At 43.9% G+C, this 72,089-nt stretch overlaps 1 protein-coding gene and 1 pseudogene across 1 annotated transcript; one reads left to right on the forward strand and one right to left on the reverse strand.

The window, feature by feature from the left end:
* Positions 1–13,923: 13,923 nt before the first annotated feature.
* On the forward strand, positions 13,924–40,199 carry LOC122098725 (MTRF1L release factor glutamine methyltransferase-like). The gene is made up of 9 exons (XM_042669172.1): positions 13,924–13,973; positions 19,817–19,925; positions 20,541–20,630; positions 20,965–21,060; positions 23,092–23,226; positions 23,540–23,602; positions 24,102–24,153; positions 25,342–25,450; positions 39,806–40,199. The coding sequence occupies exons 1-9, from the start codon at positions 13,924–13,926 to the stop codon at positions 40,197–40,199; spliced, it is 1,098 nt and encodes a 365-aa protein (XP_042525106.1).
* A 5,953-nt stretch (positions 40,200–46,152) lies between these two features.
* LOC122098726 lies at positions 46,153–61,750 on the reverse strand (annotated as a pseudogene).
* Positions 61,751–72,089: the final 10,339 nt, after the last annotated feature.

A 72,089-nucleotide genomic window follows, 5' to 3' on the forward strand; every position in this document is an offset into this window, starting at 1 on the left:
CTATCCATGTATGGCTATATTGTCTACCCCTGTGGCTCAATCTCAGGGTCTGGAAATTCCTTGGCAGCTTCATTGGCTAGAGGTTGCCATGTTGACACACCCATTCAGGGTCTGAATTGGGTCTTCCAAGCCCTAAGGTCAGATCCCAGCACTGCCAACAATTGCATCATGGAGTAAGAATCTGAGTGTGATACCTGTTTTCCTTTTCTCTGAGAGTCCTGGGTGTCAGACATGATGGAGAACACATCTACAGAAGATGGTGGAGGAGAAGCTGGAATCTGAACAAACTCTTGAATAGAAAGCAGTTTTAGAGTTCCAGTAAACAGTCCTAAGCCAGAGAATCACACCAAGTGTGCCATTACAGGACAGAGAGTTAGTCAACAGAGGGGAAGCCAAGGAAACACACCTGAGCGCTTGCCAGCAGCTGCCGCTGTGGCGGCAGGGTCGCGGCGGCGACCACCGCCGAGGGGTCATACCTGAGACACAGAGAGTCCGGGACGAAGGAGCCAAACGCAGGGGACGAGCGGATTCTACTCAACACCAGCAAGAACCGACAAGGAGCTGACATCTTCATCCTGCAGTTTGCAGACCAGAGATGACCCAGGATCCAAGACTCGACGTGAGTAGAAGTCCGACATCCTCACTCCTTCTCAGGGAGCAGAGGAGGGAAGGCCACCCCTCCCCCCCCCAGCAACGGTGATCTCCATCTTGGATACTGACAAAGCTCGGAGGAGCTGCTAGCTCCAGCTCAGGCCTTGGAATAAAACGAGTCAATTAGCAGGTCACAAGAACTTAACAGCAAAGTGACCTCACAGACTCAGTTCCATCCAGGGAAAAGTCACCCAGCTCAGGCGCCAGCCATTGGAGTGGCTCTCCTCACTGGGAAACCAGAGCCAGAGGCTGCCCCTCCCTCTAGCAGCCACCACAATCAATTGAAAAACAGAAACCCTGAGAATGGCTCCAGGCTGGGTGCTGTGAGTTTTTTCACAAAATAGCCCCAGGGAAAAGCTACTGTTTGTTGAAAGGCCTAAACTCTACCCAGAACCTAGCCTCATCACTGCATCCCCCTCTTTTGTGATTCTCAAAACACATCACCCTCCCAGTAAACTAACCTGGGAGGGGGATCTCAAAATCTTGGGTAAAGCAGAGCATTTTTCTTCCTGTTCCAACAAACTGACTTAAGAAACCAATCAAGCCACAGGACCTGAAGCTGACCAGAGACTCCAACAAGAGGCTGGTTACAGACAAAAGGGAGATACAGGATTCTTCCCACCCCTCCCCCCCCCCAAAAAAAATCGAAGAACTTTTTTTTTTTCTTCTTCTTCCTTTTTTTTTTTGTTTTTTGTTTTTTGTTACCTTATATATATAAAAAAATTTTTTTCCTTTTCTAAAACTTTTATTAATCTTTAATTTTTGCCTCTTCTGAAAAAATAACTGTTTTCCAATAACTTTTTTTTTCTCCTCTTATAATTTTTATTTTAGGAATACGTGAATGTGCGTTTTCCTTTCTTTTCTTGTCTTCTTTCTCTTTTTCTTTCTTTCTTAATTATCTTTTTGTTTTTTGTCTAGCTCTACTGAACTTCTGATCTTTTCTTCTCGCTTTCCTATCCTTTCCACCTTTTCCTCTCTTTTGTTCTTCTTTATTTGACTTAACTCTTCTCCTGCACATCCTCAGATAAACCCGTAGTTAACTAGTAGATCCTATCCCCCATTGTGTACAGACTTAATCCACAAATTTATTACTCAATTCAAAACCTCTGAGACCTAAATTCATTAATAGCAGTACTACCTCTTTATACCTATATAATATTTTAAGCATATTTTAAAGTTTTTCACATCTCCTCTATGTCCCTCCCTTTCTCTCAATATATTCACATTCCTCTCTAAATAGATGGTCTTTTAATCTCTATAATAACATTAATTTTTACGTTTCTATTTTTTTTCTGGTCTCTTTACATTCCCCTTTCCCTTTCTTCTTTTTTTCTCTCTCTCTCTACTTGCATCCTACCCAACCTATTTCCTGCACTCTGATTAGGACATAGTTAACTCTCCCTGTGCCTCCCCACACCAATCTATTCCTATTTTTTACCCACATCACTCCCTAACCCTAATAATTTCTGGTTTTCCAAATTCTTCTCTGCGGTTCGAAGTCCTTTAACATATAGTTGTTTGATGTCGGATAGATGTATCTGTTGAACTAGATTGTACCTGTAGACTATTGACTGTACAAATGCAAACGTTGGTTGATGGTTGCCTTAAGATAGTGTTCTAGCACAAAACTGGTGCTATCTTCATCTCAAATGGGCAGAGTAAGCCGGAAAAATGCAAGAAAAATGGCAGATCTGGATATCTCAATTCCCAATCTTGATAATCAGGGGTTAGAACAGATAATGAATAATCCAGAGGAGAGCTCCCAAATAGCTCTACAAACACTGCTGGCAAACATGATAAATGAGAAATTTGACAATGTACAAAAGACTCTGTATGAGCGTGATAGGGAGAGAGAGGAGGCATCTCAGAAGTTTATACAGGAATATCATAAGCGTGAGGAAGCTACTCAAAAACTGATACAGGATTTGCGTGAACAACTTGAGAATACTCAAAGAGAAAGGGAGGAATGGCGTGAGCAGGCTGAGAACACTCAAAGAGAACTACAGGAATCCCATGAATGGGAGGAAGCTAATCAAAGAGTAATACAGGAATTGAGAGACCAGGTAGAGAACACACAAAGATCACTAAAGGCATTCATGGAATCCATTAACAAAGAGCTGAAGGAAGTCAGGGAGACCACAAAGGGAATGCTGAATGGAACCCAACAGAAGGAATGGGAGTCCGAAGAAATCATAACCAATCAACTAAGTGATTTGAGGACAAACACTGAACACCAAATTAAGGAAGTAAAGAAATACATACAAGACCTAAAACAGAGCTTCAACAAAGAACTTGAAGCCATTAAAGCTGACCAATTAGAAGGAAAAGAGATAAAAAACAAAGTAGAGAGTCTTGACAGCAGGTTAGACCATGCAGAAGTTTGAATCTCAGGGATTGAAGACAGCCTAGATATTATAGAGAAAGAACATACAACCATCCAAGACAAGTCCAAGAAGTATGATAGATCTATCCAACACTTGGAAGACACCATCAGAAGGCCTAATCTAAGGATAATGGGTGTAGAGGAGCACCTAGAAACAGAAGTTAATGGTCTAGGAAATTTGTTTAACAGGATCCTAGCAGAGAACTTCCCAAACATGTAAAAAGATAGGCCTGTTCAGATACAAGAAGCCTTTAGAACCCCAAATAGACCAGACCAGAATAGGACATCCCACCGTCACATTATAATCCACACAGGATCAACACAGAACAAGGAAAAGATCCTTAAAGCTGTCAAGGAGAAAATTGTAATCACTTATAAAGGGAAACCAATTAGAACCACCTCAGATTTCTCAGCAGAGACAATCAAAGCAAGAAGAGCCTGGAATGATGTATGCCATGCCCTAAAAACAAACAACTATCAACCAAGAATACTGTACCCAGCTAAACTCTCCTTCATAACTGAAGGCCAAATAAAAACCTTCCATAGCAAAGAAAAATTGAAACAATACATCTCGACCAAACCAGCCCTACAAAAGATTCTTAAAGATGTCCTACACATAGGAAACCAACAAGAACGCAACAAAGGCCAAGAAACTGCACCCAAACTGAGAATCCAAGAACCATATGAAGAACCCTGTTTTCGCAGCCCCCAAGAAGGTAGATAACATGGCAGGAACTCCCAAATACCTCTCAGTCCTATCTCGACTGAACTCTCCAATTAAGCGACATAGACTGTCTAGTTGGATTAAAAAACAAGACCCTTCTATCTGCTGCCTTCAGGAGTCACCTATTGCCCGTAAAAACAAACACATTTTCAGTGTTAAAGGCTGGAACAAAATCTACCAAGCAAACAGCCCCCATAAACAGGCGGCAGTTGCAATCCTAATATCAGATAAAATAGACTTCAAATTAAAATTCGCGAGAAGAGATAAAGAAGGTCGCTACATTCTAATTAAAGGATCTCTCCTTCAGGAGGATATTACAATTCTAAATATCTATTCGCCAAACAATGGAGCACTCAAATTTATCAAAGAAACACTACTTTCCCTCAAATCCCATATAGATCCAAAGATCCAAAGACACACCACTCTCCCCACTAGATAGATCAACTCGGCAAAAACTCAACAGAGAAACCGCAGATCTAAACAGGTGCATAGATCAACTAGACTTAACAGACATCTACCGAACATTTCACCCAGCAGCATCAGAATACACGTTTTTCTCAGCAGCACATGGAACGTTTTCTAAAATAGACCACATTTTAGGCCACAAAGCAAACTTGTCTAAATTCAGAAACATTGAAGTTATACCTTGCATTCTCTCTGACCACAAGGGAATAAAATTAGAACTCAACACCAAAAGCCACCAAAGAAAGTCCGGTATCACATGGAGGCTGAAGAACACACTGCTGAATCATGAGTGGTTTATGGAAGAGATTAGAAAGGAAATTCAAATGTTCATGCTATTCAACAAAAATGAACACACAAATTACCAGCTCCTCTGGGACACAGCAAAGGCAGTGCTCAGAGGCAAGTTTATAGCTCTGAGCTCCTACATCAACAAATTGGAGAGATCTGAAACAAACAATTTAATGACACATCTAAACCTCCTTGAAAAAGAGCAGCAACATAAACCCCAATCAACTACACGGAAAGAAATAATCAAAATTAAATCAGAATTAAATGAATTAGAATCCAAAAAAACTATAGAAAGAATCAACAAAACAAAGAGTTGGTTCTTCGAAAAACTGAACAAAATTGACAGATCCTTAGCAAATCTTATCAGAAAAAGAAGAGAACACACCCAAATTAATAAACTCAGAGATGAGAATGGAAACATCACCACGGAAACAACCAAGATTGAGAACATTATAAGGGAATACTTCTCAAAACTTTATGCTAATAAGTTTGAGAACTTGACAGAAATGGACCTCTTCCTAGCAAATATTGACATGCCAAAACTAAACCAAGATGAGTTAAACTATCTTAACAGGCCCATTTCAAGCATTGAAATAGAAACAGCAATAAGAGACCTCCCAGCTAAGAAAAGTCCAGGACCACATGGTTTTACAGCGGAATTTTACAAAGCCTACAAAGCAGAGCTGACACCAATTGTCCTCCAACTCTTCAATGAAATTGAAAGAGAAAGCTCACTACCGAACACATTCTATGAAGCCATCATAACCCTCATCCCAAAACCAGGCAGGGACTCATCAAAGAAAGAGAACTATAGACCCATTTCTTTGATGAACATTGATGCAAAACTTCTCAACAAAATATCATACACCACACTCAAACAGGATTCATTTCAGAGATGCAAAGCTGGTTCAATATACGCAAATCAATTAATATTATTCATCACATCAACAGGAGCAAGAATAAGAACTACATGGTTATCTCAATAGATGCAGAAAAAGCATTGGACAAGATCCGACACCCCTTTATGATGAAGGTTTTGGAAAAATTAGGAATCCATGGAACATTCCTCAATACAATAAAGGCTGTATATGACAAACCTACAGCCAGCATTATACTCAATGGTGAAAAACTAAAGCCATTTCCTCTTAACTCAGGAACAAGACAAGGATGCCCACTCTCTCCACTTCTCTTCAATCTAGTATTAGAATGCCTAGCTACAGCAATAAGACAAGATGCAGACATAAAGGGGATCCAAATAGGGAAAGAAGAAATAAAACTCTCCCTCTTTGTAGATGACATGATCTTGTATTTAAAAATCCCATAGACTCCACTCCCAAATTACTCAAGCTGATTCAAAACTTTGGCAAAGTAGCAGGTTATAAAATTAACCCCCCAAAATCAATGGCATTTCTGTATGCCAACAATGAGAAAAGTGTGGCTGAAATTAGGAAAGCAACTCCATTTGTAATAGCCCCACAAAAAATAAAATACCTAGGAATTAACTTAACTAAAGAAGTGAAGGACCTCTATGATGAAAACTTTAAAATCTTGAAAAAGGAAATCAACACAGAACTTAAAAAATGGCAAAACCTCCCATGCTCCTGGATTGGAAAGATTAACATCGTGAAAATGGCAATACTTCCAAAGGCTATCTACAAATTCAACGCAATACCTATCAAAATTCCACCCTCATTCTTCAAGAAAATAGAAGAGGCAATGCAAAAATTCATATGGAACAATAAAAGACCCCGAATAGCAAAAACGCTCCTCAATGGAAAGAACACTGCTGGAGTAATATCAATACCAAATTTCAAACTCTACTATAAAGCCATAGTAATCAAAACAGCTTGGTATTGGCATAAGAACATACCTCAGGACCAATGGAATACAATTGAAAACCCAGAAATGAACCTATAGACCTATAGCCATCTAATCTTCTTTAAGGGAGCTAAAACAATAGAATGGAAGAAAGACAGCCTCTTCAGTAAATGGTGCTGGCAAAATTGTTTAACTACATGTAGAAAACTAAAGCTAGATCCTTCTATATCACCCTGCACCAGAATCAACTCCAAATGGATCAAAGACCTTGAACTCAAAGCAGACACTCTGAAAACTTTACAGGATGGAATAGGAGAAACCCTAGGTCTCCTTGTCTGAGGCCGAAATTTTCTGAATAGAGACCCGGAAAGACAACAAATCAAAGAAAGGTTGGACAAATGGGATTGCATAAGGTTGCAGAGCTTCTGCAGGGCAAATGACATAGCTAGCAAGATCAATAGAAAGCCCACGGATTGGCAGAAGATCTTTACTAGCCATACTACAGACAAGGGTCTCATATCTAAAATATACTTGGAACTCAAAAAATTAAACCACCCAACAACGAATCCTCAAAGAATCAACTGCCCAATAAATAAGTGGGCGAAAGACTTAAAGAGAAACTTCTCTGAAGAAGAAAGAAGGATGGCCAATAGACACATGAAGAAATGTTCAACATCCATAGCCATAAAAGAAATGCAAATCAAAACAACATTGAGATATCACCTCACTCCAGTTAGAACAGCAAAAATCAAGAACTCTAACAGCAACAGATGCTGGAGGGGATGTGGACAGAAAAGAACCTTACTTCATTGTTGGTGGGAATGTAAACTTGTTCAACCACTTTGGAAAGCAGTATGGAGGTTCCTCAAAAGACTTCACATAGAGCTCCCCTATGACCGAGCAATCCCACTTTGGGGCATTTACCCTAATGTTTACAAAGAAGACCACACTAAAGCTACCAGCACAACTATGTTTATTGCAGCACTATTTACCATAGCTAAGATATGGAATCAACCCAGATGCCCCTCAGTAGATGAATGGATCAAGAAAATGTGGTATATATACACAATGGAATTCTATGCCTCCATCAGAAAGAATGACATTTCCCCATTTGTTAGGAAATGGAAAGGCTTGGAAAAAATTATATTAAGTGAAGTAAGCCAGGCCCAAAGAAACATAGGTCCCCATGATTTCCCTTATTTGCAATATCTAGTATAGATATGAGTCAAGCGGAAAAGGTCAGATAAGGTGATGTTAGGAAAACGAACCCTTAAATATGTATTTTAATGTTTTTGTTTCCTTCATGCATGTGTTTCTAACGCATTTATAAGATTATTTCTTTGTTGCTTTGTATGTCCCTCCCCCACAGTGTAACCCCCGCTTTCACTATATTTGATGTCAGTATAACATGTGGAGGAGATGGGGACAAACAAGTCGTTTAAGGATTCAGGTGGACCTGTTGCAACAATGAGAAGTACACAATGTCATGTCAAAACCAGCTTTACATTGTCGGTGTGGGGGGGGGGCGGGGGGGTATGATTGGGTGGGGGGTAGGGGGGAGGCTGGGAAGGGAGGTGAAGGGTAAACAAAGGAGGAGGCTGCAATGCTTGGTTAGAAATGTATGCATTATCCTGCCCATGTAATTGTAACCCCTCTGTACAGTATGTTCTCAAATAAAATAAAATAAAATTAAAAAAAAAGAACACATCTACAAATCTAGATACTATGTGATGGGTTGTCATCAATATCATAAATGGAATATGTATCATCACAGTCAATAAAAAATCTCATATCTAAAATATACTTGGAATTCAAAAAATTAAATCCCCCAACAACAAATCCTCAAAGAAACAACTGCCCAATAAATAAGTGGGCTAAAGACTTAAAGAGAAACTTCTCTGAAGAGGAAAGAAGCACAACCAATAGACACATGAAGAAATGCTCAACCTCCCTAACCACAAAAGAAATGCAAATCAAAACAAATTGAGATACCACATCATCCCAGTTAGAGTGGCTATAATCAAGAACTCTAATAACAACAGATGCTGGAGGGGATGTGGAGAGAAGGGAACCTTACTGCATTGTTGGTGGGAGTGTAAACTTGTTCAACCACTTTGGAAAGTAGTATGGAGGTTCCTCAAAAGACTCCACATAGAGCTCCCCTATGACCCAGCAATCCCACTTTTGGGAATTTACCCAAATGTTTACAAACAAGACCACACTAAAGCTACCAGCATGACTATGTTTATTGCAGCACCATTTACTATAGCTAAGATATAGAACCAACCCAGATGCCCCTCAGTAGATGAATGGATCAAGAAAATGTGGTATATATACACAATAGAATTCTATGCCTCCATGAGAAAGAATGACATTGCCCCATTTATTAACAAATGGAAAGACTTGGGAAAAAATTATATTAAGTGAAATAAGCCAGGCCCAAAGAAACATAGATCCCATGGTTTCCTTTATTTGCAATATCTCGTATATGTCTGAGTCAAGCAGAAAAGATCAGATAAGGTGATGTTAGTTAAATGAACCCTAAGATATGTACTCAAATATTTTTTTTTTCTTGGATTGTTTCTAACACATTTATAAGATTATTTCTTTGTTGCTTTGTATGTCCCTCCCCTACAGTATAACCCTTGCTTTCACTGTATTTGATGTAGGTATAATTTGTGGAGGGGAAGGGGAAAAACAAATCGTTTAATAGGGATACAGGTGGACTCATTGCAACAATGAGATGTACAAGTCGTTATGTCAAAAACTAACTTTAAACTTTAGTGCTGGGGGGGGCGGAGGGGGGGTGAGTGGAGCAGGGAGGATTGTGGGGAGGGCTGATAGGAGGATGGGAAGGCATTGGATGGGGAAACAAAGGAGGAGGCTACAATGCTTGATAAGAAATATACTTATTATCTTGCCCATGTAATTGTAACCCATCTGTACAGTATTTTCACAATAAAAAAAATGGAAAATAAATGAATGAAACAGAAATACAATAAATAACCACAACAAATAGGATATGGACTGACCATCTATATGTAAGTACAAATCCTATCTTTACAATATATATAAATAGAATGTTTCCGGGGTGGGTACTTGAATTCAGGCCTAGGGACCAGGCCTTACTTTCTTATCTTCAAGCATGGTGAGCTTCCTCTTCGTCCACAGTGCTTCAGAGTTACCCAGGGCTTATGTTCAAATTCAAAGGTAGGAGAAACGGCATGAATTGCAAGCCAGGGAGCTATTTTTTTTTCTGCTTTTTTGCCAAACACGGTCTTGAACTCAGGTCATGGCAACCGTGCCTCAGCTTTCATCACCATAGGCTGGGGTGCAGCCGCTGGTAACACAGCCTATCCTGGGATCCTAGAACTTCAGGCTTTGTGCATGGCAGGGGGTGCATAGAAAAAAGTGGCAGGATGGCGTTTTTACATTTTCTTCTTTTGCACCATGGCCATCTGGTTCTGAGTGTTCCGGCTCCAAAGGCTACTTCACCTTACATTGCTGAAGGCATGCAGGCTACTGGGGAAGCCATAATCCCGAACAATGATTAGCCAGGCACTAGTGGCTCTCACCAGTTCTCCTTGATACTTACAAGGCTGTGATAGAAGGATTATGGTCAAAGTCACCCTAGGAAGGAAAGTCCTTGAGACCCCTGTCTAACCTCAATGCGAACAAAGCCAGAAGTAGAGCTGTGTGGCTCCAGTGGTAGAGGGCTAATCTTGAGCAAGAACAGCTCATGGACTGTGCCCAGATCCTGAGTTCAAGTTCCAGGACTGGCAACAAACACACATACACACAATCTGTGCAGCCATCTGGCTAAAGCAGGTCTCCCTCTTGTCCCCAACTGGCAAAGGGGCTGCTGTCATCTTGACTCCATCCATTCTGTCTGCATCCCAGTATTCCGAGCACACCCCCATTCTTTCATGGTTCTTTTTGACCAATGGGATACAAGAATAGTGGCCACACACATATTCCATGCTTCCCAGTTACACCTGGATTCCCTCTGTTGGTTGACACCACAACCAGCGGTTGAGGAAGGTAGAGGTGGCTGAGTGGTGAGCAAGAGACTCCAGGTGACTTTGAGGTAGAGTAGGAAATGATGTCCTAGTCGGTGAGTGGGAGAATAGAGGATTTCCTAGAGCCTGAGAATGTGGCCAGCCCAACTTTCCCGTCCCAGCGCTCAGATGTCTGAAACAATAAGACTCAATGAGAGAACTGTGGGCAAGAAACTGCCCCAAGAACACCAGCAGTATCCTCCCGACAGACCTGAAACATTCAAGAAAACAAAGAACACGAAAAAGAGAGGGACCCCCAAGACAAACACCACTGGGGAGGTGGATTGAATGAAGAGTCCGGCCAAAGGTGATGCCAACCGTGGGCCTACCTTGCCTTTGGACACAGTCACAGCCACCAGGGTCCAGATGTCAAGGGTCCCAATCCCACCAAGGATCCACAGAGCTGCTCTCTGCATGTGGTGCCCACCCTGGACCACAGAAAAGTAGAAACCAGGCACTCTGTGCCAAAATCCAATCACTGAAGCTGGGAAAGACAGACCTGCAGGATCAATGGGAGTAAGAGAGGGAGAAGATAGCCTAGATAAATGCAGCACCAAAAATGGAGGTAGAGATCCACAAGGCACCCATACAGCGGTTGGTTTCAGCAGAAAGCGATTTACAATGTGCACTGGCCCAAGTGCAGCAGGCCACTGATGACAGAGAAAGGGAGCACGAAGCTCTCACCAGCTGCCTGCAAGCTACAGAGTGGTGCGTGGCAGAGCTGGAGATAGCAGCTTCTGTGGTCACTGCTGCAAAGAAGGGGACCAAAATGTTCTTCGAACAGTTGAATGATGTGACCCTTCAGTTGGAGGAAAATACCAGAAGCTTAAATGACCTGGATCAAGTGAACACAGAGTTGCAGGAGAAGCTGGAAGTGCTGTGGATACAGAGGAGCAACATGAAGAAGAGAATATGCAAGTTCCAACAAGCCCTGGAGGGGCGTGAGGTACTGAAGAGACTACTGGACAACCTGAGCTGGCTGGTGACAACAACGAATCTGGAGAGAGACACCTTAAAGGAGGACGTGAGCATTGAGAGGTCCGCATGGAAAGAGGAGGCATGGCAGCTGACCCAATGGCTGAACCAACTGACAGAGGAGAAGGAATGAGGGGCAAGGCATGTGTTGGACCTAGGGAATGAGCTGTGGGAACTAAGAAGGAAGCTGGTAAAGCCACGGCCCCCCTCAGGACCATCTCAGGCCAAGCGGCAGCTGCAAGCTCAGGCCGACAGCAAGAAGATGGAATTGAAAAACCTGGAGGAACAACTTCACATCCAGGTCCAGGAAAGCCAGTCTCCATCTTGAGAACGTGGAGCAGCAGGAGCAACTGCAGAGACTGGAGGAGAAAGCCTAGGATCGGCAGGAGATCCCTGAGACCCTACGATGAGCATGTGTGTGGGATGGACAACCGAAGGAAAAGCTGGCCATGCTGTGGGACGCTCTCCACAGGGTGAGCAGTGAGAAGGAGGAGCTTGCCAGCATCCTGGACTCAGAGCAGCAGATGAAGAAACATCTGCGGGAACAGTAGGACTGTTCAGAGAAGAAGATAGAGAAATGGATAGTGGTGGCTGAGAGAGAGAGAGCCAAGTGACTCAGGAGCAGCAGGAGCAGTCCCTGGGCCAGTGCAGGAGTTCTGAGTCTCCTGTGAATGGAACACTGTCTCCAATGAGCAACTGTGCTCTAAGAAGGAGGCCTTACAGCAGCAGTTAGTGAGGCAGACCCAGCTGCTGGAGCAGCTGAAGAAAGTGCAGGGCTTAACAAACTGGAGGGACCAGGTGATGTCCCCAAAGTGGCAGGACACTGTCAAGTGCCTGGATGCCACCAGATCACATGAGGAGTGCCTGCAGGTCCAGCTGAGCTTCCTGGCTTTCCCTGGGGAAGGGGAAGGCATGAGCCCTGGAGAAGTAAAAGATAAGGAGGCAAATCTCCCCTCCCCCATGTGACCATTACAGAGGATGGAGATGTCCCCCAGACCAAGAGTGACATGGCTCTGGGAGTGCTCTTGGAGGATGAGATGCACAGGGGGAAACTCCTGCCACAAGAATGGCGGGCCAGCTGCAGGCATCCCCTGGCCAACCCAGCAGCTCAGTGCCAGACTGAGCTGCAGCCACAAGCCCTCAAACCCATGAGCTGCCACCACAGCATGCGTGGGGATGGGAAGCGGGACAAGGGCATCTGAGAAGAAAATCTGCTTCGTCCATGATCTGCCTGGTGAGGCGTACTTCCAGAGTCCAGCAGGTGAGCTCCACCATTGATGCAGGTAGCTCTCGGCACACATCCATACTATCAAGGAGTCCCTCATGGTGTGTAAAGAGCAGATGTTGGTCCTGAATGAGCTGTGTTGGGAGAAAGCCCAGTGCATGCACTGGCTTTCCCAGGAGAAGATGGAGAAGAGGAGAGTGTTGCAGAGCTGCTGTCACTCCTCACCAGGGAAGGCACAGACAGCAGTGTCCAGATGCCAGCACAAGCTCAGCCTCCCACCCTCCTCCCCAACACTGCTTCAGAAGTAACTTGAAGACAGCATGGAAACTGCCAGAGGAGAGGTCAGGGTTCGTGACCCCATAGTGGACTCCCTCAAGGAGTATGTCCTGCCCCAGATGCCCCACATCCAGATCTGCCCACAGCTCCCAGGCTCAGGGGAGGAGTGCTCTCTCACTTTCTCCTGTAGATTGATGCGGATGATGACTCGCTAAGTCACATACTGACTCTCAAAAGCCTTGGCAGCCACCAGAAGTAGGTGACCAAGTGGCTTTCTCTCAGGCCTCCATCTGCCGGGCAACGGGAAGGTTAAACTGGTGGTAGGGTAGGGTAGAGGCTCAAGGGAGTTGGCCCAAACTCAAGGGACATCTAATGGCCCATTGGTGGCCAGGAATGAGTCCTATGTTTTGCTTATCACAAAGAATAAATTGTTTTCAAAGCAATAAAAAAAAGTCTACAAAGAAAGATTTGTTCTTCCAACCCTGGGGCTTGAACTCAGGGCCTGGCCACTGTCCCTGAGCTCTTTTTGATCAAGGCTGGCCCCACCTCCCCTTCCAGCCTTTTCTGTGTGGAATAGAACCAAGAGCTTCAGGCATGCTAGGCGAACACTACCAGTGAGCCACATTCTCAGGTAGGATGATTTTTCCCCCTCCCAAACCCATATGGCCATTCCTCAGATAAATAGGAAGTAGGGGCTAGGATGAATATGAAACACAAGTCTGGTTCCCCCCAAAATATTCCCCCGCCCCCTCTTCCCACACCCTGAGTTGAAGTTTCTCTTCTACCATTGAGGGATGAGAGGGAGAGGGGAGTCCCAAGAGAACACCAAAAACCGTGGCCCCCTGAGTCCCACATCCTTCCCCACACAAGTGGTCCTCCAGATTGTGATTTTACCTGACTCAATGTGAAGTCTACACTGTCTCCCCACCACTGCAAGGCTCAGGATGAAATAAAAGTCAGCCCAAAGTGGAAGCTCCTAGTCCCAGACCTACTTCCACCTCTGACTGCCCCTAGTTAGGCCAGACCCACCATTCACCACTATGTTGGTGGTGATGACCTCATGGATGGATTCCGGGAAGAAGATCTATGGCAAAGAGCAGAAGCAGCAGGGTGAGCAGGGCAGAAAGAAGTGTGGTGATTGCTCTGGGATCTTCCTTGGAGCCCTCCCTTCCAGCCAGACCCATGCTGACCCAAAGAACGGACAAGGCCAGGGGGTGAGACGAGATGGAGGAGCACAGTACAAAAAGAGGTACTGCTTGGTCTTGGAGGACTTGATTAATTCCAATTATAATTAATTCCAATTATATTTGGCCCATGCCAATCCCAAAGACAGCATGCAATGCCTCTCCCTGTTGTTGTTGGCAGTGAGCATTGTCCCTGATCTCTTTTTCTCTACCACTTGAGCCACAGTGCCACTTTTGTTTTCTGATGGTTCAACGACATGTCTCATACACTGTCCTGCCCAGACTGGCTTGGCACCATGATCCTCCAGATCTCAGCTTCCTGAGTAGCTAGGATGACAGGCATGAGCCACCAGTGCCCAGTATGTGATGCCTTTTGAAGGAATCTTGGCGAGTCTGTAAAGGAGCCTCAAAGGGCCTGGATAGACCATGACCCAGTCAAGTAGCTTGGATGGGGGAAGGTTGACCTTCTAGCCATTCTGTTCCCCCAAAATTGAAGATGCCAGGTGATGTTGATGCACCAAACACCTAGGCCAGCAGCCACCAGGCTTAGTGGGGGAAAAAGTAGAGAATACCCAAAGACTGCAGTGTAGAAATCTCTGATTTTGCATGCATGTAGTGTGTGTGTGTGTGTGTGTGTGTGTGTGTGTGTGTGTGTGTGTGTGAACTCAGGGCCTAGGCTCTATCCCTGAGTTTTCTTGCTCAAAACTAGTGCTGTGCCACTTGAGCCACAGCCCCACTTGATTTTCAATGGTTAATTGTAGGTAAGAGTCTCAATGACTTTCCTGTCCAGCGTGGCTCTGAATCATGATGGGTGCCCAATGGAAGCAAGAGTAAACACAACTCGCAAGTACAATCCCTATGGTGGGCCACTCCTGACCCCTGGTGGCCACACGGGGAACATGCGATCCCATGCCATTTTCTTCTAAAGTTCAATTTGGGCAAGTTACTAGGCCCAAGCTGACTTTTGCTCACCCTGATTGCTGATGCCAGAGCTGGTCTGTTCCACCCTAGGCCAAGAGAACTCCAGGAGGCCCATCTTTCCAGGGACAGAGGGAAGGGATAGGTCAGTTCCACGCTGAGCTAAGAGCCTTTGCCCACAGATACCCCAACTTGGCCTTACTTATCACCATAAGACCTGTCAAAGAACAACCCCAAAAAACAAAATTGGAGCTGTGCCTCCAAGTGGTAGAGCTCTAGCATTGAACCAAAGAGTTCAGGGACAGGGCCCCCAAGCTTTGAGTTCAAGACCCCCAGCTGACTTCCCCCATAAAACACAGCTTGTCTAAATGTGAACTAGTAGGATTTGTGCAGTGTTTCTGAAGAATGGTGATACTGAAGAAAGCACCCTAATTCTAGTGACAGCTGAACTTGTGACATACAGCTATGTGCTGAGTCCTTCACAGGGCGCTATTTACTGGGTTCTTCCCTCATGGGAGTTATGTGCTGAGTCCTCAAAAAGGTGCTGTTTGCTGAGTCATCCCAAAGGGTGCTATGTGCTGAGTCCCTGAGAAGAGTGGGCCATCCTGGGTTTTTTAAAGGGGGCTTTGTGCTGAGTCCATTATACAACGTATTGTATGCTGAGTCCTTCAAAAGGTTTGGTGTGCTAATGCATCCTAAAGAGTCCTGCCTATGTGTGAGCCTATGAGAAGAGAGGGATGAGGTATATTTTGAGTGCTGTGTGCCAAGTCCTTTACATTGCCTGCTCTGTACTGTCCTTCAAATGGTGCTGTGTGCTGAGAGCTTCCACAGTGTGGTATGTGCTGAGTCCTTCAAAATTGTTCTGTGTGCTGAATTTATTGAAGGAAGCTGTGCACTGGGTGTTTTACACAGTGTGCTTCAACACAGAGTGTGATGAGTCCCTGGAAAAGAGTGCTATGTGCTGTGTGTTTCAAAGTCCTTTACTGAGTCCTTTACACTGTGGGCTATAGACTCCCTCCTTCAAACGGTGCTGTGTGCTGAGTACTCTACCCAGCATACTACATGCTGAATCCTTCAAAAGGAGCTGTGTGCTGACTCATTTACACAGGGTGCTTTGTGCTGATTTTGGAAGTGTGCTGTGTGCTGAGTCATTCCAAAGGGTGCTATGTTCTGAGTCCTTGAGAGGTGGTTATCCCCAACACACACACACACAAACACACACAAATACACATACATGTGTCACAATGCACCTGCTTGGTGTGTGGAGTGGAGGGGGATGGAGGGGTGAGGCTGAGGTGAGATTGGATCCACTGAGCCGGTACTAGGGTTGGGGGTTAGTGCTGAGCTGAGGTAAGGCTGTAATTGCCATCTTCTAGAAGCCTCAGGGCCCAGTCAGGGCTGCAATTGTGGCCAGGGGTGGGAGGCGGAGCCCAGGGGAAGTGGGGGTGGGGCCCAGGAGCGCACTTTGGTGGCAGCAATGGCCTGGGGCCCAAGGGGGCAGGGGTGTGTGCACAGAAGGGGCGGGGTGACCCAGGAGAGGAGTGTGAGGCCAAGAGAGAGCTGGGAGAAGAGCGAGCATGAGCACAAGCACCAGTGGAAATGGCTTCAGTGGCTGGAGGCTGCTCCTACCATTGTGTTTGTCCTGGTCAGGAGCGCAAAGCATGCGGAGCCTGCATGGCAGGCACATTGCCACATGCAGCCCCTTGGAGGCACCCAGGCATGGTGGCCCTGAGTCTGAGGTCCCGGTGCAGGGAGCACGGTAGAGGCAGTGGCTGCTGATTTAGCAGCGGCCTCAGATTAGGATGCCACTGAGGCTGCGGTGGTGCCTGTGGAGGAGCAGAAGCTGTGTGCAGCCCCACCAAGTGCCCACACTGCTTTTCAAACATGGCGCTGCTGGCTCAGACCTGAGGAGCCTTTAGTGGTCACCTGGCAGAGCTGGTGCGCCCTTGACCTGCTTGTGGCCCTGATTTGGTTCCGGCCCTCGGTCCTCAGACTCCCGACCCACACGCCGAATCGCAGCCTACAGCTTCTCCCAGCAGCTCACGTGTGTGGCCGACCTGCGCTCCCACACTCCACGATCACCCCCCTGTATACCCTGCCCCCCACTGTACCCTTCCTTCCCACCCTTGGGGACCCGGACCCTTCCCTCTCCCCTCCAAGTCCTGTCCTGCCTGCACCTCCCCCATGCCCCACAGTCTGTCCTGGCTCTGCCACAAATCCACCCCAAGGGTGGTGTTTGGAGGTGGGTGTCCACCCGGGGATCCCACCCTCATCCTTAGTGGCCAGTGTCCCAGGAAAAGGGGAGCTGCAGGGATGGGAAGGAGGGGTCACCACAGAGCCCCTGGCCTGGAGCAGTGGGAGCCACACAGCCTTGCATCTGCATCCTTTCTCTCCCTTGTGGGAACCTGGTGGCTTTAGTCAGAGGTGGGGAGCAGTACCCCACACCTGCCTTCTTAGGTCTTTTCCTTTTTGATGGGGAGGGAGGTGTAGGATACAGAAGATAGGCCCCCCTTGCTGTGTGAGTCCTTGTCTTCTGTGCTCAGTCACACTTTCACCTGAGGACATTCCCAGAAGAGCCCAGTAGAGAGGTGAGGGCACTGGGGTAAGATAGAATGCGGGTATTTGGGAGAAAAACACACCCCGTCTGACAGACATACAATCGGCCTGTACCCCCAACCCCAGCTGTCAACAGTTCTGACTGTGTGATCCCATTTCCCAGTTCTGCCAGCTTCTGCTAGTACTCCCAGTCCATCTGGTCTCCTTGTCCTCCCCAAGAATCTGTCAAGTCGCCCAGAAGTATGTAGGCTGGAAGTAGGGATTCCATCCATGTATATAGCCTTTAGGACCTCATCAAAGTCCCCAACAACGCCCCCACCCCAGGTCAGAACCTCTCTGGAGGCACCATAACCCCCTGCTTTGTTTTCTGTCTAGGCTCTGAGGAGCCACGTGTCTCGGGACTCCTTCACCCAGAGTCCTAGCCTAGGGTTTTGGTGAATGGGGAGTCAAGGCTGGTTGTTCCCAAGGGGAAGGGTCTGGCCCTGGAGAACCAGGGAGGGAGGGTGGTTTTGCATTATTAGAGCATTGTTCCCCTTGGGTGGTTGCCCCTGGTTCTGACAAGGGAACTCCAGTGTTTGAGTTGGTACATTGCCTAGATGAGAAATCAACAAATTCAGGAGAGGCACTGCTCTGAGTCTGTGTGTTTAGGTGTGTATGAGAGACAGAGAGACAGAGAGAGAGAGAGAGAGAGAGAGAGAGAGAGAGAGAGAGAGAGAGAGAGAAAGAGAGAGAGAGAGAAATCATCTTTCTCATTGTACAGTTAGCATGTCTAAAAAGAGCAAAAGCATTTTTTTGGGGGGGTCCGGTTGTAGGGCCTGAACTCTGGGCCTGTGCGCTGTCCCTCAGCTCCTCAGCTCAAGGCTAGCACTCTAGCACTTGAGCCACAGCGCCACTTCTGACTTTTTTGTTTTTGTTTACATGGTGCTGAGGAATCAAACCCAGGGCCTCGTGCATGCAAGGAAAGTGCTTTACCACTGAGCCACCTTCCTAGCATGAGCAAACCATTTTATTTGTGTGCACGTATTTGTTGTTCTTTTTTCGTTAATGTCCAGTATGAGCCCAGCCACAATTTTTGTTTTCTCTTTCACAGTGTCATGGCTCCTTTAGAGAAGGTTTCATTACATCTTCCTTCCCATCATTTTCTCCCCCTTTCCTGCAGCCCGCAGTAACTGCTGGGCCTGCGTAGGTCTCACCTAGGAGGCCTGTGTGCACCGCAGACCAGCGTGGATACCTGCCCTTCTGTCTTTAGCCAGAAGGCTCATGAGGCTACTGTGACCACAGCCGCAATCTTCCAGCCAGACATTCTGTTCTCATGTGTATAGTTGGAGCTAATTCAAAGTTGGGAATGTGTCTGCCAAACATAATTAGGGAAGGAGATAGGGTGTGTAGGGCAGGGGCTGTGAAGCTAGGAGGGTCTGGGAAGTGATGAACGGTGTGACATGGCAGATGGTTCACCATGACCGAGGATGAGAGGGGAATCTTACCCAGGGCATTGACGGTGTCCATGGGCATCTGAGCAGGGGGCTCCCTGCCCCCAATGTTGCCATGGATTTCCTCCCAGGGCAGTGCACTGGTGGGCAGTCCTCCCTGGAGTCCTGCAGACTCCAATCTGTGTCCCTCTTGGGCTGTTTCCAGCTGGACAATGGTAGGCAAATGTGTTCCGCCTGCTAGAGCCTGCTTGGGATCAGGATATGGCAGTTACCTGAGGCTCTCTGAATGCCATTTTCTGTAACCTGCTGTAGGCTGTCTGGAAGGAAAAGGGAACTACTGATTTTGGAACCCATTAAGTTTGAGTGGGACAAGTGAAATGCCAGCTTTTACAAGGTTTTTTCTTGAAGCTGGCAATTTCTACTAACGTCTGGGATTCTGGGTCAAATTAGATGGACCATTTCAGCCACCAAACAATGACGTTCAAAGCGGCACAGGCAGAGTTCCCTAGCCAGATCGTTTCCTACTACGAACGTCGTGCCTTGACTGCCTTTCTCTGGCAGCTGCTGATTCTCCTCCGGCTCTCTCTAGGGTGACCACCACAGTTGAGAATGTCTTGGGGAGCAGAGATTGTGACCTCGCCATCCGCAGCCTGCCAGCTGTGAGCAGAAACAATTCCCAGCACCTGCACTGGAATCTGGGAGATTCAGAGACCCGGGATGCCTCAAGGATCCTTTCTCTGCAACATGAAACTTGGGGGCCAGATATAGTGGACCATCCTGTCTGTCCCAGGGAGTGGAGAGAAGGCCCCATGAGCCTGGCGTTCACCTCACAGCAACCTTGTTCACACCTGAGTGGGGAATGGAGTGCCACAGAGCTGGTTAGTGGCTGGACAGCAGTTTTTGAGAAGATAGGCTTCCCAGAGGCCCTGGAATCCAGTGAGTACACCATGGCTCACATCCTTGCAACCAAAACAGTTAAGTGCGGTGGGTCCAGGAGGGTGGGAAGAGGGAGGAGGGAGAACTGTGGGAGAACTACATCAGGCTTTGCCCCCACCCAGGATGCTTACCTGAATTAGATGGGACTTTTCTGTAGTATTGTCATAGACAGATGCTCATTTATTTATCCAATAAACCATTACAGTTTGTGTCAAGCCCAGGGGGAAAGGGGAGGGTCATACACGATGAAAGGTTCCAGTGCTGGTTCCACAGCACATGAAGAAATCTTGGTTTGAGCTGGATACCATTGCTTCACTCCTGTCATCCTAGCTACTTAGGAGGCTGAGATGGGAGGATTGAGGCTTAAGGCCCATGAAGGAAAGCCTATAAGACTCTTATCTACAACTAACTACCAAAAAAAAGTGGATGAGTGGCTCAAGCCATAGACTGTTGGCCTTGAGTAAAAAGGCTCAGAGACAGCACCCAGTCTATGATTTTAAGGCCTAGGAGTGACACAAGGAGAGGAAAGAGAAAGAGAGGAGGGAAGGATGGAGGGAGAAAAGGAGGAAAGGAAGGAAGAAGGGATCATGCAGGCCTTGGTTTGGAGTTCCTGGATCAAGGGAGCCAACCATTCACAATCTCTGTGGGGACAGTTTCAGAGCCTAAAGACAATACGTAGGAGCAAGCCACTGTCCCCTCAGCAACTTCATGACATCCAGGATCTGAGTGGTCGCCAACTTCAGAGGGAAACAGCCTCGGGTAGACCCTAGGGCTCAGGGTGGGTCATGGAGTTTCAATGTCCCCTGGCTCACCGAGTTTATTTTCTGGTCAGATAAGAAGAAAGTGTCCAAAGGCTAGGGAGGATAGGGAGAGGGAGTGTCCAGAGGGGGGTGGCAAGGGATAAGCAGGAAGATGAAGAGGGAGGATGATCCCAGATCAGGTGTGTCAGGCCATTGAAGCCATGACCTCACCTGACAACCTAGACCATCAGTGATAGAGCCTTTGACCCAGACACATGGCCATTAAAAGTCCTGGCACTTTGGGTTCACCATTGACGACCTCGCTGTCGTCCACTGCAGGATGCCTGTGCAGTACATCCTTGGGTACTGGAACTTTTGCTGGCTCAATCTGAAGATTACACCCCCAGTGTTCATTCCTCGAGTAGAGACAGAGGTAAGACAGCCTGGGAATGATGGCAGGAGTCAGACCCGTGTTGCTCCCAGACTTCCTCTAGGGGACTCTAGGACCCCGTGACTGCCATTCTCAGAGGTAAAGGTGGGTCTCCTTGCTGGCTCAGCCTTTAGTCTAGATGGCAGATGTGGGATTTAGAGAGGGCAGACTGAAGGTCGAGGCTGGTGAGAAAACCAGAGGCACTGGGCTCTGAGCAGGGTTGTTTCTTTGAGGATACACAAACACAGGAATATTACTGAGATGGATCAGCCCTTTTCTCCTTCCCAAGAGAGAGGCACCGAGAGCCCTCCAGTCTGCATCCCTTGGCTGAGAAATTCACTCATTCTCATATCCTTTGGTTGTATAACTAGATCTCACCTGACTGCCCAGTGTCAAGGCAGGACAGTGAGAGATCTTGAGTCCTTGATGAGATCACGGGATTCTCAGTATGAGATTGTACTTGAATGTCCTGACTTGGTGCATGGTCAGTCCCATCTAAGACTGCCATGACCTAGGACATAGAATGTAGAGACTCAGAGCAGGATGGGGTCTATTCTGTTATTCTTGAGTATTATGTGTGAGCTTTGAGCTCCCGTGTGCTCACCTGCTTCCCTTTTTTGGGTGGGTCTATGCTAGAAAAAGCTTAAAACTAGGGCCTGGGTCCGATCCCTTTTTTCATGCTCAAAGCTAGCACTCTGCCATTTGAGCCATAGCTCAACTTGCAATGTTTTTGGGTGTTTAATTGGAGATAAGAGTTCTCAATGACTTTGTTGCCAAGAGTGGCATTCAATTGCAGTCGTCAGATCTCAGTTTCCTGAGGGGATAGTATGACAGGCATGGAAAAGCACCTTTGGCCAGGTGCCAATGGCTCATGGCTGTCATCCTAAATACTCAGGAGCTGAATCTTAGGATCAGGTTTCAAAACCAGCTTGGGCAGGAAAGACCCTCAGACTCTTCTCTCCAATAAAGCACCAGGAAACTGGAAGTTGTGCTGTGGCTCAAGTAGTACAGTGCTGGACTTGAGCTGAAGAGCTCAGGGATAGCACCCAGGCCCAGAGTTCAAGCCCCACAACCAACAAAAAGAAAGAAAGTAAAACATCTTTGCCTGCAAAGGACGGTGGAGGTGTGTTTGTGTGTATGTGTGTGTGTGGGGGGGGGGTGTGGTAGACATTTAGCGCCTGCTCTGTCATCATTTTAGATGGATTGTCCCAAACTCTTAGTTCACAGCAGCGGATTCTTCACTACAGGTGAAGCTCTGGGTTGGATGTCGACAATCGAACCTCAGTCTCCTCATGGGACAGTTGTGAGGAAATAAGGGACTAATACAGAGGGATCTTTGGAGCAGTGCCAGGCACAGAGGGAGCAGGTGTCAGATACAGTTCTCAATAATTCTGTGATTATATGACAGGAAGTTAACAGAAAGGGCTCAGATGGGGTCTGTTATTAATAGTGCAACAGGTGTGGGAATATGAAACAAAACATGTCTGTCTTTCATCATTACCCTATTCCCATGAGGAAGGGGATCCTTCACTGTATACAGTCTTGCAGCTGGGGAAAATGAGTCATGGTGAAGCCACGTGAACTACTCATGACCCCCAGCTGACAGGAAGCTCGGCCAGATTTCTCTGACATGCTTCCTAGGACAGTGGGTGTTATTCAGTCCACTTCTTGTGGTGGGAAGTCCACTTCTTGTCATTTGTGGGGTTTGAATTCTGGATCTGGATACTGTCCCTGAGCTCCTCAGATCAAGGCTAGCACTCTACCACATGAGCCACCACATCACTTCCGGTTTTCTGTTGGTTCTTTGAGGATAAGAGTCTCACATATCTTCCTGCCAGGGCCAGCTATGAGCCATGATCTTCACATCTCAGCCTCCTGTGTAGTTAGGATTATAGGCCTGAGCCACCGGCACCTGGCTTAAGTGTAATTCTGGTCTTCTCTCTCTCTCTCTCTCCCTCTCCCTCTCCCTTTCTCTTCCCCCCTCGCTCTCCCTCTCCTTCTCTTTCTCTCTCACTCTCTCTTTCTCTCTCTCAGGAACTGGTTGAATGGGTGCTGGAGGAGGTAGCCCAGCATCCCCATGTGGCTGGAACCCAAGGTGGCCCTCTCATTCTGAAGGTGGGCTGTGGGTCAGGAGTTGTTTTGCTCAGCCTGTTGAAGCAGCTTCATGAGGTAAGCCCCTCTGTGCCCTGGCTAGACTGTGACGGTTATTCATTGTCCATCCCATGTGTCCTTCCCCACATCCCTCTGCTACACCATTGAAGGAAAGTGGATGAGAAGGTGTCGCCTTTTCCCCCTGCCCAGCACAATCCTGGGCCTCTGACCTATACCCCCACCTATCTGACAAGACCCTGGCTATAAGACAATAAAAACACTCTGTGTGTACTACCCTTTGCTGGGGAGTGTCATTTTGGTTAGGGGGGTGGGGTTCAGAGGAAAGACTCCAGACCTGACACCTTCCAGGGGACATTTGTTCTTGTGACAGAGCCAAGTCATTGCTGTGGATAAGAACGAAGCCTCCATCAGACTGACCCAGAACAATGCTCAAAGATAGGTAGGCTGTTGAAGTATCAAACCCACTCATGTCTGCTTCCTACTCCCAACAAGTAGGTGTACTGTGGGTGGCCCGGCGCTGGGCCTAAGGGATTATGAATGGATGGTGGCAGTCAGGAGCTCATGGCTCCCACCCATCACCCTGGCTCTTTGGGAGGCTGAGGTTTGATGATTGTGACTCAGAGCAGCCCGGGCAGAAAAGTCCAGGAGATTCTTATCTCCCATAACTCACATCCCTCCCCAAACCCACACATAAGCCAGATGTGCTATGGCTCAAGTGGTAGAGCCTCAGCCTTGAACAAAAGAAGCTCAGGGATAACACCCAGGCCTTGAATCCAAGTCCTAGGACACAATCATAAAATAAATGAACAATGTACACATTTTATCTGACTACCAAGAAAGATGGATACAGTCTTCTGCTGGTACTTGTAGCCAATGGTAAGGGGCTGCCCTAGATGTTCCCCTAAACCTCTCCTTCTCTCCATTATCTGTCCAGGCTTAGGCTGCAGGACAGAATTCGGATCATCCCCCTGGATGTGACCTTTGGTACCCTCCCCTCCCCCACCTTCCTTGGGGTTAGGATCCTGGATGCACTCCCTGCTGGGACAATGAGGCACCGCAGAGATGAGAGTAGGTATCCTGGACACTTTTACACACACACACACACACACACACACACACACACACACACACACACATACGAACACACAAACACCCCTAAGTCAACTCAGACTAGCCTTTTCCAAAGACACATTATCTCCTTGGATTAACTGACCTAAGAGAGAATTTTGATTCCCTGTAATGATTATTTTAAATTGGGCTTGCTAGTTGACAGGAGATAAACAGGAGCAAAAAAAAAATAAAAGCCTTTGGTGCCCATCACCTCAGGCTCAGGCTCATGCCTGTCATCCTGGCTACTCCGGAGGCTGAGATCTGAGGATCACAGCTTGAAGCCAGCCATAAGCTGGAAAGTCCGTGAGATTCTACTCTCCATGGAACCACTGAAAAGCTAGAAGTGGAGCTGTGGCTCAAGTGGTAGAGCACCAGCCTTGAACAATAAAACTCAGAAAGACAGCTCCCAGATCCTCAGTGATCCTCCAGTGATGGAATCCAGGCCTTTCCCTTTGTGCACTGTCAACCCACATTGGCTGGAAGGCAGAGCCTTTCAAGGCTGGAAGACTGCAGAGAGGAGAGGCTCCAGCTCTGCCAAGGTGATCGGAATGGTCTTCTTGGAGGCAGCACTTGAAAAGGGGGTCTTGCTTAAGATTGAGGATCTGACAGGAAGCACAGAGAGCAAAGGTGCTGAATATGATGGACAACACATCAGAGCATGTTCATTTCCAGCCAGGGCTGCTGGTGAGAGACTCAGTATAGATGTGCGACTTGGTATAGATGTGCGAGACTGTCCTGAGACAGGTCTGAGGGGTCATAGAAGAACAGCTATCCAGGGCTGGAATTGTGTCTTAGAGGTAAAGGGCTCATCAAGCTCGCAGGAAAGCACAGGTTGGATTCCTAGGTCCTGCATACACAGAAAAAGCTGGAAGTGGCACTGTGGCTCAGGTGAAAGAGCCCTCCCCTGGAGACAAAGAAAGTCGGGGACAGCGTCGGGGTCCCAATGTCAGGCCCCAGGGCTGTCACCACAAAACAGTTCTCCCAGGGACCTTGGTGACAGGTGGATGGCTGTGCCCTGAAGCTCTCAGTAGATCCATTCGTGCTTTGTGTCTCCTTTGACAGAGGGGAGCTGGACACTCCTTTTGCCGTGGGCACCCGTGGATCCAGTTATCAGCAACCCTCCCAACGTCTTCCACCGGGATATGGAGCAGCTGGACCCAGAAATCCTCAGGTATCGGTTGGGTGGGGCAGGAGGATATAGGGCAGGCCCCAGAACTCCTTGTGGGTCTGATCTGCCCTGGAAGACCAGGCAATCAGGAGGAGGCAGATGGGAGCTTAGAGAGGGCTAGTGATGTGGAGGGGGCCCTTTAATCCCCATGGCCCCACTCAGATTCTGAGCCTCCCTTTGCTGTCACTGAGGGAGGTAGAGGGGTGTCTACGTGGTAGCTTCTAGAGGAGGACTAGGTGGAAATTCTGAAGGACTAGACACCTTAAGCCAGTCGCTCACCCCTCTCATCCCACACCTGTCATCCTGGCCACTCGGGAGGCTGAGATCCAGAGGATCTCATTTCCCAGCCCAGGCAGGATAGTACCACGAGAGGCTCATCTCCAATCCAACTGGAAGTGGCACTGTGGCTCAAGTGGTAGAGCACTGGCCTTGAAGAAAAATCGACATCAGGGACAGTACCCAAGCCCTGAGTTCAAGCCCCTCAACAAAAAAAGAAGAAAAATAAAACAAAAAAGAAAAAAAAAAAAACCAGGAAAGAAAGAAAGGCATCCCTTCCTTGCTTGCAAGAGATTTTGAAGCAGTATGGTTGCTATGGTTGGGAGACCAGATGCTGGCCTCCCCGGCTTTGCCCCAGTATGAAGCCATAACAGGGTGGGTGATGCCTTACCAAGAACTCCAGAGGTCGTGGCCTGTGGTAGGCAGGGAGTGGGTGAATGGGAGCAAGGGTGGGATGGCAGTGTCAATTATATGCTCTCCACTCATGGAAGAATGGTTTTGGATGCTGGTGACAAAGTCTGAAGTGTAGGGTTACATGTGGTTTGTGTCTTGATGAGTTGGGTTTTCCCTTGGTATTAGAAGGTGGCTGAAGCCGATTGTTGCCGGTGGCTCACAACTGTCATCCTAGCTACTCAGGAGGCTGAGATCTGAGGATCGCGGTTCAAAGCCAGCTTGGGCAGGAAAATCGGTGAGACTTTATCTCCAGTGAACAACTAGAAAGCCAGAAGTGGTACTGTGGCTTCAGTGGTAGAGCGCCCACCTTCAGCTCAAGAGCTAAGGGATTGCGTGCAGGCCCAGAGTTCAAACCCCATGACTGAAACCCAAAAATAAAGTAGCTGAGTTTTCTGCATAGTTGTATGTACATTTAGGAAATGCCAAGATGTGTTATGAGCCATTCCAGATGTGTGAGATGTCCTGAGTTTTGTCTACACTTGGTCTGAGAATGGTAGTGCCATCTTCTTGGGTGTGGGATGTTCAGGGTGCTCAGGGACTGCTGAGGCCTTGGGCTACCGTGTGTGTGTGTGTGTGTGTGTGTGTGTGTGTGTGTGTGTGTAAACATGATGTGTCCTTCATCTCTCTCTGTCTCCTCCCTGGGTGCCTGTCTGCTTCTTTCTGACCTTGGATGGTGCCCCTCCTCCACACTGACCTTGCCCTTTAGCACCCTGTCAGGGTCTACAATGAGTCTTAAATTGCCAGAGGCCTGCATTCCAGTTTTTCTTTGGGGCCCAAGTCCGGCCTGTCCAAATCTTTGGGCGCCTCCAGGGGATTCTGGATTCTGGGTCAGCATGGCCAGCTAGCATAGGGTCTCCCATGCCTCTGGGGGGCCTCAGTCATGCGATGTCCTGTCCTTTTCCTTAGCTAGGTCTCTGGCTGCACGTCCCTCCCTGCACGCTGGCAGTGGAGTGGGGGATGGAAGTTTTCTGGTGGCTCTGGACAGCTCGAGCTTGATTGCTGACCAAAGGCCGCTCAAGCAAGGAGGATCCGGGGCTACATGTGTGGTGAGGCCAAGGTGGCTTGGAAATATCCGTCAGTGTCTAGGAAATGTCAACATACCTTGTCGCAGGAAAGTCTATCTCACCCCCCGCCCCAGCTTGGCCGCTCAGGCCCTTCTAGACAATTTGGATGCCCAGAATACAGATGCACACACTTTAGATTCTAAGTCCAGGCAACTGGGAGATGAGAGACCAGTATGGCCAATACCTCAATGTTCTGGGGCATTAGCCTTGACCTGGCTATGCTCCCCTTGTTGTACGTTCATTTCTTAATCCAGTGCTGGCCCCACACCGGCCACTTGTGGCAGTGCTGTGAAAGTGGCAGGAGTGAGATCCAGGGTGACCAAAATCTGGATTTATGGCCTAATTGGGGGTGGAGTGGTGGCAAAGGGTGTCTTAAAAAAATCTTAGAGCTGGAACTCAGGGCCTAGGCACTGTCCCTGAGCTTCCATTGCTCAAAGCTAACACTCTACCACTTGAACCACAGCTCACCTTTCATCTTTTTTAGTAGTTTAGTGGAGAGATGAGTCTCACGGACTTTCCTGCCTGGGCTGGCTTCTTATGTAGCTAGGATTGCTGGTATAAGCCATTGGGATCTGTTAAGGATGTTTTTGTGTGTGCTTTGTGTGTGCTTTGTGTGTGTGTGTGTGTGTGTGTGTGTGTGTGTGTGTGTGTGTGTGTGTTTGTGTTTGTGTTTGTGAATTTACCGGGGTTTGAACTCAAAGCCTAGGTGGTATTCTTTAGCTTGGTTACATAAGATTGGTGCTCTACCACTTGAACTACAGTACACTTCAGCTCCCAGAAGCCCCTGACTATGTGGAGAACATAAAGCTCAAACCTGATCATATTTCTTTGTCCTCAGGGAAGGGTATGATCCCTCTGAAGCCTGGAGGAGTAGGGGTGGAGTAGGAGGGGTAACTGTAGATGGGTGCTAGGCTGGTAGAGAGGTACTCTGGTTTTAGCCAAGAAGGATAGTGATAGCTCAAGCTCTCATATTCCTAGCTACTCAGGAGGCTGAGATCTGGGCAAGGAGGGGCAGAAGCTGCAAGATGGCAGGGTAGGTAATGCCCACTCATCTAAGGATCACAAGAGTGTAAATCTGTCAGGCACACCTCGGGTGGGTGTTGAGTTGGGCTCATGAAAAACTTGTGTGCTCACAAATCCACAGCTGGCTGGCTGCTGCTTCTAGCAGCACGTGGAGTCCCAGGGCTCAGAGCCCTTTTTACCTCACCAGTGCTTGGGGGCAAATGAAGGTCTGCAATCATGGGCCAACTACAAAGGCGCATCCGTAGTGTTCTTTCCCTAGGTCCTGTGGCCCCATGCATGGATGGAGGGGCAGGTTCCCTGGAACTTACTACCATGGCCCAGACCCCTCAGCCCAAGAAGGACTTAGGGAGAAACCACATGATCTGGCTTGAGAGTTTACTATGACTATGCCTCAGGACTGCCCCCAGTTCTGGCTCAGCTCATCATTACCACCTTCCTGTGTGTGTGGGTGCATCTTGGTACTAGGGCTTGAACTCAGGTCCTGGGCTCTGTCCCTCAGTTTTTTTCATTCAAGGCTAGCACTCTACCACTTGAGTCCCAGAAGAATATATGTCTCACCAGGCTCACTTTTTTTTTTTTTTTGCCAGTCTTGGGGCTTGAACTCAGGGTCTGGGATTGCTCCTGAGCTTCTTTTGCTCAAGGCTAGCCACAGTGCCACTTTTGGCTTTCTCTGTTTCCATGGTACTGAGGAATAGAACCCAAGGCTTTGTGCGTGCTAGGTAAGCACTCTACCGCTAAGCCACATTCGCAGCCCAAGGCTGAATTGTAACAGGAGTTATGAGGGTGGGATTTATTGGCTTACCCCATTCAGCATAGAAATCGCTGACTATGTCATATCTTTGCCGAGATTTGGGACCAGTCTGTGACTAGGCAACGAGGAATGATGAATGAGTGAGAGCCACCAGGCCCCAGAGGTCTAGGCTCACACACTACGGAGGGATAGAGAATATGGATCCAGAACCTTCGACCACTCCTACAGCCTAGGAACTCTGAGGGCTTGTCCCAGCTTGCCCAGCTTGGGTGGGCCGAGCATGGACAACCTGCTGAATGCCCATCATTCATATATCATCCATCCATAAACAGAGACATGGAGTTACTGCTGCCTTTTTTTTTTGGAGGGGGGCCAGGTCTGGGCTTGAACTATGAACCTAGGCCCTGTCCCTGAGCTCCTTTTGCTCAAGGGCAGTACTCTGCAACTTGAGTCACGATCCCACTCATATTTTTTTTGTTTTTGTTTTTGTTTTTGTTTTTTTCCTGTGATCTCTTAGAAATAAATGTCACCTACTTTCCTGCCCTGGCTGAATTCAAATTGGCATTCTCTACATCTCAGCCTCCTGAGGAGCTAGGATTACAGGCAGGAGCCATTGACACCTAGCTTTCTTTTCTTATTCTTTTTTTAACCATGACAATCTGAAATCTTCACCGTGTCATTCCAATGGTTTGCATTTGAAGTAAACTACCCTGGAGTTTGATTGCTAGGACTGTCACCCACAAATGGAGGGAGATCCTGACAAACTCATTCCTATTTGTGTGAATGTTAATGAAATAATAATTAAATTTGCAGTTAATTCATGATTCTATTTTAGAATGCCACACAAATATTATTGGATTTATATCTTCCATTCTAGCACTATGGTATGATTTCCCTAATTGAAGGATATTGACTAATTTTTAATTAATGCTTGTATAAGTATCCAACCATGATACTTCATTAAATGGTGGCATAATGTAATAACTAATAATTGGTAATTATATATATATAATTTAATATCCTCACATTCCCTCTCTTTCAGTATATATATATATATACACACACACACACACACACACACATATACATATACATATCTATCAATGTATATATTGGGCACTACTGTGGCTTGATCGAAGGTCTTCAGAACTTCCTGGCAGCTCAGTTTTCTGGAGGCTGGTGTGCTAAGACTGTTACCCCCATTTATAGATTGGGCATTGTAGGCCATGAGTTGAAATCCCAGCATGGCCAAAAACTTATTCGTGGAGTATGAAGCCAACTTTGACACATTTTTTTTCCTTCTGCGTGAAAGTCCTGGGTCTCAGTATAATGTATAATCCATATGCAAATATAATCTAGGTGATATGATGTAATAAATGTGTTACATGTGTAACAATACTAAATAAATAAGGGTAGTAAACGTCATACACAGTAAACCCATGCATGTAAATAGATCTCATATGTGAATATTATTTTTTCCAGTGCTGAGGCTTGAATTCAGGCCCTGGGACCTGATCTGAATTTCTTGTCTTAAGGACAATGCCACAGAATTACCCAGACCCTGAGTTCAAATCCCAGACCTGCCAGAAAAATGGTGCAAATTCCAAGCCAGGGCCTTATTATTTATTTATTTTTTGGCCAAGTATTTAGGTCTTGGCACCTCTGCCACAGCTGACCCTGGGATCCTAGGACCCGAGTTCAAATCTTGGGGCTGGCAAAAAAAAAAAAAAAATAAGGAGAAGGATAAAACTGAGAAGTTCAAGGAGGTGGTTTTACTATTTTTTTTCCTTTGTGTTGTGACCATCCTGGGTCTAAATGACAAGGCCCAGAAAGTGCACCTTGCATTGCTGATGTTTGGTGGACTATTAGGGAAGCCATAGCCAAAACTGGCAACTTAGGCCTGGAGGTCAAATCCCAGGACTACCACTAATGAATGGTGGGAGGTTCTAAGAAACCCATTCTGATGATACATCCATAAAAATGGAATGTTATAAAAGTAACAATTAAATTAGTAGTTTGTGTATGATTTTCATATTATAAAATTATACACAATTATACTACATTAACTAATTTTCAATTACTACTTTATTATGTATTCAATCATGATACTTAAAAAAGGAAGGAATAATTTAGTTGCCAATTGTAGTACTATCATATATGCAATTTCATAATATATAGACATCTCTCTTGTTTTATACATATACATCTATCTGTCTATCTATCTATCTATCTACCAATCTACACATTTATTTGTATATATACTTGTCACTCCTGGGGCTCAGTGTAGAGTGCTCTCCTAGTACATACAAAGCCCTGGTTTCTATTCCTCACTACCACATGCACAGAAAAATTCGGAAGTCGTGCAGTCTGACATCAAAAAAAAAAAAAAAAAAAGAATGTTCTGAGCACAATGATATAAGGATAGGATTGCAAATACCTCATCACAGGGCAAGCTGGGAGTCTGGTACTGACAACTGCCATCTAACCTGACTTAGCCAGAAGTAAACCACTGCAACCCAGCTAGCTCCATGGAACCAGATGCTGCTGGCTCATTCACCCCTGTCATCTAAGATACCTGGGGGCTGAGATCTGACACTGGTGGGTTTAAAACCCAGCCCTGGCAGGAAGTCTGCAAAAGTCTGAGCTGTGGCTCAAAGTTTTAGAGCTCTAGCCTTGAGCTAAAGATCTTAGGACAGTAGCCTCAACCCTAGAGTGCAATACCCATGGCTAACTCCCCCCCCAAAAAAACCCACCCCTCTAAACCATTAGATGTGAACTTTGTACAGTTTGTGACATGTTTCTGAAAGAATGGTGATACTGATGAAAACACCCTAATTCTAATGACAGCTTGTGGGATACAGCTATGTGATGAGACCTTCATGAGGTGTTTTGTGCTGTCTTTCACGGGGTGCATTCTTTCATCTGGTCCACAAATAAGATGATTGTGCACATAAGAAAGTTGAAGCTCAAATATGTCCCCATATCAGGGCCAAAATTATGTATGTATTGAACTCTAATGAGTTGTCTCCTGGCTTATTTTTCTCGGTTGTGACCCTTCCCTGTTGGGCTCATGGCTAGTGCCCTATCACGTGGAACCAAGGACCCTAGGCATCTGTAGTTGAGGTCTGTCATCCTGCCTACTCAGGAAGCTGAGATCTGAGGGTCTGGGTTCAAAACTATCCGGGACAAAAAAGGTCCCATGAGACTATTATCTCCTACTCACCACTTAGCAATGTGAAGTGGAAGCCAGCGCTGCTGACTCGTGCCTGTCATCCTAGCTACTCAGGAGGCAGAGAGCTGAGGATCACATTCCAAACCAGCCTGGGCAGGAAATTCCTTGAGATGGTTATCTCCAGTGTACCACCAGAAAGCCTGAAGGAGTGCTGTAGCTCAAGTGGTAGAGCTTGAGCTGAAGAGCTCGGAGACATCACCCAGGCCTGACATGGGAGGTGGCACAAATGAAGGCTTCCTGTCAAAACAGAGCACTGGGGAGAGAAAGAGCTTGGGGTACAAAGAGGCCTTTTTCTCCTGGACTTCAGAGCCCACCCACATTCATCCTCACCAATTGCCCCCAGATGAATTGCTACAACGCTGTACAGGAGTGAGGCTTTTTGTCTGCCTGTTCCAACAATGAAGCAGACTTCCTCCAGCTGCCTGGGGTGCACAGAAACACTCAGGCTACACTGGGAACAGTGAGGGGAGCCCCGGAACATGCAATGTCTTGAAAGCACTCTCTGTGCTATGAAATCATTCTATTCAAAGCAAATTTCCTAGCTGGGTGCTTTTGTTCATAGAGAATCTGGATGTTTACCAATAGAAATACATGCATAGATACACAGACACATGGAGTTACTGGCTCTTTTTTTGTGTGGCAGGTCCTGCGGTTTGAACTGTGAACCTAGACATTTTCCCTGTGCTCTTTTTGCTCAAGGAAGCATTTTATTGTGTCTTAAACCATGATTACTCTAGGCTGGGGTGCAGCTTTTTACACCCACAGATGATCCAGGGATCCTAGGATCCTAGTTCAACTCCCAGCACTGGCAAAAAAAAAAAAAAAATCAAACCAACACAAATGGAGGAGGAAAAAACCAGGAAGTTTTACATAACTGTTTTACCTTTGTTTCCTTTGCACTGTGACCATCCTGGGTCTCAATGACTTGGCTTGAAAATTGAATGTGACCTTGCATGGCTGAAAGCTGGTGGGCTATTAGTGAAGCTCAACTCACACATCTAGGTCCTGAGTTGGATTCTGGGACTGGCACCTACACACTGCTGAAGATCCTAGGAAACTTGTTCCTATATATGGGAACACTAATAGGATGTTTGAAATGTGCTAATTGAATTACTAATTAGCTTGTCATTCTATAAGTTTGTATGCAATAAATACAGCTCATTGATAATTTAATATTTATTAAGTCTTGTACTGTGATTAATTAATGGAGGCATAATTTTAGACCAAATAGGTGGTAGTATTAGAATATATAAAAGTAAGATATAGACATCACTTTATATAGAGTTATACACTAAAATCTACATAAGTGTCTATCTGTCTCTGTATACATTTATGGATGCATATACATACGTAAATACACACACACACTGAAATCTACACATCTATGTGTTTATATATTGGCCACCCCTAGGGCTTGATCTCAGGTCCTCAAAGTTGCCCGAGAGCTTCACTTGCATCAGACTGGTGTGCTAACATTGACTCATTCATGAAGTGGGCCTTCTAGGTCCGGAGTTCAAATAACAGAACTGCCAAAAACTTAATCCTGGTGGAAGAAGCCAATTGTCACACTTATTTTCCTTATCGGTGAAAGTCCTGGGTCTCAGGAATGATGTATAATACATAGGCAAATCTATATCCTACGAAATAGGATGTAAAAAATGTTATATGTGTAATCATACTCACTAAAATACATAATAAATAAATAAAACAGAATAAAATGAATAACTACACTAGCTGCAATATGCAGTAAACGTGTATGTAAATATAAACCATGGATTTAAAATGTATATGAGTGCTAGGACTTGAATTCCGGCCCTGGAGACAGGTCTGACTTTCTTGTCTTCCAGCATGGTGAGCTTCCCCTTCCCCACAATGCTGCAGATTTACCCAGACCCTGAGTTCAAATCCCAGGCCTGGCAGAAAAAATGGCCTGAATTCCAAGCCAAGGAGCCTCAAAATATTTTATATATTTTTCATGTATGTATGTATGCATATATGTATGTATGTATGTATGTATGCATTTTTATTTTGTCAAGCACAAGGCTTGAACTCAGGTCCGACAACTCTGCCTCAGCTTCTTTCACTCTAGCTACTGGACCCACAGCTGAACCTGGGTTCCTGGGCCCCAAAGGCTGACAGGAAAAAAAATAACACAAGAAAAAAAAAACCCTGGCACCTTGCATATGGCTGAAAGTTTTACATTTGTTTTCTTTGCAAGGTGACCTTCCTGGGTCGGAATGACACAGTTGAAAAGTGTTGGTAACCTAGCATTGCTGAAGGCTTGCAGACTATCAGGGAAGCCATAGGCCAACATGGCAACATAGGCCCTGGGTGGGAAGTCCGGTCCTGACCTTACCAATGGCAGGAGACCCTAGGAGTCTCGTTCCTATTCATAGGAATACCGATGGAAGGTTATGAATGTCAAGGTTGAATTGGTTGTTCCTGAATGATACTACTATAAAATTAGAGTGATTTTAGGAGGCCGATGGAGTTTAATGAATATTTTTGGCACACTAAATGAATACTATTAATTACATGGACGCAATTATTTTGGGACAGTGGTTGATTTAATTAATAATTCATTAAGGATGAAAACAATATTAATTACATGGAGGCATAATAAGTACCCAATAATTGGTAGTAATGTAGCATATATAACTGAATATTATATAGACATCTCTGGCACTCTATAAAGATCTATATTTATTTGTGTACTACCATCTGCATGTCAATCTGTTCTTATTTTGTCAAACCCTGGGGCTTGATCTCAGGTGCTGGGAACTAATTGTGGGCTCAGTATGCACCAGGCTGGCGTGCTGACATTCACCCATTCATGCATTGGGCCTTGTAGGCTGTGAGTTCAGATGCCAGCACTCACAAAAATTGAATCATGGAGTAAGAAGCCCATGGTGACACATGTTTTCCTTTTCTGTGAAAGTCTTGGATGTCAGGTGTGAAGTTTCATACATAGGCAAATCTATATCCTCTGTAATAGATGTAATAAATATTCCATGTGTAATAACAGTCAATAAAATAAATGGCAAATAGATGCATAAAAGAAAAAATTTAGTGAATAGATACACTAAGCACAATATGGAGTCAACATATGGGGCTTGATTTCAGGGCCTGGGAATTGCCTAGGAGCTGAATTGGCTGCTGTGCTTACAATCACTCATTCATGAACTTCTAGGCCCTGAATTTAGATCCCAGCACTGCCAAAAGTATAATCTTGGAGTGAGAAGCTGAGCATGACACGTTTTCTTTTTCTTTGAAAGTGCTCAGTGTCAGTTAGGATGTATAATTTGGATGCAAATCTATATGCTATGTAATAGGATGTCATAAATGTAATAAATGTCATAGGTGGAATAATTGTCACTACAATAAATGATAAAGGGTTGAATTAGTGAATCATTCTAGATTAAATTAGATGCAACAATTATAGGAAGTGTGTTAAGTTTTATTAATATTTTATTAAGCATTACCAGAATAAAAATTACATGGAGACATAATTAAATACCTAATAATAGGTAGTGACACATGATGTATAATTTAATTATATATAGATATCTGCCTCAATCTATAAAATATGTAAATATATGTATATATGTACATATATAATAAACAAGAACAGGATATTGAGTAATTATTAATTAATGCTTTATTAATTGCTCAACTGGGACGCATCATTAAATAGAGACATAATTTATTTATTTATTTATTTATTTATTTTTTGGTCGGTCGTGGGGCTTGAACTCTGGGCCTGGGCGCTGTCCCTCAGCTCTTCAGCTCAAGGCTAGCACTCTACCACTTGAGCTACAGCGCCACTTCCGGTTTTCTGGTGGTTTATTGGAGATAGGAGTCTCACGGTCTTTCCTGCCCGGGCTGGCTTTGAACCACGATCCTCAGATCTCAGCCTCCTGAGTAGCTAGGATTACAGGCATGAGCCACCAGCGCCCGGCTGGAGACATAATTTAATATCTAATAATTGGCAGTAATCCCTGCAACTACTGCTGTCTCCTTCTTGCCCTCATCACTGGCCTGTCAGTGCCAAAAAAGGCCTCCAGGAGAACCCCTCCACCCCTGCACCAAATGTATCCTGTACTTCGAGTGACTCCTGGTGGTCGTATGATCTACATGACCACAGAAGAGCATGAGGATAAATGTTACACACAGACATGAAGAACTAGTATGATGGCTTGACCTTCATGGCCTCTGAAAATGAAGGTTTAACCTGCATAAATTTTGCTTCACTATGAATTTTCTATTTTCACACTGAACACCATATACTTTCCTTGTGCTTCCTTTATTGGTTTTTGTCTTATTCTCTCCAAACAAGTATATTATCATTGATTGATACCACGTCTCTGGTGATGGCACCAGCAGATCCAAGTGGAAAAGGAAGTGGGACATAGAGTACCCATCCTTTTCACAAGAGTCCACCACAGGTCAGAAGAGCAAGTCTTAGGAGAGTGGGCACAGCTGCTGCTTCCCTCTCTGAAGCATGGCTCAAGTTTGGAGAGGGATTTCAGGACATCTGAAATATTGAATTATTGAAATATTGAATTATCTCCAAGACCAAAGAAACAACCACATCTAGTAATTGAGCTCACAAGTATACCATGGAGATCCAGTGAAAATGATCAATCAGATGAAGATAGGACACTGTTTAAAATACAGAGAAACAATAGGATTGGCACTGTTGGCAGGAGCAATTTGTGTGCAGAAGATAGGGCCAAGGAAGATGAACTGTAGTTGATTGACTAGAAAATGGTGACAGAGAAGAAACCAGTAAAGGCAATGAATGTGAAGATGGACAGGGTGCCATGGAAATCTCAGATGGTGCTTCTAGTGCAAGTAGTTATTCTTTGGCAAGTGATAGTAGGAAACCTCAGCTTCCTAAGGCAAGACCTGGCTTTATTGCCTAGCTGGACTAAAAGTCAAGATCCTCCTGCCTCACATTGCAGAGTTCTAGGATTACAGTCATGCATAACCACATTTCTGTTTGAAACATTTAACTTTCATGTTAGATTATTTCTTTTTCACCTGTGGCCTTTATAAGCCTGACTTGGGGACATTTTTGGACCTTGGCATGAACATTTTTCTGGATTATGAGGAAAGAATAATTATTCCAACAGTTTCCCATATTGAAACACCCACTCCTTGGGTACTTGTCAACTCACTGTGTTCATCTGGCCTGTGTGGAGATTGTCCATTCTGCTTTGGTCCTTAAGAGGTCTGCTAGATTCTCAGCTGTGTACCAGAAGAACACAGAGATGGAGGGTTTTAGATAGCAATGAGAAAAAAGAAATTTACTTCACTGAAACTCGGTTATTTGCCTTATTTTTGCCTGCCATATTTACCTTGCTCACAGTTTACATTCTTCTATGGTATAATGAAGTAATAACGTTTATTTTCCCCAGCATTTAAGTTTATTTCTTTGTTTTCATTGAGACAAACTTCTGAGAAAGAACAACTAACCTCATGCTCATTTCCACAAATGGATGTTTTTATTTTCATATTCCCTTGTAAGACAATAATTCTTGGTGTGGAAAGTTAGGAAATAGAAATAGATTAAAATTTTAAACATGATACATTTATTTGTGATGTCAGTAGGCTTTGGAATTTTAGTCACTAAAATGTGTGTGACTACTACGCTTACTCTTGCCCACTCTGGTGAGAGCATCCTTAATTACTAAGTTATTAACAAGTGAATGGATTGGCAGGCAAATTTTGAGAGTTTTTGTTTTCTTGGCAAACCATTAAACATTTCTTTAGAGGAAAAAATACCACACTATTTCTTCTCTTCATAGAGTCTACTATACTTCAGTTAATTCATCTGTAACTATTAGTATACAACTGAGTGTATTTGCTTTTGGGTTTATTGGAGCATTCTAGCAGCCACAAATAAGGGAAACCATGAAGCTTGTGTTCTCTGGGTCTGGATTACTTCCCATAATATAATGCTTTCCCAGTCTTTCCACATTATTACAAATGGTAGTGTATCATGCTCTCTGATGGATGAGTGGGATTTCTCTCTGTTTGTGTGTGTGTTTATACATACATTTATATATATGTATATATATGTACATATACACACATATATGTATATATTTATATCTATATATACATATATGTACATAAAATGTGGTATACATGTATGTAACCTCATACATACATACATACATACATATATATATATATATATATATATATATATATATATATATATATATATATATATATATATATATATATATATATATATGTAAGCTCATACATATATACCACATTTTATTGATCCATTCACCATATGAGGGTTTTCTGGGTACTGGAAAGTGAGAGACATGAGCCTTACCCTCTGTTTGTGGGAAGACATGAGCTCTTGTAGCAGCAGTACTGAGCCTTGTTACCCTTTTTTATGGCCTGAAGTGGTAAAAGCTGATCAACAATTTGTTCATTTTTGCAATTCCTGGGGCCTGAACTCAGTGCCTGTGCACTGTCCCTAAGCATTTTTTGCTTAAAGCTAACATATTAACCTTTGAGCCACAGCAACACTTCTGGCTTTTTCTGGGTATGTGGTTACTGAAGAATCAAACTCAGGGCTTCATGCATGCTAGGCAAGCACTCTACCACTAAGCCAACTTCCCAGCCCAAGATTTTATTTTTTAAAAGCTAACATGTAAAAGAACCAACTACATGAACAACTGTATTACAGGAGGCAAGCTCCATGACTAGAACCATGACTTCCCTGGCCAGAAACCTGGGAGACCAGGCCTTTGCCACAAGTCTCCTGTGTGGTCAGCTTCCAACCACTGAGCATCGTTTCATTGGCCTGAAAGGAAGGAGAGTTTTGAGATGTGAAACATGATGCAAGCAGACAGAGGGGGCCTCATCCCCCACTGTCAACACTGAGGATGGGTACTCACAAATCCCAGACCCTGTGGCACACATGCTAGTAGACACTAATTATGAATTGTGTGGAGTCATGATCCAATGGGCAGATGGGCTGGGCTATTATGAGAAAGGCATAACCTCCTTCAGAATCATATGGACTCCAAAAATGTGAACTAGAAAAGGTCTACTTTGTGTTTGAGATTATTGTTTTAACTTCCTTTATCTGCACTCTGTCCTCTAAAGCCAGCTCCCATGTGTGAACTCTTCATATGCAAGAAAATGAGCCATAAATAAGGCCAAGTAATTGTTAATCTTATGGAAGTCAGCCAGGCATAGAATGGCTGTCTGGGGTTTCTTTTCCTCTCTGAGTTACAAAAAGTGACTTGTTCCTGAGACACAGAGCCCATGTTCTAATGGCTGAGCTATTACTACTGGATATCACATTTCACCATGTGGATATAACTATAAGAGACAAAGCAGCCAGGACTTTGATGTTCCCAAAATTATTGCCATGCTGAGTGAGTCTGACACATGACTTCGAATGACTGCATGAAGGAAGTGGACATTCTTTTGTTTTTACAATATGTAATAGTGTATACATCGATACATGCTTATTCACTTTACATTGACTTTAATTTTGTCCCAGGTTTTCATTTTGGTTTCAGAGGAAAGTGTCTGGATTTACCATTCCAGCAACAGGCTCTCAGATGCTCATGCAGGGTGAAGAGGGGAGAATGGGTTGAAATGATGACTTCCTTCTGTGTTTCCCTGGCGGTGCTGAAAACCAGACCCAGAGCTTCTGGGCTTCAGGTAAACAAGCAGTGGATAGAGTCTCCCTTCTCAAGAGATGAAATCTTCATGAAAAGTGCCCAGAGGACACTACAGTTTCCACTGCTTTTTTACTTCCACGCAGTGCACAGAGCACACGAGCAAATGCTGGAGGGCACAGGTATGCCTGACTCACCACCCTTCAAGAGAGTCAAAAAAGATGAACACAGTGGCAGGGGACCTGTTCCTCAGCAGAAAGCCTTGCAAGGTTCTGAACATCACCCTAAGTGAGGCTGGCATTTGAGCACAGTCTTGGACAGGTCATGAGCATCTGAAGAGTGTGGAATGTTCTGCTAATCCACAGGTTGACTAAGCAGCCTCTTCTTGGGGGAAAAGGATCTATTATAAGTAAACACTTATCAGAAATCTCACTAAACCTTGTTCTTTATATTAAGTCAGTTCTTCAAGGCAGACAAGTGAGAATGGATAAAGGAGAAGGGCCCTAGGACCACTGAATTTTCCCATCTTAGAGTATCATTTTCTTTCTCAACATACAGTAGGGAAGCCACAGCCTAGTCCTGCTAGCCAATAGAAATATATTCTCAATAGTATATGCCAACATGTTGAGGTCCAGAGAACTCGGTGATAGTGGTTCCACTCTGTTCTCTCAGTAACTTCTCTTCTCTTTTTTGAGATAGGGTCTAATCTAAGTAGGACTTTGGGCTAAGCTACCTTTGTATGCAGATCATAGGCATGTACCACCATGACTAGCCTCATTACTTCTTTTTGTTTTCTTCCCTTTGAAAGTCAGCCAATAGCTCTAACATCGCTCTCTTCCATTTACTTTCTATTCACGCCTTTATCTGGTTCTCTCCATCTGGTCTAACTGGAGCCATCTGTCTCTAGCCAGCACACTGTCATGGTGGTCCATTTTCCTTCTTCCCAGCTAGCTCCATACACATCTGTTTGTTACTAGGGAGTCTTTCCTGACTTGTGCTTTTCACTTTTCCAAATTATTGGATGTGCAAGACAATAAAAGGAGTTCCTGAATTTTGCCGAGTGTGAATGACATGGCTGATTCAAGGCTGTTAACCATTTTCCACTTAAGCACACAAGCAGTGGGCCAGGATTGGTGGCTCACACCTGTGATCTTAGCTAATCAGTAGGCTTAAATCTGGAGGATGGTGGCTCCGAGACCAGCCTAAGCAGGAAAGTCTTGAGATCCCACCTTCAAAATAATCGCAAAAGAAGGGCTGGAAGTATGGCTTACGGTGAGCATACAATCTGAGCAAGAGCTATCATAGTGTAGGTCACCTTGTGCTGCTGGTAGCACAGGCCCTTTAGTCCCAGGTCTGTACTAATAACATCTCTTCAATTCCAACTTTGTGTATGTGTGTGTATGTGTATAACTTCACATACTCATGCACTTGTTGTGTACACTGATAATATTAAGTTACACGTGCTTATGTTGCAGAGACTTCAAACCAATTTGAATCTTTCCAAACACAATGAACCATCAAGAATTCTACTACTGAAACATTCAGTACAAAGATTCCATTTCCAAAATGCCATTTGGTTAGATGGTGTTTACCTATCCATATTTACTTAGTCTTTCCTCTAGTTGACCCTCATCCTCCCATACCATTGCACCTCCACACATTCCCCCAGATTATTGTTTACAATGATCTTAACATTTTCCTGGAAATAAGGATTCTTTAGTGGTAGAATTAGCATTTAATTGTTAGCAAGTCACCTTCTTCAGTAATAACTCACAATGAGCTTAAAGATCTACCCTTAATCAGGTAGGGATAGGTGGACACAGCATAGTAAAATGGACAAAACAGCATTTCAATGCCAGGTGGAGCACTATGGGACCTGACCCGATACCCTCATGTGCTGAACATGGACCTCCAAGGTGAGGGCAGAATACCCTCTTGTACTTATGGGACTCCTGGATATCAGGAAAGTAGGAGGCTGAGACCTGAGTCCAACCCTTACTCTTCTCAAATTGCTGGCGAAGTTTCAGAAAAACTCAGTAATCTGCCCAAGGAAGGTATGCTAGGCTACAGGTGAAGAAAGACAGGAGCCTAAAACGTGGCATGCAATTTCTGAGAAGACACCTTCATACTTACTAAGAACTTATGAGCTTATAGAAATGGATTGGTTGTGGTCAGACAGTGTGGGTATGCAAGCCAAGGAGGGGACTGACCACTTCCTTACAGTATCATCCTATAGTGACAAGAAGAGGAAAATAACCCCAAATGGGACTGCACTGGTCATCTACTTGATGTCAAAGTATTAGGGCTGAACAATACTGAGTGTTAACCTGGACTGCTGGTCAGAGAGCTGGAAAAGTAGGGAGTAGGATGTGAATTGAATGATAAATAGAGGGATGAGTTGATGGAAAGAATTGTCAACTGCAACATCACATTCAGATCTACCAGAGATCTCTCATAAAGGGCCAATACAGTCAACCATGTGAACCCATTAGCACTGGTCATTCTTGTTTGCTAGCCAATCACTTTCTGACTTATCAGACATACACACACACCCCAAATGGCCATGGTTTGATGGACACAGAGGGCTAGAATATAAATGTCAGTAAATGCCTGACATGTTAGCAGAGAGTATCAAGGTTTAGCCACCCTGAACTGTTCATTCCCAAGATTCTCAGCCTGTTAGGTCCTTGTGGCAAACTCAGTGCTCCAATGGGAATAGATGCTGCCTCCAGGCCTCCCTTTCGTATTCTCCAGGTCTCAGAAGTCCCCAAAAGGCTGGTCTGGAGGTGTGGGGGAATAATGCAGGCAAAGCCCAAGTGTTGGTGGCTCCAATTCATAGCAATGATAGGGTGCTGCAGAGCTTTGGATTGTGTTGTGCCTCAAGGGAAGGAAGCACTGTTGGCACATGAGTGCATCAGGGCTTCCTGATCCTCCCTGCCCAACAGCAGCTGTTCTGGATTGAGCAGCACACTGGGATGGGGTATAAGGCACCCTGGGGACAAGTACCCACCAGTAGAGGGATGGATAGGGCAGGTAAATCTACAGAGAACAGTGCCAGTACTGGGGAGCTGTACTCTTTTATCAACTTCTCCACATTTCAGTTTTCAAAAACAACTTAGACTTTAGAGTAAGTTTCAACCTATGGAAAATTTACACAAGTGTGTTTCCCTCACTGCCCTAGCTCTCCCTTGATTCACATGTCATAAAACATATTATTCAAAGTCAGAACATTTCCACTGAAGCCATATTAGTCATTAAACGCAAACCTCATACCAACCTCAACATTGCCTCCTTCTGCCCTTCTCTCACTCAGGAGGCCATCTGGTCCTGCAGATCATTGCTCTCCTCCCCTTTGAGGGGCCAAAGTTCCAACCAAACCTCCATCCTTGGCCATTGTGAGGGGTTCTGCTCAGCATTTGCTGTCTTGGTAGACATAGATTGAGGGATGTCGACGGACTGTTCCTCTTTGGCAGGAGCCTACAGAGCAACAGATGCTGCAGCCATCTCAGTGAATCACACTGGGGCACCGAGGTCACCATGCTTACCCTTGTTCATGGTACTCGTGTTAGAACTCAGAGTACTGTACTTGCTAGGTAGGTGAGCTATATGCCTATTTTGTGCTGGTCATTTTTTAGTTATGGTCTTGCTTCCTATCCAGGTACATGTCTGGGCCTGGACTCACCTATTTTAAGCTTCCTGTTGTAGTGAAGTTGATATTCATTGCTAGCTTAAGAGGAGATGTCACCCAGTTTTTGGCCTGGGCTGGCCCTGAATAATGATCATCCAAATCTCAGCATCTTAAATAGTTAGGAATACACATGTGACTTCCAGCTCCAATGTGCCTTCCTTCTCAACCCTACCAACTCAGCAGTGACTGACAGCTTGCTCTCCTCAGTTACTCTTACCCTCTGGAATTTCAGAGAGGAGTCACGCATTTTCTTTTTCATTTTACCCTAATTGCTCCCAAGATTGCTCCTGAAATTGTACTATCTCCCCTCATTGTAGGCTCCCCAAGGAAGTGATACCTTTGGATACTGGATATTTCTACATGAGGAGGTAAACTTAGCTGTGAACCCCAAAGGGAGATCCTGTTATTTCAGTTGTGGGCTGTCAGTTCCTTCTGCAACTCCCTCAGCTACAGTCATTTTCCATGACACAATGGTCTTCCTACACTCCCCACACTGATGGGTACAAAGACAGCATCATGCCAATTGGCCAGGTCAAACTATGGGACACTCAGTGGTGGAGCTGGAGGAGTTGCACTTGTCCCCTATCCAATCTGACATCCAGTCCCTCCCTTCAACAGAATTCAATCTCTGTGCATTCTCCTCTCTGCCAACACTCTCAGTCTGTCTCTAGAACTAAGGAACAAGGTATATGTAATTGAGAAACCACAAACACAATCTCTCATCATGAATGGAGCAATTTAAATAGTGAAAAAAATGAACCACAAAATTATACTGAACCCCTCTCCCCGCTTCTTTTATTTGTGCAAGTTTGCTCCCTAATTGCTCTTGTGTGTTTGTTGGGGAAGGTGTGTGGGTACGGGTGTGGGGGACATTGTGTATAATAGGATTGAACTCAGGGCCTTTGGCTCTTAACCTGGCTCTTTTTGTTCAAAGCTGGCACTCTACCATTCCAGCCACTGATCCCTAGTGGCTTTTTCCAAGCTAATTGCAATAAGAATCTCTTGGGTTTCTCTGCCTACACTGGCTTCAAACTGCAATTCTGGTATCAGCCTCCCCAAAGGCTAGTATTACAGGTGTGTGTGAGCAACTAGTGCATGGCCTCCCACTGCCACTTTAAAAGGGCAGCTTTTAAAGTGAAGTAAAAGAAAATTCTTGATTGAAAACTGGATATCAGTGTGATTTAGGTCAATCTGGAGGCTCCTCATGGGAGGAAAGGCCTTCTCCTTGGAAGTATTACAGCACTACATGAACCAAGTAGGTTTGATGAAATGTCCCCAGAGAACACACAAGATACCCTGAGTGGAACAACACCCAAAGCACAGGTTCTTAGGACATTGTCTAAAATAAGTTTTTAACCAAGGTACTCACAGATGTGCCTCCTATATCCTTGGGAAAGATACCAGTAGAGCAGCCATCTGAATCCTGTCCTACGGGGGTACAGGGTATTTGGAACCAAGCCTTTTCCTTAGTCCAAACCACATCACAAAGAGACAATATGGATGCTTCTAGTCCAATGGCTGGGCCCTTTACTGATACAAAATTAGGCTTCTTAGACTGGATGAAAGTATTCACTAAGTTTCTAAAGTTAAAAACAATACACAGGGAACAAGTAAAAACATTGCATATGTGAGCAGATGACAAAAATATATTCTAGATTGGAAGTTGCCAAGCAGAAACTGTGCAAATCATAAAAACTAAGATTTCTTAAAAAGCCTCCTCCCAGAAAAGGTAGACTGTGGATCTACCTGCTGCAGGTTGTAAAGGCTTACCTACAGCCTGGATATTACACAGGTGTGGCTGCTGCCACCGGTTGTAGGTGACATAGCCAGAACGGCTTTCGTATTTACAGTGGCTCTTGGCCACTCTGACTATTGCATATAGCCTTTCCAACTTTTTCTCTTTGAAGACCCAAAGATCATACTGATTTCAGGGAGTTCTTTTTTTTTTTTTTTAGGGAGTTCTTGTATCCAAGAAAAAGGAAAATTCAGAGTGAACTTGGCACTAAGATTGTCTGGTACTGACTGAAGGGTTATTGACCAAGGGATATAACCTGCCCCTGCAAGGAGACTTTACACATTGAATTGGAAACACGTATTTTCTAAGGTCTTATAAACTGGACTAAATTAACTTATGGACATGGAGATAAGCTAATTTAAGACATAAGGTTGGAAAGAAAGATCAGCAAGCATCTCAATGCCTGTATCCCATTATGTGTTGGTGGATGCTACTGCCACAGGAAATTGGAGAGCAAAGCAGACATGGGAGAGGGTGGCCTTTGCAGGGGACAAGCACTTGCCATAAAACACAGCCAATGCTGTGCTGGAATTTGTTTTATAGGCTTTGTAGTTCCAGGGAGGTTGATGCTATACTATATAGGGAATCTGCTTCTTCCTCCCTACCATACAGCTGATTCTGTTTTCAGAGGTAGTTTCTTGTTCTGATTTCACACAGTAGATCAAAGCATAAACTTATACCTACATACATATAAAGTTATTCTTTATAGGTAGTTTGAGCCTGACCATTGAAGAATAACTACAACTTTTCATAATCAGAGTTCTAAGCCAGGGCTTGACTGACAACAGCTATTGAAGCACTTGCTACTAGTTCCTCATCCTCTGAATACTATCAGATGGAATATAGTGCTGCATCTCCCCTCCCCCCTCCCTCCCCCCACCCCACCCCTCTGCAAGTCCTGCAGTTGAACTCAGGGTCTTCTGCTTAGTTGGCTGGCACTTGACTACTTGAATCACACTTTCAGTTCTGTTTGTACTAATCATTGGAGGCTCAATTTTAACAGACTTTTCTAATTGATCTGGTCTTAACACAAATCCTCTGGATGTATCTCAGACTTTTGAGTAGCTAGAATTACAAGTGTGAGTCAATGCTTCCAGCTAGATTATATTGTAAGGAGGGAGGTTGGGAGGTTTGTAAGGAACACAGGAGAACAGGGCTTACAGATGCAGATTCCAGCAATTGTTGTGAGGTGTTGTCTGTTAGGTGAGGCCGACCTCATCTCAGCCTTGCCAATTGCCCCCAAGGTAAGTAATGTTTTGCATTATGCAAGAATTGATCCTTTAAAAGAACAAGCTGCACTAATATCTAAGGTTTCTAAATGAGATGGCCCAAGGCATTATTTGAAAGCTCACAATGGAGTTTAACGATAAAGCTCTGGTACATGAACACATAAGAATCAAAAACTGTCCACGATTCCATGCTTCTCCCATGATATATTTGTACATATATAAAAAATTTTCATCTCAAGCCCAAAGAAACACAGGTCCCATGGTTTCCCTTATTTGCAATGACTAGTATATGTCTGAGACAAGCAGAAATGTTCAGAGGTGAAATGAACCCCAAGATAAGGACTCACATATTTTTTCTTTCTTGCTATTGTTTTAAACATATTTATAAGATGATTGCTTTGTGGTTTTTTATGTCCCTCCTCCTCAGTATAAACCCTGTTTTCACTGTATTTGATGTTGCTATAATTTGTGGAGGGGAAGGGAAAAAACAAATTGTTTAAACAGGGATACAGATGGACCCATTGCAACAATGAGATGTACATGACGTTATGTCGAAAAACGAACTTTATAACTCTGGTGTGGTATGGGGAGGGAGATGGGAAGGGATGGTAAGGGGAAACAAAGGAGGAGGGAACAATGCTTGATAAGAAATGTACTCATTTGGGCTGGGAAGGTGGCTCAGTGGTACAGTGCTTGCCTTGCATGCATGAGGCCCTGGTTTGATTCCTCAGCACCACAGAAGCAGAAATAAAAAGCTGGAAGTGGTGCTGTGGCTCAAGAGGTTGAGCGCTAGCCTTGAGGTGAAGAGCTGAGGGACAGTGACCAGGCCCAGAGTTCAGGCCCACGACCGGACTCCCCAACCCCCAAAAAAGAAATGTACTCATTACCTTGCTCATGTAATTGTAACCCCTCTGTACTACATTTTCAAGATTAAAAAAAAATTCTGGTTTCAAAGTCTTTGAGGAAAATCAATACCAGGATTTCAATAGGATTGATATATTGTTTTATAACTGGAATTTCAATTTTTGCCTGGAATGGTAATAATGTCAAATGAAATTATGTCTCTATTTCAGAGGTCCATGCTAAATTCACCAGCAGCCCTGCTCAGAGGAAGGGTGCAATGATGATGTGTAAACTCATTTGTAAACATGAGTTGAACAGAAACTCAGTTTGTTAAAACACAGCCACCCACCAAATCTTTGTAGAAATGACCTGTCAGGAGAGACCTCTCCGGTCCACAAAGCTGTACGATCATGTACTACAAAAGTCCAGCGGCAGTGTGGCTAGTGGTAGGAGATCATGATGGACCTAAAGAGGAAATGTGTACAGTTTTGTTAAGTAAGTATACATGTGGTTGTGTTTGCTAGCCATGGGGCTTGAACATAGGGCCTGTGCACTGTCTCTCAGCCTCTTTGTGCTCAAGGCTAGTGTTCTACCAACTAAATCCCAACACCACTTCCAGCTTTTTCTTAGTAGTTTATTGGAGATAAGGGTCTCATGGACTTTCTTGTCTCAGCTGGCTTCAAACTGCAATCCTCAGATTTCAGCCCCCTGAGTAGCTAGGATTACAGGCATGAACCAGCAGGCTCCTGGTTTTTATACTTATCCTTTAAAACTTAAAATGAAAGCCCATAAACATTAAGAGGTGTACAATGCAGCATACTCAATTTGTATTTGCTCCCACTGGATCATCTGTGAACTGAGTTAAAGGCTGTCTTAGATATGGAAGGGAAGGAAAGATTTTCCACAAAGTTAGTTTTTGAAGACATTATTATTCAATAGAATTCCTTCTGAGAAGACACTTGACAAGATCAGATGTTAGGTCAAACCCTCATGGAATGGTGTAGGAATTGTCTGGGGAAACCAGGCAACAAAATTTGAATTAGGAGGTAATGTGCTTCCTTCCTCAGCTTACTCAGCTTTATTATCTGAAGAAGAAAGGAATGAGTAGGAAGAGGTCAAGTTCTAGGGCCAGTTTATGGGTTTGTTTTGTTCTCTCTCCAAATCCTGTAAGATAGGAGTGCTGAGTAATAGCCTCTTCCTTTGGAAAGTCCCCACATTATCTCACTCTATCATGAGAGGAGACCTCACTTCTGTGGAGATAAGCTTGCTCTTGGGTCCTTCAGACACATAGTATGCAGACATCAAAAGTCCAATGCTATAAAGGGAACCCAAGATACTCAGTTTTATCAATGATGTAAGGGCCATTTCATGACAATGAATCTGCAAACTGGGTATCATCAATTCCAATAGTGGAAATAGCAGCCCTGGACAGTGGATGATGTAAGATGTTAATTGATCTCCATTCTCACTTCCCTTTCCTTCCATTCTGAATATTTGCCACAATGAAGAGTTTTGCCTCAAAAAGTTTAAGGAATTTGAGTCATGATACCACAGAAACAGGCAAAAATATAATACATAGAAAGATTGTTTTGTGTAATGTCCCTCATAGGCATATGAAGTTAATTTAAATAAACTGAGTAAGAGAAAGGTTAAGTGAAACAGCTTTAAATAAGTAGTTTTTTCTGATTCTCCCATATTCCATTAAGCAAAATTATCACTGATAAAAATGCATTTACTCAAAGCAGCAGCAATGCAGGTTTCACAGAAGCACAATGTTTCGGTTTCCTATAATATCACTTGAGCCTTCTGTGGGATCTAGGAGAAGGACATGGCATTGTGAGGCTGGGAGAAATAATAGGAGTGAGGATCTGATGAAAACAAGCATCTAAAATCACCTAAAAGTGCAAGAGATGAAGTTTCTACTTAAATATCTGTATCTATCTTTTCTCTTTCTCTAATACTAGTACTATAAACCTCAGCCACTGTCAAGGGCAGAGACTGGATACCTGAGGAGGGAGCAGACTGGAGAGCAGCAAGATTGGTAAAAAAAAAAAGCTCTAAGATGCACAGGAGAGTACTCAGGTGGTCTCACAGAAGATGTACAAAGTCACCACTGAAGACAATGGCATGTGTGTGTGTTTGTGTATGTGTGTGTGTGTGTGTGTGTGTGTGTGTAAAAAGTGAGGCTTAAAGTCATGCAACATATCCTGAACTATGATTTAACAATGAGCAGTGTCACACATTGATATGAGGTTCTGATAATCTAGAGCAGAATTATGTCCACTGATGAAGGTTTGTAATTTCAAGTCAAGTAAGAAAGCAGTGCCTTCTAGCACCACAAAACTCCAATCTGAGAACTCAGAATAATAATGGGATTATAATATTTAATGGGATTATAATATTTCAAACCATAGGTATGTTATTCTGGGGAATAACAGAGATGGAGGGGATTGAGATCCAAGGCTAGTCTAGGCAAAGTGTTAGCAAGCAGAGCTTATCTCAACAAATTCTTCTGGCTAGGTGGTTCATTCCTGAAATACCAGCTCTGTGGGAGGTGTACGTGAGGGAAGAGCAAAGCCCAAAAATTACTTAAAATACTTAAAGCAAGAAGGGGGCAGGAGGTGGTAGAATGCATGCTAGCATGTATGAGGCTTTGAGTCCAATCAAACGATAATACTATTAAAACAACCCAACAGATGTAAGATGTGCTCATTAGCTGGATTCAGCTTTTTTCCTCTCTACTAGAAATATTTAGAATTTGGGGAAGCATAGGAGAAGTGTACAGCACAAGTACCATGCAGCTGTACATTATCTATACAGCACTCTTAGCCAACATGCTGAGCACTTGCTGGGTTTCAGTTGTTGGCCTCTGATAAGCAGTCATTAATACCAGACTCACAGAAAGAGCAGATGAGTTAATCGAGTCAACTGACTTAAATGACTGACATTGAAGCCTATGCAGGGCTGTGATCTTCAGTTCTAGTACTTGGAAAACTAACCCCAACCCTGATGCAAACACATTGGCTCTGCAAACCTGATTGCATCTGCCATCTTGGTGCCTTTTCTGTTTCTATCATCTGTGAGATGGTCTATCAAGTAAGTTAAATCCAGGCCACAATAGAAGACGCTGCCCAGTGCACTGAGATACACCTGCTGTCATCGGCAGTGGCTGTTTTCAGGGCACTCTGGACTTCTTTTATCACCTGGAAGTCACCATAAGTTCCAATGATAAGAACCACTTTGGGTACAGACTACTATAAGCGTTTTACTAGTCGACAAACTAGACTACAGAAAACTCATGCCCAGACTGATGTGCTTTGCTTTGCATAGAACAGCAATAAACAGTCTGTACATTGCTTATTTTCTGGAAGGAGAGACATATGTGCTGGGGACAAAATACACTGTAACTATGAAACAAGAGGAATAGCATAGGAAAAGAAAGACCCATCTGTACGGTATTTTCACAATAATAATAATAATAATAATAATAATAATAATAATAATAATAAGAAGAAGAAGAAGAAGAAGAAGAAAGCCTTTGTTTCTCTGAAGGTTACAAGAAATGGGTATTTCTGCAGTTTGAACAGCAGGTGGCACTTTTAACTACTTTACAAGTGAGTCCAGTCTGTTTGTTGTTGTTTTTGTTATTGTTGTTGCTGATTTAGCTTAGGATAGAAACCTAAGTTATATGGTGAGAGGGCACAAAATCATTTAAAATGATCTTGGAAACATTAAAAAACCTCACCAGTGAACAGATTGCAGTCTAAAAATGTACCAAAAATCAAGCCCTGAACTTGTTCTGTATGAGTGTAGCTAGCACACAGACCTTCTGTAGGTAGCTTTCCTTGTCTGGAACAACCTACTCAAGCTGTGTACAAAGGAAAAGAAACAACACTAGAACTTAAAATTTGGAAATGCCCAGTGCAAGTTGAGATGTATGCATTTCTAGAGTCTTCCTAGCACTAAGGGCTTTTGAACAACAATCTCTCCAACAACAATCTCCTTGGCCTTTGCAAGCTGCCTTTTCAGGTATTAGTCAATATGCATGCATAGAAAGCCCCCTTGCTGTGTGCTCTGCCACAACACTAAGACCATCAGTGTTGTAGGATGATGGGGAAACTTCTCCCAGGACAGAATGTGGCCATTGTTATGTTTAGCAAATAATTAACCTGTCAAACTGGGCACCAGTGGCCCTTGACTGTAAACCTAGCTACACAGGAGGCAGAGATATGAGTATGCCAGTAAAAAACCAGCTTGGGCAGGAAAGGCCTTGAGACACTTATCTCCAAGAAACCACCAGAAAACTGGAAATGGCACTGTGGCTCAAGTGATAGAGAGCTAGACTTGAGCTGAAGAACAGAGAGACAGCCCCTAGGCCTAGAGTTCAAGTCCCATGACTGACAAAATAAAGGAAAAAAAAGTAAAAGAAAGAAAGAAAGAAAGGGAAAAAGGAAATAGAGAAAGAGAGAGAGAGAGAAAGAAAGAAAGAAAGAAAGAAAGAAAGAAAGAAAGAAAGAAAGAAAGAAAGAAAGAAAGAGAAGGAAAGAAAGAAAGAAAGAAAAAAGAAAAAGTCGAAAGAAAAAAACCTGTCATGATGAGAGATATGGCAAAGCTCCAGCCTCTGCAGATAAAGACATCCTGACCTGGGAGATGGCTCAAAAACAGAGGCACTGTTACCTTCTCCTGGTAAGAACCAAAGCTCCCACTGGAGCCCATACCATTAGAATGGAGCAGATTCCCAGCACATGCCTACAGCCCCAAGTCAGTGTGGCCAGAGTGATTAGCAGCCAAGCTTCCAAGTCCCCTTTGATTCCTGCCTCCTGGGCACATTGTGGGCCAGCTCAGAAGGAGGTTTCAGAAGAGCATAAAGAGCCATGAAGCAAAGCAGTCATGTAGAAACACAAAGCACATGACTCTCACCCCTGGTCTTCCAGAGTTATTCTCAGATTATTTTGTGGATAAGAAGATGTGAGTGAATCATCTTGCTTCCTGAAAAATATCTCTGTATAGGTAGGCATTCTTTGCCTCACACTGAAAGGCAACCACTTGTCCAAAGGCTGGTCTCATCTGTGGCCAATAAATTTCCTTTTCCCGGCCATCATCCCTTTAACAGACATCTGTATGTTGGCTGATAGCACATCCATGAATGGAGATGTACCTGCGAAGGTTTTGAAACCATAGTGGTCCATGATGTCCTATCACCATTTCTCTCCCACTGTCATCTCAGAAGCTGGTTGCAATCACAGCACATATCAACACAAGACTGTCAATACCTGAACCTTGTCAAAGTCTACTTCAAAGATACCTTTCAGTTTCAATCTATGTCTGACAGAGTATCTACCCCCTACTTTTTTGGTCTAGGATATATGGAGCTATAAACTGGGAGACTTAGAGAATAAGATTAGAGAGAATGGGTCTCCTGGACAGGATCTGCTATAGGTATGACAAGTTGGAAGGAAAAAGAAGCAGCATAAGGAAATATTAACATGGCCAAAGTGGTCAAAAGACATCTCTCCAATGCAAGAATGTGTTTCTGACAAACTTGTTCTTGTTGGGCCATGACCTGGTATGGTGGTGCCACTTTACACTCTGGTCCCAATAGAGTAACATACATGTCATGGCTTCTTCCTTCCATGGCCTAGGCTGACTACCAGAGGTTCATTCCCTGTTTTTACCTCTGCTTTCTAAAAGGGTACACACATCAAGGGGCTCTCTTCTTTCCCTCTACAAATATTCTACCAATGTTCCCTCATTTCACAACTCCTCATTGCCAATCTAGGTGCTGCTGTTCTATGAGTCCTAATGTATCCTCTCCTGAGCCTAACATTTGTTGCCTTTCCTCCTTTTGGTGCTGGGGACTGAACTGAGAGTCATGTGCATGCCAGGGATGTACTCTACTACTGAGCTGCATCTTCACCTCTGAACTTTGTTTATCATACTTGTCAAGAACTCTATTAAGTATTTGATACAATTACTAAGGTACATGAGAATAAGGGAGATGCTGCACTTAGCAATTGGACAAAAAAATCACCGATCTATAGGAATCACCTCCACATTAGCTTGTGTGGCAATGAATGCAGAGCTCTGGCTAGGAGAAAACAAAAGTCATGCCTGAGAAATACATGGTGGTCTACTGGTAAAATTATCAACAGGAGTTTTCTAAGGAGTGAGGCATGAGTCATTAATTATGAACCAAGAACTACTTCTTCAAAAGTGTAAAGAAATAAGCCAAAGCCACCAGAAAAGACTCATGAAAAGACTCATAAATGGGTACTTAAGAGAAAACAAAAATGTTCTTAGTCAAACACTGGTAGATAGGATGGGTGGTGCCTCCATCACAGCTTGGCCTCAATCCTTAACCCACTGAGGAATGAGAGTGCCTTGGCCAGGCCTGCCTTCAGTTCTGACCCAGCAGCCTTAGAAGATTTGGGTTCATCCAACCTGGTCAGTTCTAGGACTAGAGACCCAGGGGTATCAATACTTACTCCATAGGACTCCCACAATGGAAGCTATTTGCACTTTGATCTCCCTGGGGCAAGGACACAAAATAACCTGCTTCTAGTCACAGATCACTCTCTGGGACAGTTTACTTTCTAATGAGTGAGACCAGCTTGGCTTAAAGATCTCTATCCCACCCCTCCCTACCCTACCCCAACCTCAGGCCTGGTAGAGGAAAACTTACGGAACTTACCATCTCCCAACTTTACTAGCAACAAGGTACTTGCACCTCACCCAGAAGTACCTTTTCCTTAGAGCTTTCTATAAGTTGCAGTATTCCCATAGCCCTTTTTCTGAAGAAAAAGGTACTCTTACAGGTTATTGGTGGCCATGGAGGAATGCTTGGCACAGACAACCTGCCTGGAGCCTCACTGAAAGAAGAGTGAAAGATTCTGGCAAAAAGAACCAGTGATTGATTTGGCCTCCAGTGAAAACAGAAGTGTTCACCCTCTTCCTGGCCATTGTAGGTTCTAAGCAATTGAGATTTCTGTTTCACTCATGTAAAGTAAACATACCCAACAGGCTAGATCCATCCATCCCTTATATCCTTACAACACCCTGTGGGCCTCAGACAGCTTTGACTGCTGGAAAAATGAACATGAGAATGGGTCATTGGGACAGGCCATGTCTCCCCTCCTCTCCTTGACTTGGAAGTACTGTGTCAAGCAGTTCTTGATACACTATGGGACTGGTCAGCTTCTCAGCCTCTCACTCCCTCAAACATCTAGAATCCCTTCTGTACTTAAAGCTGCCAGACACCTTGAGAAACTACCCTGGCAACCAGGAACTTGCACTCATCCTGTGAGTGCTGCTTCATTGCCAACTGAACTCTAAACACAGGGATCAGTGTTCCTGATACTGTTTCTGGGGAATGTGACTGAAATCCCTCTGATGGGACATGAGACAAGAACCTGTGGTTGTCTGAAGGAGAAGTAGCATCTGGATCTAGTTTTCTTTCTCTTCAAACTGCTTTTTTGCTAGTTGCATGCTTTTGAGAGATTGAAAACTATAAAACTGGGCCAGGAGGAAAAACAACAACATTGGCACTTGTCATCCTCCTCTTCAAAATAGCAGAAAAACCATGAATTTAATACTCCTCTTGAGCACCAGTCCTATATTGCTAAGATTAAATCCTTCTGTCCAAATTTATATTTCAAATACACTGAAAGAATAAAAAGGATTCTAAAGAAGAATAAGGGCTCAGGGTATAAAATGTATACTTCTTTATTTATACAAATAGGGTTTTAAAACAATCATATTTAAAAGAAATCTGCATTTTTACATTCACTGTCAGTGAGTTCCTGACAGAGAAGGCTAAGCATGATGATACATAGCAAGGTCCCACTGCAGGACAACAGTAGCTCAGGATAGCACCATTTATTTGAGAAGCAGTAGGCAGGCCCTGGCATTCCTGTTGCACTGCTAGCAATGGAAAATCTTAAACCTCTTCTTCCAAAAGACTTCTTCAAATTCCCCCTGTTCATCAGCAGTGGCATCTTTGATTTGCTGGTACTTGGACACCGGGTCATTGATGTTGCTTTCAGCCTCAGTGAACTCCATCTCATGCATGCCCTCGCTTGTATACCAGTGCAAGAATGCCTTGTGTTGCAACATGGCACTGAACTGCTCTGAGGTGTGCTTGAAGGGTTCCTGGATGGCCGTGTTGTTGCCAATGAATGTGGCCAACATCGTGAGGCCATGTGTGGGAATGTCACACACAAGTGTCTTCACGTTGTTGGGGATCCATTCTGCAAAGTAGCTGCTGTTCTTGTTCTGCAAGTTGAGCATCTGCTCATCCACCTCCTTCATGGACATGCGGTCTCGGAAGATGGCAGCCGCTGTCAGGTAGAAGCCATGGCGGGGATCACAGGTGACCATCGTGTTCTTGGTGTAAACATCTGCTGGGTGAGCTTGGGCACTGAGAGAGCATTGTACTGCTGGCTGGCACGGCTTGTCAGGGGTGCAAGGCCAGGCATGAAGAAGCGCAGGCAGGGCAAGGACACCGTGTTCACAGCCAGCTTGCGCAGGTCTGCATTCAGCTGGGCAGGGAAGCGCAGGCAGGTGGTGACCTTGATCATGGTAGCCAACACCAGGTGGTTCAGGTCTCCATAGGTGGGCATGGGCAGCTTCAGGGTGCAAAAGCAGATGTCATACAGGGCCTTGTTGTCAATGCAGAATGTTTCATCTACATTTTCCACCAACTGGTGGACAGACAAGATGGTGTTGTAGGGTTAGGTGAGGATGATAGGGTTAGGTGGATAAAGGCTCAGCCCAGCACTGGGAACTAGAGTGTCTGGATGTTAGGGAGGAGGGGTGCCCGTTAGCCATCTCCCATGGACTATGATGACATATCAAATATGAAGTTGTCTGGTCTGAAACTCTGGCCAAATGGTTCCAATCTCACTGAGTCTAAGGTGCCAGTGTCCAACATCTTGGGCAAGGGCATGACACTGAAGGTGTTCATGATGCTGTCTGGGAACTCCTCTCGGATCTTGTTGAGACTCAGGGTGCCCATGCCTGACCTGGTGCTACCTCCCAGGGAGTAGGCCAGCTAGAAACCCTGGAGACAGACACACCTTTCTGCTTACCACTTCCAGCACAGACTCCACCAGCTCGGTTCCCTCTGTGTAGTGGCCCTTGGCCCAGTTATTGCCTGCTCTGTTCTGGCCTATCAGACACAAAGACATGATGAGACACATACTCCAGGAATAATGACTTTGCTATATGCATTGTGAAGACTATAGGCTCCTCTGAGCAACTTTGGCTATTATTTTAGATACACTGGTGAAATAAAGGAAATGTTTTCTTTTTTGGGGTCTAGTCGTGGGCCTGAACTCTGGGCCTGGGCGCTGTCCCTCAGCTCTTCAGCTCAAGGCTAGTGCTCTACCACTTAAGCCACAGCACCACTTCTGGCTTTTTTTTCCTGATTATATGGTGCTGAGGAATCGAACCCAGGGCCTCATGCATGCAAGGCAAGCACGGTACTGCGGAGCCACCTTCCTAGCCCCCAGGAAATGTTTTCAATGTATCTGGGACCCTACAAATCACCCAGGTTCTAAAGAAAGTAAAGACAATGTGGAGGAAGATACATTTTAACCCAAACCACGTACTTCTAAAAATGAACAGAGCCTGGTGATGGGAAGGGGTCTCAGTGGTAGAGTGCTTGCCTCACATGCACAAGGCCCTGGGATCGATTCCTCAACACCACATAAACAGAAAAAGCCAGAAGGGATGCTGTGGTTCAAGCGGTAGAGTGCTTGCCTTGTGCTGAAGAGCTGAGGTACAGTGCTCAGGCCCAGAGTTCAAGCCCCACGACCGACCAAAAAAAATGAACAGAGCCTGCCTCAATACTGGAAAAGGACTTACTTTCACAGGAGGAACAAGAGAACAGAATGGTCAGAGGGAAGCTAAGCTGCAGGCACTTGTCTGCACCTTGCTCACACATAGCTGTGCTTTGATTTCTGGTGTCCTGAAATGGTTCCCTGTTATTGCCAGGTATTTGAAATGGCCAGCAGCACTGAAACCTTGTTGGAGGCGTTCCCTGCTCGCTGATCATTCCCTTCAGAGGCTGTTTGCAGACTGGTATTTATCTGTGCTGATTGAGTGGACAGGGACATGACTCCTGTGGACTGAAATAGGTGGGTTAGGTGAGGATGATATCTAGATGAATAAAGGCTCAGCTCAGCTCTGGGAACTGGAGTGTCTGGATGTTAGGAAGGAGGGGTGCCTGTTAGCCATCTTCTATGGACCATGCTGACATACTAAATATGAAGTGTCTGGACTGAAACTCTATGATTCCGATCCTACTAAGTCTAAGGTGCCAGGCTCTAGGTCCACCATGATGGCCCGAGGAACATATTTGTTGCCTGTGGGAACAAGAGTTGACTTGGGCCTATACTTGACAAGGAACTTAGGAGCAGAGCTTATGATTCTAAGTGGCTCTCAGCATTCATATTAGAAATTACAGCATTTCAGACATGGAAACAGTAAAGATATCTTGAGAATGAATCACCATGCAAGAGGCTTCAGCAACTTTAAGGACGTTTGCAGTTGTCTGTTTCCATGCATTTTATTCCTTTGCTTTGGGCATGGTGGCTGAAATCTCAGCTACTCAGGAGGCAAAGATGAGCATCAGGCTTTGAGTCTAATGGGGCAAAAGAAAGATGACAACACCTTTTTTTTTGTTGTGTTGTTCATGGTGGGGCTTGAACTCTGGGCCTGGGCACTGTCCCTCAGCTCTTCAGCTCAAGGCTAGCACCTCTATCACTTGAGCCACAGTCCAACTCTCAGTTTTCTGAGTTGTTTATTGTAGATAAGGGTCTCAGGGACTTTCCTGCCCAGGCTGGATTTGAACGATGATTCTCATTTCTCAGCCTCCTGAGTAGCTAGGATTATTGGTGTGAGTCATCATTGCCTATCAGCAAGAAGCTTTCTCTTTTTTGTTAATTTTATTTTTATTGTAAAGGTGCTGTATAGAGGAGTTACAGTTACATGAGTAAGGAAATGAGAACATTTATTGTCGAACATTGTTACCCACTCCTTTGTTGTTCTCCCACTATCCCTTCCCTTCCCCAATTAAAAGTAGCTAGGTGCAGAGCACCAGTGGCTCATGCCTATAATCTTAGCAACTCTGAAGTTGGAGATCATCACTGTTCAAAGCCAGCCTGGGCAGGAAAGTCTGTGAGACTCTTATCTCCAATAAACTAATAGAAAACCAGAAATGGCACTGTGGCTTAAGTGGTAGGGCTGCTTGTCTTGAACAGAAGAGTTGGGGCACAGTGCATAGGCCCAGAGTTTAAGTGCCACTGCCGACAAAAAAAACAAACAAACAAAACAAAAGAGCCAGGTGTGGCTCTTCAGCAAGTAGATGTAGGGGGAATTCAAGTATAATGCTTTCCTGGGGAAAATACATAAAATTCATATTTCTTGTGTTATAATGTTTCAATAATTGTTATCAAATAGCACATTTCCCTGTATTCAAATACTCAGAGCAACCTTGGGCAATTACTTGCAATTTGCCATTTAACCTGATTTTTCAAAAGGGATATCAGTTAAAATGATATAAACATGAGTTTGAGACTGCCCCCTTCCTAAACAATGACATGAAGAAAACTGGCCATCCTGCCTGATATACAGGATCTAATAAAGACACAACATAAAATACTGTTCATAGCAGTGACACAATTCCACACAACGACTCTCAACCAAGGAACCACAAGATTAAAGTCTTATATCTTACTTAAGCAATATCAACACAAAATACCAAGGTGAGGACATCCCCAAATGTAGATCTATAAAACTCAAATACATTAAATAGCTCTGTCCTTTTGTTTGCACTTTTTCATTGGTTTATTACACAGGAAAACCAATTATCTACGATTCTGTTTGTATACAATGATGTAGAATGGAAACTCTTTATATAAAATTAAATGAATTTCACATTGACAGTTACAAAAACTGACAATCTACTCTGTAGACTTCAGTAAGGTTGTTTGTATTAGGAAAGACAATATATATCATTTAAAAGCAGTGTTTACACATTATTATTGGGTTTTTCTACATCACAACAATGTTTTTTACTTTAAAAACCTTAAAAAGAATTTATTGTTGGCTAAGTATTCATATTCAAAATGCTGAAGTCCAGAAGTGTTATAGATTTCAAGGTGAGACACTTTATTTATGCTTTATGATTTGGACTATTCACATATATATTAGTGACTGAACATCCCTCTTTAAAATTTTCAATTTCAAATTTTATTTTTAGAAATTTAATCTGTATTTTAAAGAGGGCAATGCAACTGGGCTCTGGTTGCTGAAGGGTGAAATTCTAGCTACTCAAAAGTCTGAGATCTTAGGATCGCAGATTGAAGCCAGCTGGGGCAGGAAATTCTGGGAGACTCTCATCTCCAAGAAACTACCTGAAATAGTTGGTGTCATGCCACCTCCTGCGGAGTCTGCATGAGATCGCGTTAGACAAAGAGCTTTAAGGAAGCATGCCTGCAGGAAGGGGGTGTTGGTTCAAGGCTTCCCATACACTTGGCTGCACCTTTATAGCCTCTACCTTTATTCTTACTATATTCTTCTTGGCTGTACATTCGTTGCTTTTATTCTCGTTTTGGCTATTTTTCTATTGATCCGTGAACAGAGCATGTTGTTTCTTTCCAGTCCAATAGAGATGACTTCTCTAAATAATAAAGACTAGGACCAAAGATTAAATGTGGGCGATGCCCCAATCAATCATCTGATGTGATGCTGCCTCCAAAAACTCCTACAACTTCACAAGCGGTTTTGCGGCTCACACATAGTAAACATAAAAACTTAAAGTTTGCAAATATGTTACAACAAGCAGAATTAATGAATTAAACTAAGCTAGAAGGAGTTATCCCAGAAGCCCAGAGAGTTCTAAAAAAAGGAACCCCTGATAATAAAAGGAAAAGAAAGATTGAAGAGATGAAGGACAATGCCTATGCCCAGAGTTGAAGCCCCATGACAAAAAAAAAAAATCCAGGTGTGGCTAGTCAGCAAGTACAGGTAGGGGGAATTCAGGAAAAGGCTTTCCTGAGGAAATTCACAAGTGTATACTCAAAAATTAAAACAAAATATATGGTGGAGTGGCTCAGGTGGATACAGCACTTGACTTACAAGATTGAGGCCCCAAATTCGAACTACAATACCACCCTAAGAAAGGCAGGAACTCCTTCCTTGTCATTAGTATTCCCCAGGGACCTATTCTGCCACAGTATTGGAAGCCGGACAGGAGACACTCACTAGCTGCCTCATTGTAATATACCTCGATTCTCTGCAGCTGTAAGCTGCTGTCTACATAATAGTTGCCAGTGCAGTCAATGTTGTGCTCATCGCTTAGCATTTCCCCAAACTGAGATGGAACTAGAAGTGTATTATGGCCTAGAATGTTAACTGTCCAAACAATGGATTTTAAAATAACTATAAGAAACCCAAGTCCTGTTGACACAAATATTTTTGTAAAAAAATTAGATATTTTAAATTAAAAGAAGCACAAAAATTGATGGTATTTTAGTTTTGTTAATCTCTTTGCTATCTGGCTGAATAGAAGACATCTGGGTTCTCCTATGTTTATTCCATCTTACGGGATACCATATTCTGTTTGGATTCTATGATGAGAACCTGGCCTTATATGGACATGAAATTGCCAAAGCAGTAACTTGAAGACTCAGCTAGAAGGGTCTCCAGAACCCCAAGGGTCCTCAGATCATACACCGACAACCACTGATTTAGAAAACACCCAACTTAAGGGAACTGAGATAGGGCATGAAAACTCAGAGAAATTTGCATTAAGGTGTATGAACTGTTCTCAATTATCTAATACTCATCAGTTGACAAAAAGGGAATCCTCTGTATCTGTCAGCTCAAAGACACTGCACTCCTTTCATTCAAATCAGACCAAAAATGCATTAGTCTATTCCCAGGAAACTAAGTACAATGACTTGAGTCTCAGGTAAGACTAAGACATGCAAGGGATTTGAAACCACCCCAGCCTTGCTTAAAAAACCACACCCACCTGGGCCACACAAATTAGGGAAATTGGGGAAACTATCTGGGGGACTTGATTTCCAGGAGGTTAGGGACTACTATGGAGCCCCACCTACCTCAGCCTAGACATGACCACCACCACCTGCACCCTCCAACCCCATCCTCTTCCTCCTCATCCCCCTAAATTTGAGACTAGGATCCTAGGCCAGTGTCATGCTCCCCTTTGCGCCAATCTGGTTGCCACAGTGGCTTGCCTGTATGTACACGATCTCCCTCATGGTGTAGGGCTGCAAAGAGTTGGATGTGTGTCCTCAGCAGTGGTGTACACAGAGGAAAACAGGTAGGGCTGGGGAGCAGGAATCTGACACAGCCAACTCAGATCCCCATTTAAACGTCTGTTTGTTACGGGGCAGAGATGGGGTGGACTTGATAGGCAGAGCCAGCAGGTGTTCCAACTCAGTCTGCCTACTGCTGGGTAATCAGAGATAGCTACCTGTTATCACTTAACCCTGGCATCCAGCTGTCAGCCTCAAGTCAATTAGCACAGCTGCCACGCTATTTGGAACCTCTTGCCACACTGCCATCCACCTCCCACCCTGACTCACAAGAGAGGCTGAACTCTGGGATCCAGGAAGCAAGAGGAGGGGCTTCCTCTACACAAGGTACTTGTGCCAGAAGCCAAGAACAAGCCTACCATCTATTTTTGATAGGAGGGCCTAGAACTGAAGGGGCACGTTCTGTTGGATTCCATGACTGATTTCCATTCTGGGAAGAGTCAGGGGCTTAGGGCCTTGCCTTCATACTCAGGTTTTCTTTTCTTTTCTCTTAAAAGCAGCTTGCTTTATTACTTAAGCCATAGGTCTACTACAGTCTACTTTTTGTTTCATTTGGCTTCTGCTCCAAGCGTGAGAACTCAGCTCCTGCTCTGTGTATGTGTGTGTGTGTGTGTGTTTGGCCGGAGTTAGGCACGTTGGTGTTAGGGCTTGAAATTAAGGCCTGGTGACTCTTTCTGAGATTTTTACTATTATTGAGATTAGGTGATTACCTAAATTTCTCTTATTTCAGAATGTTGTGGAATAGTGATATTTAGTTGAAGTCACAAACATATTTTAACCTTCACAATGCAAATTGTCATTATTATGGTCGATAAAGTTTGTGAATTCTATTAGCTTTGACAATACAATTCTATAAGCTTTGACAATACAATTATTTCTTCCAGGTGATATATACATTTCTTTCCTTTTGCTTACTGTAAGATGTTCTGTCTTTCACTCTCATTCCTCTCCTCTCTTTCTGAGGTTTTATTGATTTACTTAGTTAACTGAAGGGTAGATGGCTCTACTACTTGAGCCACAGCTAAACTTCTGCCTTTTTTAAGTGATTAATATGAGGCAAGAATTCCATGGGTAGTCCAGGGCAGTACAGAGAGGCTTGAAATCTGAGGATCAGAGTTCAAAGTCAGCCTGGGCAGGAAAGTCAATGAGCCTCTTAACTCCAGTCAACCTAATAGGTGGAAGATAGTAGAGCTGTAGCCTTGAGCAAAACACTTCAATTTTAAGTCCCTCGACTGAACACACTGAAGCAAGTTTCATGGACTTTCCTGTCCAGTATGGCTTTGAACCATGACCTACAGATTTCTGTTTCCTTAGCATTCAGAATTATAAGTGTGAGTCAACATTTACAAATCTTTAATTACCTCTTCTTTCACCTTTTCAGTTATTTATTATTTCTTTCTTTTTGGCATTTGTTATTAGGCACTAACTATTATGCTGTTTTTTTGTTTCCCTTGAAACTACCATGACCTACAACTTTGACCACAGGTAAACTACAGGCTGTTTTTCTTTTTTGCAGCTCTTTTTCTAGGGCTTAAACTCAGGTCACAGTGACTGAGGTTCTATTTTTTTTTAATTGAGTGGTGGTTCTTAGGTCTTGAAATTAAGTCATGATGACTTTCCTTGAGGTTTATTTATTTTTACCTTAATAGTAGCTGGTTTCACTACTTGGGCCACAGCTCAACTTTTGCATTTTTTTATGGTTAATGGGGGATTAGAATATCAACAGAAAGTCAAGAGCATTACAGAAAGGACTGAAATCTGAGAATCATGTTTCAATGCCAGTCTTGGGCAAGAAAATCAATGAGACAATTATCTCTAATAACCACCGAGAGGTTGGAAGAAGTAGACCTGTAGCCATGAGCAAAACATAGCAAGTTCAAGCCCCCATACGGAACACAGTAAAATATGTCTCCTGTACTTTCCTACCTGGGCTGGCTTTGAACCAAAGTCCTCAGTTTTCAGTAATCTGAGCAGGTAGAATTACAGTTTTGATTTAGAAGGCCTTAATATGCTCCTTTTCCACCTTTTCATTTATTTGATTGTCCCTTCCCCCTTTTTCAAAGTTCATGTCCTTTATTATTAGGGCCTACTCATTTATGCTCAGTATTTAATTAATTAATTTATTGATATTGTCAGTTGTGGGGCTTGAACTCAATGCCTAGGAACTGTCCATCAGGGACACAGTAGGCACACTACTATTTTCAGACATAGTGCCACTTCTACTTAGTTGGAAAAAACAGTCACCAGGGGACCTTTTAGCCGAGGCTGGCTTCCAAATGTGATTCTCAGATCTAAGCTTCCTGAGTAGCAAGGATTACAGGCATGAGCCAGAGGCACCTGGCTTGTTTTTTTTAGATCAAAACTAGCAGCTCTACATTTAGGCCACACTACTTCACTGTCCATGAGATTTTTGGCCTTTTGTTTTTTGCTCAAAGCTAGCAGGAACAAAAACTCAACTCCTGAGGTCTTTTTTTTTGGGGGGGGAGGCTTGAATTCAAGGCCTAGTGACTCTCGCTGAGGGTTGTTTTGTTTTGTGTTGGGTATTTTGTTTTTCATTTCAAAGCTAGCAGGCTCTACTACTTGAGCCTCAGCTCAACTTCCGCCTCTATTTTTCTTTTAGTGGTTAATAGTAAATAAGAGTCCCATGGGAACCAAGGCACTACACAGTATCCTAAAATCTAAGGATTACAGATTAAAGCCAGCCTGGGCTAGAAAGTCCATCAGTCTCATCTCCAATTAAGCACATGATACAGGAAGTAGTATTTTTAAACTTGAGTAAAAACCCTCAAGTTCAAGCCCATGTCTGGCACACTCAAAAAGAAGTTAGTTGGACTTTCCTGCCCAGGTTGGATTCGAACTGTGATCTTTACATTTCAGCTTGGATTAAAGATATGAGTCTATATTATAAAAAACTAATTGGCTCTTTTCTTCTTCAAATACATTTATTTATTTGTTGGTTCTCTGTCTTGTTTTTAGGGCCTCACCAATGCTGCTGAAGGATAGAATGCTCTAAAACTTTAGTAACAGTTGCAATTTGGTTCATTTTTTAGTTTTGGTGGTTAGTAGGAGGTAAGTATAGACACTCCCACAAGATCCTGACTTATACTGATTGCGGTTCATTGTCAGGGGACAAGGAAAGTTCATGAGACTCTTATCTCAAATTAACCTCCAAAAGATTGGAAATGGTCAAGCAAAAACTTGTAGATCATATCCCAGAAAGGATCACACACACACTCATACACACACACACACACACACACACACACACACACACAAAATGGGCTTTTTACACACACACACACACACACACACACACACACACACACACACACACACACACACAATGGGCTTTATGGGCTTTCCTGTCCTGGTTGGCTTGGAATAGTAATGCTCAATTTCAGTGTTTTGAGTAGCTAGAATTTCAAGTGTGAGCCACCAGTTTCTTGTTAATTTTTATCACTTTTAAGACTCTTTGTGCTCTCTTGCACTTTTTAAAAAAATTTATTTTGTGGTTGTCTTAGTGCTAGATCTGTTTTTCACTTACCTTTTTTAAAACTTTTTTTCTTAGCTTTTTTTATGCTCAAGGTTGCTGCTCTACCACTTCAGCCACAGTTCCACTTCTTTTTGCTGATTAGTTGGGAATAGGAGGCTCATTGATTTTCCTGCCCAGGCTGGCTGTGAACCACAGTCCTCAGGTTTGAGGATACTGTGTAGTGCCCTTGGCTTCCTGTGGGAAACTTCTGTCCTATTTACCACCAAAAGATAAAGAGTGTGGGGCAGAAGTTGATCTGTGGTTCAAATAAGAGAGCCTGCTAGCTTTGAATTAAAAAAAAATACTTGGAAGTCTAATTCTGGTACTAATTGTACACTATTCAAACAAAACAAAACAAAAAAACAAAAACAACTTGTGCACAGTGACCAGGTAATAAGGATTCCTAACTGATAACCTGAACTCATTTCCCAAAGCCTTTTTTAGATATATATGGTCATTTGTGTCAGCTGAGGAGAGATTAAAGAACAAGGCTTTACAGGCCAGTTACTCAGGACTTGGAAATCAGGATCCATTGGCAAAGCTTTTCAGAAAATGACTAAAAACTCACTCTTCACAATTCCAAATGGTTCTTCCCTCTGTGCAAGGGAAAGAGGGATGAGAAGGAAGAAATATGGGAACTAAGAACCCTCAAACAAGGTAAGTTATGTTAACTTTATTAGATAAAGTAAAACATAGGTGTACGGTGTGCAATCCAGAAAAGGACATGTCACCTCTGTGTGGATCCCAGTTAATTTAGTTAATCGATGGTAAGGAGTAAAACCCACTATTGTATTTATAGAAAGGAGCTACATGGCAGGCAAGTCAGTTCACTAACCTCAAGGATTTTGAACATAAAGGAGTGAAAGTGTTTGACTCTGTTTGGGTAACAGGAAGTAACAGAGCTGAGGAGGACTGAGATGTGCAGACATTCCCCAAGAAAGATCTCACTGACATCAAGTCTTCAGATGCATGCTGGTTGCCAGTGGCTTATGCCTGTAATCCTACTCAGAAGGCTTAGATCTGAGGATTGTGGTGTGAAGCCATCTGGGATAAGAAAGTTTGTAAGGCCTTTATGTTTTACAACTCAAGAATATTCATATTTGTTGCTAATTGCAACCCAAGGCAGTGCAATAGGATACCAAGCTGAAGAAAATTAGAAAATACACGGACAGGTGTAGAGAAAAAGAAAAAAAAATCAATGAGGACCTGGGGTCCCAAGGCTTACTGGCACTTGGGCCCCAGGTCATACAAGCAATCATATTTATTTGGATTCACACTGGGAAGGTTACCATGGATACATGCAAAAATGAAGCTTCTATATGGCAATCAGAGCCACCACAGTGAGTGAGAAACACTGGTTCCCTTTTTGTTTTGAGAAAGGAGAATACAACCTAGAGAAAATCCAGACATTTGGTCTATTTTATCTAGCTTCCTAGGTTAAGTTGTCAATTCTTTTACTTCCCAGGCTTCAAGGCCTTTAAAGCACTATGGAAGGGGGGAATAGCTTAACACTCTCCAGAGCTGTGCTTTTTTTTTTAATTGTGAAAATACCATACAGAGGAGTTACAATTACATTGACAAGATAGTGAGTACATTTCTTATCAAGCATTGTTGCCTCCTCCTTTGTTTCCCCTTACCATCCCTTCCCCTCTCAACCCCCCTTCCTTCCCCCCACCCCCTACCGAAGTTGTAAAGTTCATTTTTCAACATAACATCTTATACATTTCATTGTTTTAATGGGGTCACCTGTAACCTTATTTATATATTTATTTCTTTTTTTTTTTATTGTGAAAATACCATACAGAGGAGTTACAATTGCATGGGCAAGATAATGAGTACATTTCTTATCAAGCATTGCTGCCTCCTCCTTGGTTTTCCCTTCCTATCCCTTCCCATCTCCCATCCCTCCCCATGTCGTGCCCCCCACCCCTCCCTCCAGCTCTTCCTACCCCCCCCCCAAAGTTGTAAATTTCGCTTTTTGACATAACGTGTTGTACATCTCATTCTTGCAATGGGTCCACCAGTATCCCTATTTAAACAATTTGTTTTTTTTTTCCTTCCTTTCCACAAATTATACCAACATCAACTACAGTGAAAGCAGGGCTAATTCCATGGGGAGGTACATACAAAGCAACAAAGAAATCATTTTATAAATATGTTGGAAACAATCTCAAGAAAGAAAAAAAAAACATTTGAATCCTTATCTTGGGGTTCATTTCACCTAACATCAACTTGTCTGACAGTTTCTGTTTGTCTCAGACATATACTAGTTATTTCAAATAAGGGAAACCATGGGACTTATATTTCTTTGGGCCTGGCTTACTTCACAGAGCTGTGTTTTAAACTTTGCATAGTCAGCTCTCAGCTTTCTGAGTACTATTCAGGTGATGTTCCAACCTCTCAAACCTTTTCCAGGTTCAACAGCTCAGCTTGAGTCTCCTACACCTATTAATATTAATAGTATGGATTACAAACAGTAAAAAGAGAAAAATAACATTATACATTTAAACAGAAATAACTGACTTCATTCATTTATACAGGACAAAAAATTTAGCACTGCTGTTTAAGTCACTAATAACACTTTTTTAAGATATACTTTCATGGCTTTCATAAAACTTCCTATATAGTCCTTAGAGTGTCTTTTTACCTCCCATTTTTATTTATTGCATTTGCATAGTAGTATATCATCCTTAAAATCATATCACCTCATAATTAAAGTTTATCTTGTAAGTAAATACTTGTGAGACTTCAATAAAATATCAAAAAAGCTGAAAGTGGAGCTGTGGCTTAAGAGCTATAGTACAAGCCTTGAGCAAAAGAGGCTCAGGGGCACTGTCCAGACCCAAAGTGGAATCTCTAGTGTCCACACATACACCCCCCCACCCCAGACCTCACACACAATCAGATGATAATGTCTATGAAGTTCTTCCTTAGGATGATCTTGGTGATGCATTTGTGGTAGTAGACAGCAGAGTCGCTGTAGTATAACACGTGTCTAAGACCTGGCATTAGCAAAGGCTATCATGTAACATATCCAACATAATGTCCAGCTCTCTTGATGGTAGATCTGCACATCTTGGGACTTGATGGGACCCATGTACTCTTCAACTAGCTTTCCCATCCTCTGTGCCACCTGCTGCAATGATTCATTATCCACACCAAATATGCTTTCATAACCTTTCCCTAATTATCTGAATACTGGATGCCAGAGATGTCACGGAGACACTCTGTGGCTATTCCCCTCCCTGACAGTCCATTTTACCTCCTATGCTCTCCTCACAGATGTGGGCAATGGTCTCTGAGAGACTTCATGCCTGATCTTGGAGAGATTTAGTTTTATTGTATCCATAAGCTGTGGGAAATCATGCAGTGAAGGGTCCAGGTTAGGAACATAGCTCCTCCTTCTGGAGGTTTTCCTGTATGTTCTCTTGGCCATTGAACAGAAGTGGGGACTCTGAAAGGGAACTTATATGGTGTTCTCTGTCTGTCTTGGTCCATATAACATAGAACCACTTTCCCATCCCTTTAATGATTTAGACATGCTCCATGTGATTTGTGCTGCACTGCTCTCAATGTAGTAACAACGTAGAGGACACAACTGGATGTTGTGTGGATAGCTGTCAGTACTTGGGCATGAGTCCCCTTCCAGGCAGGGCCCATAACTCCATGCTGGGAAAGTGAGAGGAAGATTAGCTGGCTTATATCTGTGTAATCTGTATGACCCCAGGAGGCATTGAGGCCTCCTCTTCATGCCCATGGCCCCTCAGCATATTGATAAAGAATGACACACCATGCCCAATCATCACCAAAATGCTCACCTGGTCCTGGGCATTATCACCACCGTCTCACCCACTTCTAGCAAATTCTCTTTTTCAAGGCCTTCCCAATCCTCCTCCTTGCATTCTCAGTTAAAATACTGCTGTCCATGAATAAAGAGCAGAAGACAAGGAAGCAGGTACCCTAGGGAAAGTAAATACTGGACCTCTTCCATGGTGAGAAGATAATGCAACCTGCAACTATAGAATAGCGAAGGAGTTAAGATGGTTGTGCACACAGTTTGTGCAGAAAAAATGCCAGACCTAGTATGCCCTGTTCAGAGTTTCAGTCCATAATCGTCTCTAACAAGGACATCTCAGGTACAGATAAACCAAGTTCATAGTGTCTTTCCTTCTTTTATTCTGTGCCTTTCTGGGGCTTGCACTCAGGAAATGGATACTATCCCTGTAGTTTATGTTTTTCCCCTCAAGGCTACTGCTTTACCACTGGAGCCACAACTCTACTTCTAGGTTTTTTTGCACGTAATTGGAGATAAAAGTCGTACAGGCTTTCCTACCCAAGTTGGCTTCAATCACTGATCCTCAGCCTCATGAATAGCTAGGATTACAGGCTTGGACACTGAGCCTGGCAGCAATACTCTTCCTTTTTTATTTCCTTTTCTTTATTTTTTTTGTAAGTTATGGGCCTGAATTCTGGGCTTGGGCACTGTCCCTCATCTCTTCAGATCAAGGCTAGTGCTCTACCACTTGAGCCACAGTGTGCCTTCCAGCTTTCTTTCTGCTTATATGGTACTGAAGAATTGAATTCAGGGCCTCATGAATGCAAGGAAAGCACTCTACCATTGAGCCACCTTCACAGACTCATCTTTCCTTTTCTTAAAAAAAATATTATTAGGAATATGATGTTCAGAGGGGTAACAGTTAAGTCAGTTAAATTAAACAGTTGTCAGGTAATGAATACATTTTTGGGGGACAATTACACCCCTTCCCTTGCTCTCAGTTTATACCTTCCACTGTGGCTTTTTTGTGGTTAACTGGAGGTAAGAGTCTTCCAGACTTTGCTGCCCAGGGTGACTTTGAACCACAATCCTCAGACATCAGTCTGCTGATGAGCTAGGATTAGAGGCTTGAACTTTAAAGTCAGGATGACTGTTCTGAAGATTGGTCTATATTGCCTATGGGCTGTGGGCCTGAATGGACTTAGGCAGTGAATGCCAGGCAGGTCTGTCATCCGGAAGCATGTGTCCTACTTAAGCCTGACTGGCTCTCAGAACAGATAGGTGATGCTTTCAGAGCAAGAACCAGTGTGTACTAGCTCAACAGAAGTCCTCACTATATTTATCTCATTCAACAACTACTGGGTTGCTTATATTATCAACACTTTCTTTCTTAAGAACATTTGTATTGTAAGATTGAAGTAACTACAGATTTGTAATGGCCTAGGAATATATGTGTGTTATCAGATTTAATATCCAAACTACATAACTGCTCCGAATCGTTTTATTTATCTTAAAGTAGTTCTTGAATAATACTCTTTATTAGTAATGATATTATTAATATAAGTATTAAAGTTCTCCAAACAAGTTTCTCTTATTAGATGAATTCTTACAGTGACATTGATATTACTTTCTTTTTTTGGGGGGGGTCCAGTCGTGGGGCCTGAACTCTGGGACTGGGTGCTGTCCCTCAGCTCTTCAGCTCAAGGCTAGTGCTCTACCACTTGAGCCATAGCGCCACTTCCAGCTTTTTTCTTATGTGGTGCTGAGGAATCGAACCCAGGGCCGCGAGCATGCAAGGCAAGTGCTCTACCACTGAGCCACCTTCCCAGCCCCAAAGATTCTTTTTTTTTTTTTTTTTGGTTGGCCGTGGGGCTTGAACTCTGGGCCTGGGCGCTGTCCCTCAGCTCTTCAGCTCAAGGTGAGAGCTCTACCATTTGAGCTACAGCGCCACTTCTTACAGTGACATTGAAAGCATCTTCTGGAGCAGCAATGGAAAAGATACTTGGTGAATACTAAGAATGAGGGATGAGAAGTGTGAAAAACAGAACTAAGAGACTTACAAGTGTGACTGGGAAACATCTTCCACAGAGCAGAATCCCAGACTTTTGAAGGTGAGTCGGTCTGAGAATAGGTCTTCAACCAGTTCACGTGACCACATGGGTGAGTCTCAATGTTGCCACATAGATATTATTTTGATTCCTATATGAAACACTCATGTCTGATGGGCTTTCACAACACCAGATTTATGAAAGTTTGCTGTCTTCTTTCCTTCAATATTACTTCACACTTCACTATTGAGTGCATTTTTTTCTTTTAAAACATGAAAACTCAACACCATCTTTTGGACTGAGGTGTTTCCTGTCTCCCTAAAAATAGCTCTGTTATTTAAGAGGCTTCCTGACAGGTTCCAGTGCCTCACTTCTTTAATACTAGCTACTCATGAGGCTGGGATTTGAAGATCATAGTTGAAGCCTGCCATGGTAGGAGAGTCCATCAGAATCTCATCTCCAATCAATTACCAAAAAAGCCAGAAGTGGAGCTGTGGATGAAGTGGTAGAGCAGCAAAAAAGGCATAAGGGCAGGTTGCACTCAGCCTCAGCCTGAGCCTCAGCCCAGCCTTCAGGCACACACACACACACACACACACACACACACACACACACACACACACACACACACGTGTCTTGTCCATGGGGTCCCATGAAATCGTTGGAGACCTGTCTTCAGATGGACTCACCCTTATATTCACGCCATTAATGTGGAAATTGGCTCTCAGTCACCTATAGATCTATTGGTTCAGGTTGTGTATTTTGCATCCCACTTCCTCTGCTTGTTTTCTGAGGTTAGTTTTGTAGCTCAAAACAGTTGTCCATACACTTCAAGATGCTGCTTATGGTCTCAGGGCCTGCATTCACACTCCAAATGGAAAAATAAAATATAACCTGAGACCGTCTGCTTACTTTGAGGACCATCTA

The sequence above is a fragment of the Dipodomys spectabilis genome, unplaced genomic scaffold, assembly GCF_019054845.1.
Source record: "Dipodomys spectabilis isolate Male_0828 unplaced genomic scaffold, ASM1905484v1 ptg000488l, whole genome shotgun sequence".
In the NCBI taxonomy this organism is placed as follows: Eukaryota; Metazoa; Chordata; class Mammalia; order Rodentia; family Heteromyidae; genus Dipodomys; species Dipodomys spectabilis.

What these genes read in the sequence shown, in the direction of transcription:
- LOC122098725 (XM_042669172.1), top strand. Translation starts at nt 13,924, where the DNA reads ATGGATGGATTCCGGGAAGAAGATCTATGGCAAAGAGCAGAAGCAGCA. An exon ending in TGAGTGGTCGCCAACTTCAG is followed by an intron (nt 20,631 to 20,964) that starts AGGGAAACAGCC and finishes GTCGTCCACTGC; the next exon opens with AGGATGCCTGTGCAGTACAT. An exon ending in TTCCTCGAGTAGAGACAGAG is followed by an intron (nt 21,061 to 23,091) that starts GTAAGACAGCCT and finishes TCTCTCTCTCAG; the next exon opens with GAACTGGTTGAATGGGTGCT.